The 69,158-nt window shown below is 46.1% G+C and overlaps 6 protein-coding genes, 1 long non-coding RNA gene and 1 other non-coding gene across 16 annotated transcripts; 4 read left to right on the top strand and 4 right to left on the bottom strand.

Annotated features, from left to right (window-relative positions):
• Positions 1-2,448: 2,448 nt before the first annotated feature.
• On the top strand, positions 2,449-3,464 carry LOC120648023. The gene is made up of 3 exons (XM_039924806.1): positions 2,449-2,718; positions 2,793-2,966; positions 3,045-3,464. The coding sequence occupies exons 1-3, from the start codon at positions 2,449-2,451 to the stop codon at positions 3,462-3,464; spliced, it is 864 nt and encodes a 287-aa protein (XP_039780740.1).
• Positions 3,465-5,857: 2,393 nt separating this feature from the next.
• Positions 5,858-13,720, bottom strand: LOC120651568. Of its 2 annotated transcripts, none has more exons than XM_039929095.1 (5): positions 13,213-13,720; positions 10,866-11,234; positions 8,611-10,786; positions 6,414-8,535; positions 5,858-6,331 (listed from the first exon to the last, which is right to left on the bottom strand). In XM_039929095.1, the coding sequence occupies exons 1-4, from the start codon at positions 13,456-13,458 to the stop codon at positions 6,461-6,463; spliced, it is 4,866 nt and encodes a 1,621-aa protein (XP_039785029.1). In that variant the 5' UTR covers positions 13,459-13,720; the 3' UTR covers positions 5,858-6,331; positions 6,414-6,460. The 2 variants fall into 2 exon arrangements, with proteins under 2 accessions (XP_039785029.1, XP_039785028.1); XM_039929094.1 differs by having other exon boundaries at positions 5,858-6,340; positions 13,213-13,719.
• A 5,241-nt stretch (positions 13,721-18,961) lies between these two features.
• LOC120651570 (probable ADP-ribosylation factor GTPase-activating protein AGD8) lies at positions 18,962-22,990 on the top strand. The gene is made up of 7 exons (XM_039929104.1): positions 18,962-19,206; positions 19,370-19,488; positions 20,197-20,626; positions 20,892-21,158; positions 22,196-22,318; positions 22,398-22,499; positions 22,577-22,990. Exons 1-7 carry the CDS (start codon positions 19,135-19,137, stop codon positions 22,682-22,684), a joined length of 1,221 nt encoding a protein of 406 aa, XP_039785038.1. The 5' UTR covers positions 18,962-19,134; the 3' UTR covers positions 22,685-22,990.
• Positions 22,991-23,091: 101 nt separating this feature from the next.
• Positions 23,092-30,149, bottom strand: LOC120651569 (ubiquitin carboxyl-terminal hydrolase 20-like). 8 transcript variants are annotated; one of them, XR_005666242.1, is made up of 18 exons: positions 29,901-30,149; positions 29,302-29,355; positions 29,120-29,182; positions 28,355-28,588; positions 28,156-28,239; positions 27,948-28,043; positions 26,954-27,190; positions 26,672-26,746; positions 26,413-26,487; positions 26,200-26,323; positions 25,997-26,107; positions 25,583-25,758; positions 25,174-25,485; positions 24,982-25,101; positions 24,285-24,891; positions 24,063-24,169; positions 23,539-23,684; positions 23,092-23,365 (listed from the first exon to the last, which is right to left on the bottom strand). XR_005666242.1 is itself a non-coding variant. In XM_039929098.1 (18 exons), the coding sequence occupies exons 1-17, from the start codon at positions 29,907-29,909 to the stop codon at positions 23,551-23,553; spliced, it is 2,634 nt and encodes an 877-aa protein (XP_039785032.1). In that variant the 5' UTR covers positions 29,910-30,149; the 3' UTR covers positions 23,092-23,365; positions 23,539-23,550. The 8 variants fall into 8 exon arrangements, 7 of the variants coding, with proteins under 7 accessions (XP_039785032.1, XP_039785033.1, XP_039785037.1 ...); XM_039929098.1 differs by having other exon boundaries at positions 24,047-24,169; XM_039929099.1 differs by lacking the exon at positions 23,092-23,365 and having other exon boundaries at positions 23,391-23,684; positions 24,047-24,169; positions 28,355-28,417; positions 28,511-28,588.
• A 10,994-nt stretch (positions 30,150-41,143) lies between these two features.
• Positions 41,144-42,933, top strand: LOC120651571. Its single transcript, XM_039929105.1, has 2 exons — positions 41,144-42,163; positions 42,654-42,933. Exons 1-2 carry the CDS (start codon positions 41,363-41,365, stop codon positions 42,666-42,668), a joined length of 816 nt encoding a protein of 271 aa, XP_039785039.1. The 5' UTR covers positions 41,144-41,362; the 3' UTR covers positions 42,669-42,933.
• A 10,296-nt stretch (positions 42,934-53,229) lies between these two features.
• On the top strand, positions 53,230-55,489 carry LOC120651573 (protein RGF1 INDUCIBLE TRANSCRIPTION FACTOR 1-like). The gene is made up of 2 exons (XM_039929106.1): positions 53,230-53,616; positions 54,217-55,489. Exons 1-2 carry the CDS (start codon positions 53,557-53,559, stop codon positions 54,925-54,927), a joined length of 771 nt encoding a protein of 256 aa, XP_039785040.1. The 5' UTR covers positions 53,230-53,556; the 3' UTR covers positions 54,928-55,489.
• Positions 55,490-61,674: 6,185 nt separating this feature from the next.
• On the bottom strand, positions 61,675-61,813 carry LOC120653059. The gene has a single exon (XR_005666750.1). It is a non-coding gene; the product is annotated as a small nucleolar RNA Z247 (small nucleolar RNA).
• A 3,697-nt stretch (positions 61,814-65,510) lies between these two features.
• Positions 65,511-68,485, bottom strand: LOC120651574. Its single transcript, XR_005666243.1, has 2 exons — positions 67,980-68,485; positions 65,511-67,886 (listed from the first exon to the last, which is right to left on the bottom strand). It is a non-coding gene; the product is annotated as an uncharacterized LOC120651574 (long non-coding RNA).
• Positions 68,486-69,158: the final 673 nt, after the last annotated feature.

Raw genomic sequence — 69,158 nt, forward strand, 5'->3', positions numbered from 1 at the left:
TCATTTCGGACATGGAAAAAGTGGCCCCTGTGTTGTTATGTAAGGTGGAGAAGATCTTTCCACCCGCATTCTTCAATCCGATGCAGCATTTGCTTCTACATCTTCCGTACGAGGCACGGATGGGGGGCCTGTGCAGTACCGTTGGTGCTATCCAATTGAGAGATGTCAGAAGGTCCTTCGAACGAAATGCAAAAATAAATGTAAAATTGAAGCTTCTATTGCAGAGTCATATATTTTGGAGGAGGTGTCAAACTTCACAACCAAATACTATGGTGACAATCTTCCCAGCGTGCATAATCTACCCCCTCGTTACAATGCTGGCGATAATGAATCGAGTCTCAGCATCTTCCGAGGACAACTTGGAAGTGCAAGTGATGCGAGGTACAAGACCTTGAACCATGAAGAGTGGCGCCGTATCATACTATACGTGTTGACCAACCTTTCCGAGGTGGAGCCGTATATTGCGTAAGTACTCAACACTGTGCCCAATTCACGAGTTTCCGTTTCACAAGTTTCCACTACTTAGCATCCAACCCCCTTTGTCATTTTTGATACAGGGAATTTCAACAATTATTTTGGGGTCGCTCAAGGGCTCCAACCCCGATGGAAATGGAGTCTTCTTAAAAATGGCGAGGGAAATTCACAAACCGATTTCATTTATTGGTTTCAACAGAAGGTAGTCTTGAATTCATAGTTCTATTCCATTTCGTTGTCCTCGAACTATATGACAAACTATCCTGCATACGCTTGCAGGGCCAAACTGTTTCGTCCATGAGTGCCGAGTTGAGACAGGTTGCCGATGGTTTTAGCTATAGGGTCAAGTCGTTTAACGTTTATGACATGAATGGATATCGCTTCCACACAATGACATACGAGTAGAGTCGACCCAATCGAAGAACCACTAATACTGGCGTTTTTACGCCAGGTCAAGACGGAGTCGAGTATTACGGAAGAGTTGAAAAAATATACGAACTCAAGTTTCATGGTTCTGTACCGCTCGCTCCAGTCATTTTCAAATGCCATTGGTTTGATCCAACATTAACAAGACATACCCCTAGTGTTGGCCTAGTCGAAATTCGACAGGATTCAACATTACAAGGCGAAGATGTGTACATTGTGGCTCAACAAGCCATACAAGTTTATTATCTTTCATACCCGTGCCAAACCGACCACCGTCTTCGGGGTTGGGATGTTGTGTATAAAGTATCGCCACACGGCAAACTACCTCTCCCAAACAACGAAGATTACAACAATGATAGAGAGTTTTTTCAAGAAGAGGGGCTACAAGGGAGTTTTGAGATAGACTTATCCGACAAGATTGGAATGGAAGTCGACAATGAAAGGGAAGTTGACGAGGAAGGTGGAGATGAGGTTCAAAATATTCAGGACTTACAATTACTAGAGCGACTACGTTTAGGCAGAGACAGTGAAGATGACATTCCTCCTTCGGATTCTGCTGGTTATGTTGACATAGCTGATAGTGATGATGAGGATTACGATCCAGCTAATCCCGATTATGATGACTACTTCTAAAACATGTAGGACTCGCAATATTTAATATATATTATGTTAATTTGTAGTTATATTTTCTTTATTTTCATTTATTTGCAAGTATTGTTTATCCTGACTAATTCGTTCACTCCTTTTGATTTCAGGTAACTAAACAAAGATGACAGGCGGTCACAAGATGACATGGCTGAGCTCCTTGTACAGAGGCAGTGGTGGAGGAGGCGGTAGTGGGTCCGACGCACCCGAGGAGTCCGGGAGCCGTAGTGTTCGCAAAGGTGGTGAGGAGGGGGAGGGAAAGGGAGACGGAGAGGGAGGGGTGGAGGAGGAGGTAGTGGGAGTGGTGGAGGAGGTAAGGTGGGGAGGGGGAGGAGGGAGAGGACCCCTTCTCCTGTAGAGGAAGAGGAGTAGGAGGAGGAGGAGGAGGAGGAGAGGGTGGAGGACCAGGGGAGCGAGGAGGAGGAGGAGCACGTGGAGGGGGATGAGGAGGAGGACAAGGTGGAGGCCGAACAGGGGGCGGCAGGAGATGAGCGGGTGGTGTGGTTGCGTGGACCGTCGCAACTCCCGCGACGTCCGATACCTCTAGCGAGACGCCCGATGATTCGGCCACTAGAGCCTAAGTAAGTATGTTAGTACTTATTTATTATGCATTACATATATTTAAAATTGCAATACTAACTAAAATTTTACCTTAAACACTCTTGCAGGGGGTGGTTTTTTGTGCAGCTTGGTGAGCACAAACGGAAGCCCAATGGTATCTTGGGTCTTTTGTGCTGGCTGCACTTCCCCGGGCTCGTGATGCATGCCGGGGTGCTGGAGCCGGCATACACGTGGGACCACTACATGGCCAGCCCGGATGCTACTGATCGCGAAGGAAGGAACTTCACCACCAAAGCGAGGCGGGTGGTCGAGGAGTTGTGGGTAAGTCATCCTCGCACTAAAATGGTTGAAATATCGCATTCTGTTTCAATTTTTGGAATAATGATTGCAATTATCTTGTGGGTATATATGCAGGATTTCTACAGGTGCGAGGAAGGCTATGAGGCCCGGGCGAACGAGCTGGCTCACCAGGCTTGCTACAAGCTGGTGAAAGACATGCACTACGAGGCGCGTGTCCAGGCCGTCATTGTGTACTGCGCCGAGTTCGAGAAGAGGAGTGTCAAGAAACCAGCTACAAGGGACATCTTCCTCACGCGAGACCAGTACTTAAGGGTAAATAAATGCCATCTCTACTCATTTATCTTGTATTTGATATTACAATATGTCATGCACTTCATTACGTTTAGGTGCCTCCGAACTGGTGCGCAAACAAGGCCGAGTGCTGGTCTATGATGGTGGACAAGTGGATCAGCGAGGATTGGGCCCGCCAGCACGCCTTATGCCGGGAGCGCCGCTTGATGATGCCGGGTCCGGCACATCATCAAGGGAGGCTTAGTCTCGGCGAGTACAAGAATACTTGGGTAAGTTCACTAATTTCTTCATTCTTTCTAAAGCTATATTTTTAATTCTTACTAATCATCTTGTTGACTTCTTGGCAGTCGGAGTCTCATCCAGGCCAGTCTTGCAACGACTTCACGGCGTACGCCATGTCTCACATGGGTAGGGCGACGTCGGATGTGGCCTACAACCCGGCGGCTCCACCAGAGGCCTACACAAACCCAAGCATCTACGCGTGCATCAATGCGTACACAGAGGTGGGAAGGGCGCTCCACGAGGAGACTTGGGATCCGACCACCGCGCCACTCTCCGGAGAAGCCATCATGAGGGCGGGACAAGGGAAGAAGCACGGGCGGTACTTGATCGCCAACAGCTTGGTCGACACGGCGAGTACGCCCAGTCTCTCGCAGCTTAGGGCAAGTACCACCGACTCGACCCCGCCCATACGCCCACGGCCTGAGACTTCAGTGGCCAGCGTGCACCATAGACAGGTTAGTTTAGATTTAGTTGCCATTCTATGATTAAAATGAAACTTTGCTTCGTATTGTAACATGGAGGTTTAAATCTTGTAGGCCGAGATGGAGGCAAAGTTTGAGGAGGAGAGGAGGTGCCGAATGGAGATCGAGGCCAACTTGGAGCAGGAGCGGAAGCTGAGGGAGGAGCAGTCGGTTATGTTGCACAGCATGGTCACCTGGATGCAAGGACTTGGCGCGTCGATGAACTATGCGACGCCGCCTCTATGATTAAAAGTTTGCCGAGTGTGCGCCGTTAGGCACTCGGCAAAGTGCCGGCCCAGAGTGGCGCCACGTGGCCGCTTTGCCAAGTGCCCGAAATCCGACACTTGGCAAAGATCCCTTTGCCGTGGGAGGCTTTGCCGAGTGGCGTTTGCCGAGTGTAACACTCGGCAAAGAGTTTGCCGAGTGCAAACTGGCCTTTGCCGAGTGTAACCGGCACTCGGCAAAGCCAGTGAATCCGGTAGTGATAGTATCTACAATGAGCAGCCTCATTCGATCAGTGACCAGCCTGCTGGAACTGTCACATGATCATGGCCATGAACAGAAGAAGATGGTCAGCATTGTTGCTTTGCTGCCCAGCAATGCAGGAGGGAAGAAAAACTGAATCTTGCTCTTGTGAACTAAAATAACTGGCCAGGTGTTTGTACATTCAGTCCATTTGTACAAAAAAGAAAACAGAGCAATTAGGAGTCCATTTGAACAGTGAAGGTTGTACTATCTCGTGAATATGAGTGAAATTTGCCTTCTTGAGCCAAACTATGTGCCATTAAGGGCGGTTAACCTTTTAAAAAAAGTGCATGTGCATACAACAACAAAAAAAACTCAAAACGTGAATCGAAAAGGAATGTGATTAACTCAAAAAGCAGCACAATTGATCTGAAAATTAGCAGCAACACTCGATGCCTGGCATTGTACTAAGATGTTAAGGAAATGTGTCTGCACATTTAATTCAAAGCCGCAATTGCCATGAAGATAACAGTAGAGGAAATTCCTGATGTACTCAAATGTTGTGGTGTGCTTGGACGTTCAGGGTGGGCTTCAACTCCGGCGTCAACGGTGATGCCAGCATGATCATCCACTGCATGCATGCAGCCACGTTAGCAGTGATCAGATTAATTTTGATCAAAGAAAGTAATGCCAGTATGAATGGCTGCCACTACCAACGCCGAAGTTCGCGTCGCGGATGGCCGTCGGCTCCATGGCGGACGACAGCTCCATGGCGGCGACCATCTCCATGACGGACGGGCGACTTTGAATCACGGGAGCGACGAGGGCAGCACTATTAGGTGGAGGGCACCATGGCTGTTGGGCGGCGTCACTGTTGTTGCAGGCCGGTAACCATGTCTTTGCGACGAGGCTGTTGGAGTTGGTGCGGATTCTCGATGGTGCAGCTACCAACTCCATGGCATCGCGGGCGGCCGCCGGCTCCACGGCGGACGGCAGGACCACGAGCCATGCGATGAGGGCGGCGGCGACCCGTGTGACGAGGTCGGCCCCGCTGCTGGACGGCGGCGCTGGACAATTTGTCGGACGGCGGTGCTGTTCGGAACTGAGGCGGTGGCGGTGCTATTGGCCCTAGGGCATGAAACGAACGAAGCAGTCCGACGGCCAGACGGAAGGGAGGCAGGGGGCGATGTGCAAAATGACCAGGCAATGGTGGGGTGAGGTGGGTGCCTAAATGTAAATTTTCCCACATCTGTCCAGTCCCCTCCGATGGGGATCATGTGGCCTAGGTAGTAGTTTTCATAGTTTGCATAGTGAGCTGATTTCCATATGATACTGTGCCTTATATATATCCCAATTGTTAGGAATAGAAATTTTGATAGAAAAATACACTCTAAGAACTTGTCTAAATGGCTATCCAAATATAGCCATCATCTATTTATGATTTCTCAATAGCCAAAGATAGATAGCGAAAATAGTTCTCTAGAGTGTAAACAAGATATAAAAAAACTGTTGGAGAATAAATATATAGAAAATAATTTTTATGTAAATGACTTTCCAAATAATAATTTAGATAGTACAATTTAAAAAGGGTTTTGGAAATGCTCTCACAGAGGCACACCGATTCTCCCTCCCCACCCCCCGGAAGGGGAGCAACTAATTAGTCACGAGCTTTGCCTTTTTGAGGGGGACGAGCTTTGCCTTGTAGGATCTTAATTTCAATCTCTCCTCTACTCGAATAACTGCTGGGGCTGCCCAGCTTTTGACTCACAGTTTGTTCATCGATCAGGGCCCAACAATAATAATCCGTGTAAAGTTAGGGAAATTTACATGGCACGCAAACAGCAGCAGAATTCCACCTATATTTGTAGCTGCAACGAGTAACAAGGTCAAGAGAAAAAAAAAAAGAGGAACAAAGAGAGCGTCGCTGGAACATGATGTAAACCAGATGTCGATGCCAGAGAAACAGCAACAAATTATAACTTTGCTCGTCTGCTGGAATTCTTATACATACAGCTGCACGGCTACACAAGATACATGACGGTGCAAGTCGTCATGCTAGTCGCTGCACCAGTGCAGCAGTGCTTACATGGTCAGCTGAAGTAACGCTTCCCCGACAAAGTACCAAGTCACATCTAAATTTTTATGTAAAGCTGCAGCATGTGCTTTACAGTTTATCATCAACAAACGGAGCGGACGGTCTAATTACAGCGGCTCCAGAGCTCAGGTTCACAAAGATTCCACCTCCAAAGCCATATCCTCCCGAGTAAATTAGAACCAAAAGCCTAACAGCTAAGAAAAATCTACAACAATTACAGCAAAGTTTTTCTTTCCTCTCATAACCCCACATTGTCTTCATTGGGATCAATCCATGAGTATAGTCCAGTGACAGAAGAACACCATGCCCAAGTTCTACATTGCAGTCACCTCTGAAATAACTGCACCATTTAACATGATTATTGTGAGTAACAAAATCAAACAGATCTCGAAAGTCAAAATAAAACTACTTACATGCTCATCGCAGCCAAGTCGCTGCTAAGTCATCTCCTTCAGAGCCCTCATTGCCATGATAGTTGCTTGTATGTAGATCTTTCTGTGTCCCAACTGCCATCAGGTTCCTTTCTCTTTGTTCCTACAACTGGCATTTGGTAAATTCTTCCTTGCTCCTCTGCAAAGCCATGTGGGGGTGTGATCAAATTTTGTCTAATTGGTAAAGGTGCCCGTTCATCCTTTCCTTCTAGATCTGTACTTCCAGGGCCTGAGTTAAGATCAAGACTTTCCCATTTACGATTATTGTCGCGTCCGCTGCTGCTGCCACCCTCAGCAAGATTTATTGCATACTGCCTTGAATGATGGGCAGGTAATACACCTGTTGGCCCAACATGTGAGGGAGAAATGGTTGGAAAATACGGTACTCCTGCAGGTGCAGAATTGGCAAATGTTGCTGATCCAATTGAAAATGCCGGTGTTTGAAGGTGAACACTGGGAGGAAATGGGAATGCTGCATACTGATATGCAGGTGGATGGAAAACCATTGTTGGAGATGATGAAATAACTGGAGCCCTGCTGGGATCACCTCCAAATTGACCACTGTCAGCTGTAGGCGCAATAATCCTCTGGGTTCCAGGTGCTGCCTCAATTGGGTAAGGCTGTTCTCCTCTAGAAGGCAAAAACGATTGTATTGGTACTGGACCACAAGGGTTGGCAGTGGCAAACCATGGTGATATATTACTCACGGCAGCATTATTCATCCTAACACCAGGAACTTGTGGTATGAATTGAATACTGCCTGTATTTTTAGTAGGTAGATTCTTTGGTGTGGGTTCAGTGCTAGCATCAACAAGGCATGGTCCACTATTAAGATCAAAGTCTCTCGAACTATTCGTGCCAGCATTAGAGAAGACTCCAGGTAACGATCTTGCTGGAAACAATGGGACTTCAACTCTGTGCGAAGCATTTGGTACAAACTGGCCATTGTCTGCAACTTCATCAGCTCTGTTCAGATCAAGCTCAATGCCAGCACTTCGTGAAGAGCCATCACGACTTCTGGTATTTCCAGATTCAGAACAGGTAGTCTGTGCAGAAGTCTGTGGGACATCCTCCTCAAGAGCCTGGTCATCTGCAACATTCAAATCAAAGCCAAGGGTGGGACGAGACTGCTTCCCAGCAGCATGAGATACTGGAACGTCACGTGCAGTGACGGGCATCTCCAAAACCTTCCTCGGTTCAGCAGGACGAAATGCACTTGTAGCTGCTGAACCTTTCCACCCAATCTCGGGCTTCGCTCTTAGTAGGTTTTCAGGAGGAACAAAGGGCCCTTTAGCTGGAGCAGCTACTGTTATTGGAGCTGGCTGCAGCCCACTTGTAATAGGTAAAGTGAATGGTGAAAGACCAGGTAAATGGATCGCTGAGGTACTTATAACAGGTGAGACAGCTGGCTCAGACTGATGCCCATCATCCCCTGGTATCCCTTCATTCAAGTCGAAGTCAAGCTTGGCTGTAGCATTTGACCTTGTGTGAGCAGCTAGAGAAGAACCCTCATCTGATGAGACTAGGTCTTCTTTTCCATCCTCTTTTCCACTCACACCATCACTGGATTTCTTTGAAGTCTGCTTCGCACTATGCTCACTTCGCTGAGAATTAAGACCTTCAGATTTTACATGACTGTTGGATTCACTGGAACTGTCTTTTGTTTCTTTCATCTCCTTACTCACATTTGCCACACCAAGTGGGGACGCTGCTTCTGCTAGTTTGGTAACATCAGCCAAAGAGGAAATAGCATGTTCCTTCTTTTCATCCTCATTCTGCACTGTGCTACTATCACCTACAGCATCAGCCTTTTTCACCTCTGCAGCCATCATATCTAATTTGCCTGCCATACTGTCACGTCTATCAAAGGCTCTGGGGTGGCCCGATGCACCCAGAAGCTGCTTATGATTACTTGACTTTAACAAATCCTGGTCTTGTTTATCAGCAGCAGACAATGAAGATTCCCCAGCAAGGATCGATCTTGAATTTCTATTGGAAACAACCAGGCTACACTGGCTGCCCAAGGCAGATTCAACAGCTCCATCCTTGTCTGCACAGCCATTTTCAACTTTCCCAGGGACAGAACAGGCATCCAGATTTTCACCTGCAGATGAATTCAGATTAGACATATTGGCAACTTTAATATTAACAGAATGGCGCAAGCTCTGATCATGTTCACCTTTGGAATCGACCGAAGCAGGTTGAGAGTTACATTTCTTTGCACGCCCTTCATGGGTTTCAACTTTGGCTGAAGATCCCACTGCTTTAGTATCCGCAAGCTCAGGAGATGGCACAGTTTGGTGTTGTTCCTCCTTTGCAACCAAACCATCATTTTTCAGTTCCTTCCCCACACCGACTTTCTTAGCATCTGCTGGTCCTGGATTCTGTGATGGACCCACAACACTTTCTACTTTAACCTTTCCAGTACTGTCACCCTCGCGGACCAATTTCTTTGCAGATGAACTTCTGGGGGAAGATGGGGAAACCAATTCAGATTTAGATATTTCTCCTGCCACACTAGCAAGAAGATTCATAGCTGTGTCATCTCCAGCTTGCAAGGAATGACTAGCTTCAGAGTACTTAATTTCAATCAGAGCGTTCATTGGGCTGAATGAGTTTCCCACCCTGGTTTCACTTGAGCAGACACCTTTTTCATTCACATATGAACATGCAACTCGTGGTACATGTGCATCCTTAACAGAATCATCAGGTGCCCTGCTGTTGTCATCATCTAACATAGCACACGGTGATTTATAACCTTCCTCAGAACCTGCGGCTCCTTTAATATCATTGCTGTGCCAAGACTCTGCATTAGCATCAGAAGGTAAATGAGGCCGGGAACTTTCAGTCTTCATTTTCACTCTGCGATCAGTCTGCTCATGTCTATCTCCGACCACAGGAGATGAAGCTCTACCGCCAGTAACAGATGGGTCCTCGAAAGATCCTCCACTTGCACTTCTAGCAGGACTACGACCAGGATTTGGAAACCGAACAATCAATTTATGATTGTTTCCGTGATCAGATGGCATATCAACTCCTTTTTCAGAAGCCGTTCCAGTTTGAGATGATTTATCCTGCAGCAAAGATCGATCAAGGGAGGGAGATCTTCCTGCGGAAGCTTCCTTAAAGTTCCCTGAAACAAGACCATTGTTCGTCCTTCGATGGCTCCGCGAAGAACTTCCAGAAGGTTTACTAGCACCACCAGAAGCAGCGGTTGAACTTCTCGCATCCTTCGATGGCTCACTAGAGCATGACTGGCTGTTGTTCGGTGATTGGCTTGAGCTGCTGCTTTTCTCCTCTCTCACAGTAGGCAGCTCAGAACCACCAGTCCCACCAGTTGATTTGCAGGGCTGGTCCTTCAAGTTGGTGGGGAGGACATTTGTTGGTTGCACATGTAATTTTGATGAGGCAGATACCACAGGACTCAACTTCGCAGCTGTATCTGTGCCCCCAGGTTTATCAGTCGAAACTTTTGATGATGAAACAGTGGGCACTGGGTTTTTTGGACTGTTCTCACTTGAACCACCTCGTTTGTTTCCAGCATTTGAAATTTCTTGGAAACCTGCTTTTCCTGACCAGGAAACGGATTGACCTGAGACTAATGGCTTCGCGTCACTTGACTTCATCTCAGCATCCACACGCTTCTTCCAGTTCTCAACAAGACACTTAGCTTTCTTCTGAATGTCAAAATTTTTATGGCTGCGCAGATGATTCACAGATTTCCCAATACTACAGCTTTGCAATGCACTGAGATTAATAGGCAATTTAGCTAGTGCACGAAGCAGGGCCAAGAGAAGATCATCAATAGGTTTATCTGTTTCTTTAGGACTACTCCCATCACCAGACTTGCCTTTGTAAGCCTCTTGAAGCCAACTGTCCAACACGGGAAGGCCCCTTGATTGCACAAATCTGCCAAGGATATCAGGACTCTCAGTAGTAGCAATAACATCAGCAAGTACAACCCGGCCAGCAAGGTCTATCTTTTGCTCAGTCCGATCAAGTTGCATAAGATGTATAAGCTTTTCAACTGCTTCTGCATTTGGAAGTCCGCCTTTTTCTGTTATCTTTGCTACCTCGGACCTTATATCTTCCAAGTTAAAGCTTCCAGGCTCACTGTCGTCGACCTTAACAAGACGATCACGATCCCGCTTAGCTGACTCAATTCCCTGTTCACCTCTATCTCTCTTCTTCCCTTTAGATAAACCACCATTCTGTGTACCATCCTGAGCGGTCTTCGGTTGTTGGGAAGCTGATGGACCATTTAACCGCTTTGGCGAGCGTCCACCTGATTGCACCGCGGCACGCATTTCTAACCTTGTTCTGTGTAGAAGACGATTTACTTCTTCCTGCCGTTCCTGACCATAAATTTCATATGTGAAGCAGTATATATGAATGTATATAATAGATAAAAACAGGAAGAATTAATGAACTTACATTAATGTAGTCCTGGTCAGTAAGCCACCATAAGCACTTGTTGTCAATATCGTATACACGCCAACATACAAATGAAGAAATTCCAACTGGCAGCTCGACACCTTTACGTAAAAAGGCAACTTTGCAAGGATGCAGCAGGGAAACAGCAGATGTTTCGTCCTGGTGGAAAGAGTAGAAGATCTCGTTTGGCGCAGCGTTGACTTGAATGCCCTTGTTAAGCTTCACGTCAGCAGGTCTATAAAGCCAACTAACGCGTAATTTCGGGTAACCTTCTTCTTTTTTCTCAATCCAACGTATGAATCCAATGAATGGAGGAACATCAACAGCCCGAAAAAGAGCACAATCGCCAACTCGAAACTCGCGCCCGTCCTGAAAATTAAAAGGTAATTTATTATCTGTTTGCCCAGCACAAAACATCAATCATGAATCACGATGCTCCATTCTCTTGTTAATTTGATGTAAAACCTTGACAATTACAACCTCCCTGTGTGCATTACATTAGCAATCAAACAAACAATTAACAAACAAGAGTAAATTGTGTAATTGCAGAGGAGACCAGCACAAGCAAGGTATGTATCCCATCATTTGCAGAAAGTAACGGTACCACTGTAGCATGAAACCAAACAATTTGTTACCCCTTACAGGCTTATATTCACTGGAAGCACTTTTCCATGATCATCTGTTTAGAACAAAAGAGTGAATTTCAGCAGCGGTCCTTAAACTTGTCCCACATTCTCTCTTTTTTCGAAGCAACCTCCAAAAAGGGCAGGGAGTTCCAGCTATTCACTATAGGTAGAAAAAGAATCGACCCAGTTTATGAGGAAAAACGGGCCAAAAAACCATACAGGCGTGCAGGTTATCGAAGGAAAACCAGGTTCTCATTCAGTCGGCAAACTCTCAAATTGTATATTTGGGGCCTTTAGCTTGTCCGGGTTTTCAGGAGGTTCAAAATAGACCAGACGCTCAGCCAAAACCACCATAATAACAATTCTTCATCGGCAAGCCCACAAATCTGCATGCACCAATGCACACTGCTTGTATACAAAATCAAAATTATAGAACTGCAGAACAGACCGATCCCTCGTGAACCCATAGGTTCAAAGGATTGAGCTTTGTGTTGTTTCAATCATTATATTTACATTAGTTCTTAAGCTTATGAAGATCGAGTTTGATCTTGCTAAATCAATCATTTTTTGTATAATACTAGCTCATTCGTTGATAACTCAATAAATAATATAACTCCCGTAGGTCAGGTTAAGTTGACTTGATAGAACTAATTGGTGGTCAATTTGGTTGTCCAAAACATCAACTAAATCCGCAGAGAGTATTATTAATGATGGCAGTTTCATCAAACCCTTTTCAAATGCTTTGCGAAGCTTCTACTAGATGCATTGCGGCATCGGTTACAATAGAAATATGTAACTCCTATATGTCATCCCAACTGTTTTTTTCACTGATGGTTAAATTATGCTACTTCAATTTTGATAGTCTCATCATTTAAATTTGTACCCCCCCAAGTTTTTTTTTTTTGAAACGAACCAGGCAGGAGAGCTGCCGATTATATTAAAAAGAAGAAACAACGTCCAGACTGGACTTGTACCCCCCAAGTTGAAATCCTAGATCCACCACTGCCCCAATACTTTTCTTTTTCAACGAATTCCTTAAATGTGACTTTCCAACTAAATACTAGATACAGGTATGATTCACGTGACCACCAAGCCACGTAGGATAGCATGCTATGTAGGCACGCCGGCACTGATTTGGACGGGTTCAGACCTACCTGAAAACATGGGAGAAGTATAAAGCCACAAATATGCCATTCGGCCGGAGCTACTATAATTGCTTTAACGGGAGCTGCTGTCGGTAGAGTTGGTGGAGCTTGACGAGAACAAAGGACAAATTTAAGGGCTGAGGATAAAATTCACTCAAAAAGTTAAAAAAAATTTGCACTCCTCAAACCAGTAAACCTTTTTTCGCAAGCATGCAAGCAAGAAGATCCTTACATACAGTATTCCAAGATTGTCGATTTGATAACAATTCACAATACAGTCATGCCAAAAGGAACTCCATTTGACAATGTACATATTAGCATGTTCGCCGTTGCTAGTACGAAGTCGAAACTCAATATAGTTTATTCCACAAAACACTTCATAACACGTCTCAGCCTATCGCTCCAGTACACCACCTAGGCAGGGAAATCTAGTGCAGATACTTCATATTGCAGGTACCAGAGTGGAAACGAAAAGGTGGAAAGATGATGATTTGATAAGGTAAGCATCCTCAGCTGGATTAAACCCGTGCAGGTTAGCAAGCAAATTCCCAAGCGATACCCAACAAAAAAACGCACCTTTATAAACGAGTCGGATGACACTGGGCGAGGGGAATCGACGAAGTCCTGCTTCCGCGCCGCCGCCGATTCCGGCGGATAAGAAGTCGTCCGAGACGGGGGAACAGATGAGCTGGAAGGGGAAGTAGGTGGTCCCTGTGCCGGTGGTGGTGGAGCTTCTGCCTCTACGCGAGCGGCTGGCCACATGAGCCGGACGAGACGCCGCCTCCTGCCGTCGCACCCCTCAGCGCCGCGCCACCCATGCATATCCGGCTCGCTGCATCTTCTCCAACGGCGGCGCCGATCCCTCCTCCTCGCCGAGCCGCGGGCCTCCGCTGCGCTCGCATCCGGAACGCCCGAATTCGCGTCCAATCGGCCGATTCAGGCGGACCGCCTCACCGTCGGGGCTCGAATCCGGCGCAATCACGGGCTCCGGTCGGGGCCGATTGGGGATTTGGGGGATTCCGGGCCTGGGTCAGCGGAGCGGGCTGGGCGCCGTGGTGTTGGACTCGATCCGAGGCGGGGTGGAGGAGAGAGAAATTTTCGGCGAGTCGAGGGGTGGGTGGGTAAGTCACGGTGTGACCGGAGGCCATGTATCAGCCATCCAAAACTGATCCAATGGCTGCACATGTTTTATCTCTCTGGACTACGATTCAGACCTCCAACAGACCAGACATTCAGACTTGCAGCAAGCCATTTAGACATTGAGAAAAGAGAGCCGGAGCTTCCGACATTCAGCAGTAATATGTTCAATACTTAAACACGAAATTAAAATAGGAGCACTTGATAGTTAAGTTAAACCAATACATGGCATCTGTAGTAAGTACTTGACATTGAATTATACCAGTACTTCTACTCAACATACACTTAGTGTATTGCAAGTGCTACAATTCATACTAATTCTGGTGCATTCCCTTGCGCCGGAGGGTGGCCGTGTCACCCCAAAACACCTTGACCATCGGGTCGGCTGATCCAACAGTCAGGAATAGTTGGGGACGTAAATTTTGCACAAAACCACTTGAACTTTGGTGAAATAAACAAGCAGTCCATGGACAAAAAAATAGATTTGGGTAAAATCAACTAGTACTCTACATAAGTCTCTTTCACATAAAACTTCCTAGACTTTGACAAAATCAATCTGCACTCCACGAACATCAATTTCACATAAAACCCCTAAAAAATTTGCGAAACCAACCCTCTTATTGTATCGGTGATGGTTTAAATCGCCTCTCACACGTTGTATTACCACAGCATCGACCCCTATGATGACTGTCACATACATGCTTTCTCACTACAGACACATGGAAGATTCAGACATATTTCAACGCTTCACACACCACACACACATTTAACAACACAAATCAAATTTGAACGAGCCTGCAAGCAACAAAACTTTATAAACACTTATATATATGTTCATGACGGGCCTCTCGGAGGCGCCAACGACGCGGCTTTTTTTATTATAACTATAGGCCATTTTAACTTATACAATTTGGCCACAAAAGACTATAGTTGGGCTACAAAAGACTATAGTTAGTACTGTTCAAAATACTATCCACCAACTCCTAGATACTAGAACACATCTTGGTTCAAAAGATTATCAGTAGCACAGATTAGAGCCATCAAGAACTATGTAAAACATAAAATGACATTGTACTCCTGAGGCTCCACATTTCCTCCTTTCTTGCTGCAACCATTTTCCACTTCTACTAGGGGCTGCACATCGTCATCTTTTTTTTGTTTCTACAGCAAATGTGACTAATTAGTTCAGGAAAGAATGGCAAAATTATGTGAGATGTTCATGTTGCATTCGACATATCTTTGCTCTTTTTTTGTTGGTGCAGTAGATTTAGTTGCTTTTGTTTCTACAGCAAATGTGACTAATTAGTTCAGGAAAGAATGGCAAAATTATGTGAGATGTTCATATTGCATTCGGCATATCTTTGCTCTTTTTTTGTTGGTGCAGTAGATTTAGTTGCCTTGCGCTCCCCCCCCCCCTAACTTATCAAGCCAATTTCTATGCCATCTTGAATTCTTTGACTGAATCTCTTTTTTCTTCAACTTTGCAGCACTGAGCAAGACATCCATTTGTTGCACATTTTGGTCAATATTTCTTGACCTTTACATGGTTTTTCCACACCGCTAGTAGATAAATTGAGTTTCTCGTCGAGCTGTGTACTAAGACAATTAAGGGCATTTTCTAACATCACACAACACTCTGTTGAGTTGGCTGTTTTATTTGCCAAGTGTGAAATTTATGAGACAAAAACTTATACCAAAGTTGAGCTTCCCGTTTTGGATTTTCTATCACATTTCTTCTTTGCCTATCTTGTATACTTCCATTGCGTGCTTCTCTAGTCCATCTCTTTAAGATATAATGTGTTGGCAATATCTTGATATTCATCAAATCAACAACTTTCAAACCATGTGCACACAATATTCCAGTTCTATTGAACATTCCACAACTACATGAGACAGTTTGGTTGAAAGGATCACCAATCACTATGCGCTCCTCCTCAAAATGCAAATCACCATGCAGCCTCCCAATAGCAATAGCATATTTGTTATCTCCATCCAAAACTCTAGCGCATGCAGCCATAGATCTTTCATATTCACTTTGGAAAGCTTCAAAAAATATAGGAGTGTACACTTGACTTGCTTGAACCAATATTAGTGTGCACATTTGTCTTTTTGGTAACTTCTTCCTTGATTCAAATTAAGGGTCCAATTCTTTAGCTCTTTTTTCAACCATTGTCCTCTCGAAATGCTTTCAAAAACCTAACAATGTCAAAATTTGATTTCAATTGGTTCTTTAATGTATTGTTGAAGCTCTCACTTAGTTGTGCACTTCACACTCCCAAACTGAAAACATCTTTCATATAGCGTTCAGCCCATTTTTCTTTCTCCTTGTAGATACTATCTAACCAAGTTTGTTTATGCACCTTAGATCTCAAGATGTCAAATGCTTCTTGAAATGCTACCTTATCCTCATAACCATACATGCATGCACTAAAATCTTTGAGAATATGGGATTCTTCATCTTCCTCTTCACCTTCCTCTTGAACTTCCTTTTCACCTTCCTCTTCCTCGTTGCACTTAACTGGAGATAGATGCTTAACAGCATTCCGCATTATTTGTAAGGTACACAATCCATGATATGACTCTGTAAATACTTTCTTCGCAGCTTTTTCCATTGCCGCATCTTGATCTATGTAAATAATTCTAGGTTGCTTTCTATTATGTGCAGTAAGAAAAGTCTCAAAGAGCCATGTAAATGATGCTTCAGTTTCATCAAACAAAAATGCAGCACCAAAAATAGTGGCTTCTCAAAACTGATTCAGCCCAAAAAAAAACACCAAATGACCTATATTCCTTGTTTGTGCCAAAAGTAGTGTCAAATGTGACAACATCACCAAAAAATGCATAATCAAGGATCATTTTAGTATCAACCCAGAATATGTTGGTTATATGCTCCTCACAATTAAGCTGCAAAGCATACTGAAATGATGGGTTCTCTACAATTCTGTCATGAAAATGCTTTAACATACTTCCAGCCTGTTCGAAAGTCAACTCCCTTTGGCGCTTGCTTTGTAAATAATTTTCGAGATCACGATAAATATATCCAAGGTTAAGTGGTCCACCAACTTGACGAATAGCCAACTCATGTGCAACTTTTGGCCTGATTCCAGAATCGTCAGCGTTTTTAATTTCGAAAGTTTGCTGTTTTGAAATTTTTCTTTGTGATGCCATCAAGTGACCGGTCTCGAGAAACTGAAGCAAGTGATTGTGTTTCAGCACAACATCAGTAATTTCATAATTTCCTTCCCCTTGATCCAATGTAAGAGTCATTCGAGCTTTGCAATCAGTTCTTGTTTCAGCTCTGAAATACTTTGTCACGCGATCTGTTAGAGCTTTTCTTCCATGACCCTCATTGGAACAAACAAATCTGCATGAAGTAACCTTGGCATCATATTTGCTAAGATTTGTGTATCTTTTCCTCACATCAAAGCCTGTACTACCCCCATAAGCCACCCAAAATAGCCAAGCCTTGTCCGTACTTTTGAACCTCAAGCCAACTTGTGAAATCTTGTTGTCAGATAATTGTGCCATTGCCAAATTCTATCGCGAAAAAGAAAGTGCATACGGATTCTCTACAATTTGACATCTCTATTTAAGTAATTGCAGCATACTATGAAATCTGATTTGCAGCCAGGCATGGTGAACAAGCAAAGAAAAGCACGCGATGGGATTCACTTGGGCTCGCGAGACCATCAATGGAGATAAGCGGATGAGAACTCCCTCTGTAGCAACCTGGGCACTTCGTGCCTCCCTCCTCCACGGCGTCGAGCGGGGTCCCAGCGGCAGCAGCTCTCCCTGTCTTCCAGGTCCTCGGGGGCAGAGGCCGGATCCTCTTTTCTCTCCTGCAGTGGCTCGAGCGAACTCCGGGGGGAGGGGGGACCACTGCCTCCTCCGGGCGCGCCGAGGGCGGCGCTGCGTGGGAGGGGCGGCGAGGGCGGTGTAGCGCGGGAGAAAGAGGAGTCAACGTGCCAAGCCCCTCTGGGTTGGCCGTATAAAAAAGAAGCAGTTTTGTTCCTTCTGATGGATCAACATTGGACATTTATTCCTAGCATCGCTACTGTATATACGGGATTGTTGGTGTTCAACAAACACAATGGTGAACCGAATCAAATACGTGGACGATCGACAACAATAAACTAGCTGGGGTTTTGCTCACAGACCAGCTAGCATATTTAAAGGAAGGGAAAAATGCTGAAAAAGATAGTGAGAAATCAACAAGACTCCCTACCCAACGAAAGGGCCAAAGGGGATGGTGGAGTCAGAAACAGAGCTAGTAATAAAGGGATGGAAAGGGGCAATGGCCCCCTCATACATGATACATCTATGTACATATGTTTACATGTATTTATTATGTTTAAATAAATTGTAGGATATTTATTTATTATTACAAAAGGTTGCTAGTTTGCCTTTGTAAGCTACATATCTCTATCCCTTAGGCATAAGGAGCAATACCTTGCAACCTCAGTCTACATCCCGATTGCTACAAAGTAGTGATCGATAGCTAGTGGTTGATCCTACTTCAAAGTAGCCACCGACCAATTTTACAAGAAATGGGAAATAAAGGAAGAACGAAACTTATTGCCACTGACCAGAACGTCGCAGTCCAAGCTAATGCAAGAGCACCACTGCTAGGTTAGAGGTTTGTTGTTTGGGTTTGTGAATTAGATCTGATCATCTTGGAGTCAGCTCGGGTAAAAAGAAATTATTGGTTCGGATTTTTCGGCCCGAGCCCGGTCCGGCACGTGGTCAGGTCGGGTTGGGTCTTTTTCATGTATAATTTTTGGATCGGGTCAGGTTTTTTTGGATTTTGTGTCAAAAATTTGATCCAAGCCTGGCTCATACATTCATGGGTCGGATCGGGTTGGAGTTTTATCGGATGGATCGGGTCGGGTAGCCCCTGATCGAATCTATAATGAATCCTTGCATGGGTTACGGTCCAACAAAAATAGAGAAACGGGGGCGTAGTCCACTGCTCTGCTCCACTAGCTTTGCTTTCCGTTGAGAAGAGAAGACGCAACGGACGCACGCAAAGGCGGGCGGAGGCGGAGAAGGGGGCAGGGGCAGCACCGTCCAATCCCACCATTTCTTCCTCTTCCTCCTCGCCTCCACCCCTCCCCACCGGGCCACCTCTCCACCGGGCCACCCCTCCCCACCGGGCCACCCCTTCTTCCATCCCCTCCCCACCGGGCCACCCCTTCTTCCATCCCCTCCCCACCGGGCCACCTCTCGCGCCCTCTCTCCCGCGCCGATCGATCGGCCCACCATCGATCGAGCACGGGGCGCAGGCTTCCAATCCGGAGCGCTTCCTCCGGTTCGGTACGTCGATTCGATCGGGCTGGTTGATCGCTGCTCTGGGTGGGCGCCATGGCGGCGACGGAGCCCTTCGCAGATAAGAACGCCGTCTTCCGCAAACTCCGCGCCAAATCGGACAACAAGGTAGGCTGTTGTTTTTTGGGTGGTTGATTCGATTGGGGACTCGAGATTGATCGCGCGCGCTCTCTCGCTCTGTGTGAGTGCCGTCTGTGTCCGCGCGCGAGCATGCGTGATTTTTGTTTTCCTCTGTGCAATTTCCGGTCCTGACGGTTGTGCGCGCATGCAGATGTGCTTCGATTGCAACGCCAAGAACCCAACCTGGGCGTCCGTCACCTACGGCGTCTTCCTCTGCATCGACTGCTCGGCGGTGCACCGCAGCCTCGGCGTCCATGTCTCCTTCGTCAGGTCACCTCACCTGCTTCTCTTCTCTTCTCACACCTGTCAACGTACGTGGGCGCGTGGCCATGCCTCAATGCATAATAGTAATACTAATCTGCCGCAGTGGGCGACTGATCGATCACGTGTGCAACTACATTATATATATATATATATATATATATATATATATATATATATATATATATAACAGATAAGATTATATTAATGAAAAAATCTGAATTTGGTTCTGCCTGATGTAACTTAAAAGAAATGACTGTTTGAATTTTTGGTGTTCTGGTTTGCCTGCCTAGACGCTAGCTGTTCAGATTTCATGCTGACTGAAAGGTCCAAATTTTGTGCTAGTTGTCTATTTGGTAATAAATTTTTGCACTGTAACTGGAACATTTTTTTATGCAAGATACATTTGTGAAGTTCCTGTATCATGATTCCGAGTAGCGTTACTATCACAGACTTAAATTATTGACAGCTGACTTTGAGTAGATACAATTAATTATGAGCTCTAGTCCATGTTGACTTAAGTTTCTGTGAATGCAATTCTTTGTCATATGGAGTGGGCCTTACATCTTAGCATGTGACTTGCTTGTTTTTCCTTCTGGTGCTGATCACCAAACATCATATCCTTTTGGAAGTCTACATTATTTCTGTAACATTGCTACTTTATCCAATTGCACATCAACGACTGAATCAATACTGAAAAAACTTCTGTAATTGCAGGTCAACAAATTTGGATTCGTGGACTCCAGAACAGTTAAAAATGATGGTTTATGGAGGAAATAACCGTGCACAAGCTTTCTTTAAGCAGCATGGTTGGACAGATGGTGGAAAAATTGAAGCAAAGTATACATCAAGAGCTGCTGATTTATACCGGCAGTTGCTTGCTAAAGAGGTTGCCAAAAGCTCCACAGAAGATGGCAACAGTAGTTGGCCATCTTCTCCAGTTTCAGCTTCCCAGGCCCCAAATCAAACTGCTGCATTTCCCGATCTCAAGCTGACAGAGGCATCAAAAGAAAACGCAAGTGAAAAGACTGAGCCTGAGATTGTTCGTTCACCTAGAGCTCCATCTCATTCTTTCAAGAAGCCAATTGGTGCAAAGAAACCTGGAAATAAGACTGGTGGACTTGGGGCGCGGAAGCTTACATCCAAGGTATGCTTTATGCAGTGTGCGATGAAGTGTGAACGTCATTATCTTGAGAGCTCATTGCGCCATTTTGGTCCTGATTCTCCATATGACATCAAGTAACAATATCTGTTTTCCTATGTTGTGCCAAAGGAGTGAGAAAAAGGAAGAGTAGCTATATAACTTTCTCATTTCATTGTTTCCACTAAATTTCAGAGACCAACTTCTCTTTCTTCTTGTCTGTTTAAGTAAAGTGGGGTTTCCTTTCCAACAATTTCTGTTTTTGCTGTAGCCAAATGAAAGCCTCTATGAGCAGAAGCCCGAGGAACCAGCTCCTGTCCTGCCATCTGTTACTGAGAGTACTATAACTAGGAGCAAATCCTGTACTTCACGATTTGAATATGTAGAAAATGCACCTGCTGCTAGGACTGGGAGAAGTTCAGATGATAACCAGATGAGTGGACATGTTGCACCCCCAAAGTCTTCGAACTTCTTTGCTGAATTTGGGATGGACAGTGGATATCACAAAAAATCTACATCCAGCTCATCCAAAGTGCAGGTAACCATTGGTTTATTCATACAAACATGATGAATCATGAACGTGAATTCCGTTATGTTTTGGTGGTCCCTAGTTGTCGTAGTTTTGAGTAAATATATCTGTACTGCCAGAACTGCAAAGAACATTTAATTCCACTATTCCACTTAATTTGAGATCCTTGGGGAAGTATGTGCAGATTGGTAAACACAATTACTTCTAATTCTTTTAGGAGTGTTCATTCCCACTGTTAAGTTATCAATCTCTGCGAGGTGCTATGGAATAGTTAGTTTGTTACTAAGAACACTGACATGCCCACGTTGAATTCTTATATGTGAGTAACATGACAGTATGAACGGTTTAATTCATGTGAGGGTGGTAAAAATAGTTGTGCATATAGATTGGTTATACACACATTTGTAGCTTACTAATTCTCTCTGATTGGAATACTAGTTCTCCATGTTGTCTATAAATACTTTGACCTTCCTGCTTAGTTATCTGTCAGCAAGAGGATCGATGACCATATCTCATTGATGCTTGTATAGCCCAAGAATCTCCAAATTGCTTTTTAATGAAGAGAATCTCCATGTTGTAGGTTATTTTATGTTAGTTCGGGCATGGTTACTCTGCACAAAACTTTTGTTGATGTCAATTTGTTACCAATGCATTTAAACATGTTGCTAAGCCTTTCAGCTCGTAGTAGTCATGCCTTAAAAAATTTCAATTCACGCTCTTACTGATATAATGATGATTTTCGCAGTTCATATATGCATAACAAATCATGTGTCCACATTCTTGAAACGAGGAACCTTGTTACATACGTTATACCCTGTTTAGATTTTATTTTGTTTCCAAATTAAAAATAGTCTGAGCCCCAGCCTCTGCACATTTGTGTGGGTAAGGCTTGGGGCTTAAAGACAACCCTTCCCCAGACCCCGCGCAGTGCGGAAAGCCTACGGCACTGGGTACGCCCTTTTCTTTTCCAAATTAAAAATAGTCTTTTTCTCCCCTTTGAGATTACTTCCAAGTAGTCTGAAGTAATTGGTTCCAATGTTGTCCAGGTTGAGGAAAGTAGTGAAGCTAGAAAGAAATTCTCAAATGCAAAATCAATTTCATCCTCTCAGTTTTTCGGTGACCAGAACAGTTTTGAAAAGGAGGCTCAAGTTTCTCTTCAGAAGTTTTCTGTAAGTACTGTTACATGGCTATTTTGAAATTGGTACTGCGTTGAATCTTACACTGCCCCCAACTTTACCCCTTTTGCAGGGTTCCTCTTCCATATCAAGTGCTGACCTATTTGGCCGTCCGGCGAACAATTCCAGCGTGGATCTTAATGCTTCAGATCTGATAAACAGAATCTCATTCCAGGTAAAACCACACTGGTTGCTGTATGATCTGTCATGTTTTGCAGACCTGTGTTAACACCCTTTGTGTTCTCTTGGCAGGCCACACAGGACTTGTCGTCTCTGAAGAACATGGCGGGGGAGACGGGGAAGAAGTTGACATCTATGGCGTCCAACATCATCACTGACCTTCAGGATCGGATCCTCTGAGATTTGACTCCTTTACGTTGCTTCAGTGGCTGGCTTCACTCGTCAACTGGGTGGCAAACTGTCCGGCCCGGCAGATATGTGTAGGAGTTAGGCGTCTGAAAACCAAGTGGAACTTAGAGAAAAAAGAAGGAAAGCGAGTCTAATGCGATATATGCTGTACTGGCTGAAGTCATGTATGCATCTGGAGCTGTAACAGAAACGTTTTTTTGCCGTTGGTTTTGTCTCTGTTTCAGAAGGAACTCGACGGAACCTAAATATATGTTAATATACTTTGCTTTGCAATGATTATTGCATGAGCAGTTCCCAGGTGGTGCAGAGGTGCTTGCAGTCTTCATCCTTTGGTACGTTTGGAGCCAGAGCGCGTAGTGTTGTTTGATGTAATCGATTCGCGAGTGAACAGAAAGAAATGGCAAAAACAACCAACCAAACTTTCCATTGATCAAAATGATGTATTTATACATGTACACAGTAGTAACTGCCGATTCGCACAACAGAGAGGGGTGCGTGGGAACGGTTTCTAGTCAACACCCTGTTGACTGGATTAAGGGATGAGATCACCCCTTAATTATCTTCTAACAACTGTATCTGTTCCTGTTCGGTACTTCGGTTGCAAGCGTCAGAACATGAGGGAAGGCAGGCAATTCATGATCCCTGCGTATAGTGATTCGGACGCATGGGCACCTGGTAAAAAAACGATGATGCGTCATAAAAGGAAAGACGCGACGCTAAATTACATCTCCGCTAGTAGTCACAATGAGTGGTGATTCCATGGACGCTAGATAACATGCTTGACGTACTGAAGTGCCCAAAACACAATTCCGGTTTCGTATGTCTCTTAGAGAGGAGTACTCTACCTACGGCTACGGCTACGGCGCCCGAGTTCCGTTAGCTGCGGCGAGGGGCTTCTTCGATTCCCGGCCACCACCACCATCTGTATCCGCGGACGAGGGCCTCTTCCGCTTCTCACTCACACACCCTGCGCTGTCTTCTTCCCAGCAGCCTGCAAACCATAGAACTACAATAATGATTTTTTTTAAAAAAAAGGTCATGACAAATTGACCAGTCAGACTTGCTTATTGGAGGGGAAAAAATGAAAATCAAAGGTTGATAACCATAAAAGGAGCGCAAAACAGAATGCACAGATACGGGCAAGCATATGTAAGTTTTTATAGCAGAAATTCTGTTTCAAAAATGGTGCTTTCTATTTTGTGCCCTTCAGAATATCCACAGCTCGATGTTTCAAGAGAAACAAAAACCAGGGCGACCCATGTAGCGGTGAGTGGCTGGATTACAAAAAAAAAAAACACTGGGTTCCATGCACCTACTCCATGTAAATAGACTCAGCTAATTCACTACACTTGCCCTTATTAGCGCCGACCTCGCTGTCCCCAAATTCATGGTTGGACTTGGACTCTACTGTTTCAGTCTCTGAGGTGCCCATCCCCATAGATGGCGCTCCAGAACAACCCCCGGTTTCATCATCTTCTATAAAAACAAAAAAGATGAGACCAGTAAGTCTTCTAAGTAACAGTCAGCCTTACTGTGGACTAGCATAAGTATCAAATCATTTCTGTTGACAGAGGAATGTGATCATACTTACCGTGCGAGGAGAAATTCATGCAATGGCAGTTGTCGTCGCATTTATGTGACAGTTGGAGTAAGCTGCAGATGTTCTCACGCTTTAGCGGTGAACCTTCCTGTGTGACTGCAGGATCAACTTCTGACGATCCATGTGTGCTTGGGTTCATTTCATCCGAGTCCAGTGATCCCATTGGGCTGACATCTTCCTTCTCCCATGGCTCCAAAAATCCGCCAGCACGGCCATTCTTATCGCCTGATCCAGTAAGGCAGCTCAGTTCTTGTGTTCCTGCTGACATTCCACCCAAGCAACAACCTTCTGCCAGCTTATCTGATGCATCTGACAAGGCATCACCACTTCCATTACATTGTATGTCCTGGGAGAAGTCCAGCAGACCAGGCCCGTTTCCATTCTGCTCTGCTGGTCCAGCCAAGCAGTAACCTGAATTATCTTGCCCAGGAGAACACATTACACTGGTACCTTGGTCTGCCAAGCTTACTGAACCATCCTGTAGAAACTTGTCTTCTTTCTCAAGCAAGGTGGAGAACCAAGGGGATGAACCTTGCTTCACATAGAAAAGAAGATATGCTGCACTGTCCAAAACGCTAGCCTCAGAATATCTGCATATCTGCACCAGCTGAAAGGTCAGAACCATGCAACAAAACAACAGCTCAGAGAAGTAAACAATCTGTTACTAGCAGAAGATAGATTATCTTGCCTTATCATCATTGAATTCATACCAATCATCTACAGATGACCGGATATAACAAACATAGTGACCCCTGCCATATATACCATGGTGTACTACAACTCCATATAGATCATACTTTTGTGGTGTCTGCAGCAACACAGCAATACATGAGCAAAATGGTTGGGACTAGAATCTAAGTACAAAAAAACTGGAACTCACATCATCCAAGGAGCTCATGAAGGAGTTTATATCCAGCTCTAACGGGTACTTGACCTTGTCCAAAATCTTACCCCCGGAATTAGTGAACCTCTTTAGATGGATTACAAGAACTCCAGGCGCCTGCTCTACCTTGAAGTGCTTTTCCATGTTCACACGAGACTTGCATCCATCACACATGAAGTCTTCAATCAACTCAACTTTTGTAAAAGATTGCAAGGCATCCATCAGACTCTCCACCATGTTAACTTCCAAGCTAAGATCCAGAAAAGGTTCGGATTTATCTGAGCAACGGTTGCACTCTGGGCAACACAGCTAAGTAAAAAAATAAAAGGGGGAGTTATGTAATAGTAAGGCATCAGATATCATTGTGATAACTAACAGTGGTAAAGATAAGTTTACAAGTCTTTACCTGGCTTTTTAGGCGGCCTCCAAATATTTCTTTTGCAATGCCCCCTTCTTCAGTTGTAGAGGGTTCCTCTAACGAGGACCTGGGAGCAAGGGAGGCCTTATCCAATTTTTCAAGCAAGTCGCAGAAGAACTCCTGCGCATCTTGCTGTACTCCACTCTCAAAATTTGACGAAATTGCTACAGATAACATGTGAAGAACTATATTCAGTTCAAACTATCATTACCCCCATTAAAGTACTGTAGTCATGAATTTGAAACAGTTCCAAATGTCTCGAGCTTCTAAAAACAAGCAAATCAGTTCTGCTGTGCAAAACCACAAGTACTTGCACACTTCAGGCAAATCAACTTGCAATGCAAGGTAAAAGCAGGGAAGTATATGCGAAGCAATATTTAGAGTTTGGTAGAATAAACATACATTTCAAGTGATTTACAAAACTCTCAGGGTAGAATGCACTTCCAGAAAGCCTGATAGATTCAGCAGCATGCAGTTTTAGGGAGCAGAAACAGCAGAATCCGACAGAAGCACCTATGGAATCCCAATTGAAATTGCAAAAACAGGTAAGAATGGAGAGAAGATGATGCAGAACAATGTCATACTGATTGAACTAGATTTCTTACGAGGACATGGATCTGGGTGATCAGCTTTCCGGAGCTTCAATACAAGGGGAACAGTATGAACCATACATTGGAGGATGCAATTGAGAAAACATGTCCACCAATGAGGGTTGGATAGCCCAGCACCCTGTGCAAAGCAAATCAGTACAGAAACTTACTCGATTTCAAGAGGCACAACTGCATTACACATAAAACAGCAGCATAAGTCTAGCTTACCACACTGTATCTTTTCTTCCCACAATATGGTTCTGTAGAGGACCAACGACTCGCAAGCCCAGTATGAACAGAAGCCTATGACGAAAATAAAAGTGGAAGATGTCAGCATCTGATATTCAAGAGGAAAGAAACAACTAGGATAACAAAGGATGACTAATACAGACAATGAAATTTGCAATGCCTATCAAACTGACTCAATCATGACTTAAAGAGCACAAAAAAGAATCAAGCTTGAAAATGCAACACAAGTCCAGGTTACCAAATCGTATCTTTTCTTTCCATGGTATGGTTCAGGAGGGGTCCAACGTCTCCAAGGTTCAGTATCACGAGAAGCCTATGGCAAACGAAAGTGAAAATATGAAAATCAAACAAAGTATCACAAATATAAATAATGAAATTTGCACTGTCTAATCTCGTGGGAGGATGCAAATAGACATGAAGAAGGTCTAAATCACAAATTGAAAATACACTGTAAGCTGAGATGCTAAAGCAATGACTTCTACAGAATAGTTATATCTACAAAAGGAACATAGAGGATTACCATGGGATTGCATGGGTTTATTAAATCAGGGGTACATGAATAGTCACCATGCCAACGGTTTCTTCTAGCATTACAAATACACAAATATCCAAAGTTTCTTCTCTGGCTTCTATGCATAAATGGATAGTAGGGGTCATGGTAACGACATATTGGATCATAATGGTAAAAACCATCACTGTGATCACTATCATCATTAGAGTTCCTTGTAGGGGAATCGTCAGAAAGATTATCAATGTCCTGTAGAACAAATGGAAAATACAACACGTTACATTGGTTTGTGCATGCATTCCTGCAGATGCAGGTGGCTGTGTAGCCTTGCCCTAGAAAGTGAAGAATAAGTATGCACTGTGGAGCGTGGAGCTCGATCTGATCATTGCAACAAAGAGACCCATTACTTCAATGGACGCTTCTTCCATACATAACCAGGGATGATAATGCTGAGACAAATCCCTCTTTCTAGAGTAACCATGGTAATCTTAAGTGAAATAATTTATAAGTGCAAGCAACAAAGCATACCGACGTTTAATAAAAGTAATCATGCAGCTTAAGTCAAAAGGAAATATGATTATGCGAGAGAATGACACCACTAACAATGATAAAAGTCCAGTTAAGAAAATTGAGCAAATGATAAAATTCTGAGCAAAGAATTAAAATAGCATCAGTCAGACAAAGGATAGTTTAAAAAACGAAGACCATAAAGATACCAAGGGTAATGCATCAAGTCTGATAATCAAAGCGTCAAGCATAAAGCAGAGACAAGTGCAGGGCTGTGGCCCAAAGTATTGCTATCATGGAAGACTTAAGGCAGCACAAGTACACCACTATACTGAAAGGTATCAATTTGTGAATTGTGAGTGTTTGGCTAATGCACAGTTATGATGGCAACCCATGAAAGACATTGAGAATTTTCATTGCTAGCTCCTACTGAAAACCAACAAACCAGAATAATTCCAAACAACATGAAAAACATTGTGAAATTTTCCTACTTACGCACCGATAAGTCATATGACAGTGGGCGGTTGTCTATTAAAACCATACTGGACCTCATAGGAGAAACATCTTGATTTTCTTCATTTCCAGCACAGCCCAACTGTGGACCGAAACAAGGGGGTTAAAGAACACAACATGCTTGAGAAGGTTAATTCATTACAAGGAACTAGTGTTATATTTTGAGAAACAAGCTACACAGAAATAACTATCACCATAGGTATTTGTTGTTGGCTTGAAGGACATAGTTGTGTTGGTACTTGTTTCTCACTTTCCTTGCTATTGTTGTCAGAAACAACCTAGGTAATGAAGCAAAAAGAAGAGAAAAATGGATAATAAGTTCACAGATGAGTCAAAAGTAGATGGCTCCAGTTATGATATTTAGAAGGGGTGACATATGATAATCATCAGTACCATGGCTTGCTGCTCCTCCACCAGTAAATACCCCAGAGGCTGAACTGTCTCCTCTAGCTGCTTCTGAATGGTATAAATGGTAAGTGAGAATGTTGAAAAAATCAGAGGAACCAAAACTTGTATATACCACAGAAATAATTTTGGAAAAAAGTTTACTGTAGGATAGGATTCACTATCAATTGAAGGTAACACTAACGAACGATTGTTAGTTTCATCTTCCTTCACATCAGTGACCTAAGCACGAGGAACCAAATAATCAGGCAAATGCTGCATGTATGATATTTAGATCTAATCCTAAATACTACAGAAATAGACATGATATTCAAAATTCCAAATTTGATGACATACTGAAATGGAACATTTGCTCCTATATATGCTTCAAAAACCATGTCACAAACAATTTAACAGATGAAACAGAAACTTTGGTAGTAAATACAATCATTTTCTGTTCAAAAAATGCATCAGCATTCACACTTAGTAAATTAAATAATTTTCTTTTAAAAATGATATCATTATTCACACTAAGGTTCATCACCACAGGAGACTGTTCCGTCACAAACAAGCATAGCAAGAAATGGAAAAGAAAACTTTAATGAAGTTTTGCAACAACTCCCTGAACCTCTATAGATTCTAAAGAAACTAAGTCTTATTGAAAGCAACATACGACTTGTCTACACAACAAAATGGAAAATCTGAGGAATCATTCACAAGTTGACCATTAGTCACCCATATGCATAGAGTTAGAATCCGCCGAGTACATTTTACCATGTCACATGGGTTCTGGTCACCAGCAAGAGAAGGGAGCTGAACCTCAATGCTTTCAATAACCTGGGAGGAGTTTCATACCAGTCAATTAGTCAAATTTAGCAATGATCCAACAGAATTAGCAACATGAAGAGGGTTTAATTTGTCAATCACATCCAACACTGTGGGTAATAGAGTTATACCTTCACGATTTCAGTTGGCAAAGCATCTTCTCCACCATCAGTCACATATTGAATCTAGAAAGAACGCAAGCTCGGGGAGGTGAGATCAAGGAGCTGTACTGCAAGATATCACATATTGAATCTAGAAGGAAAAGCGCAAGCTCGGGGAGGTGAGATCAACGAGCTGTACTGCAAGATATGTTGACGCAACAAGAAAACAAGCTACATTGCCGCGCATAGTTAAAGGCAGTACAATGCCGTGCAAAGTTAGTGGCTCTAACAAATTCGGATGCTAGGGTCAAACAAACCACCAAGATCAAGAGTTTGAACCAACTATATAGCACGACCCTTTTAGACTTAGAAGAGCTGAACAAAATCGAACACTTGTGTAAATGAGAGGGCTGTATGTAGCTCGGTTGTGGCAGAAACCCAGGGGAAATCGTAGTATAAACAGTATAACCAATCTAAACTAAACGCTCGACGCATGGGGAAATCGTAGCATAAACAATATAACCAATCTAAACTAAACGCTTGGCGCATGGGGAAATCGTAGTATAAACAGTATAACCAATCTAAACTCAACGCAGGAACCAGGAATCTAAACGATTCCGAAAACCAACCAGGCTCATCTCTTAGCCTCACGACACGTCCTCGATTGCAACCGCTGGCGGCTCGTCGACGGCGCCCGCGAGAGCCGGCAGACGATGGGGAGGAGGGGATTGGGACGGTGGCGAATCATATGCCCAACTCCATCCAACCCGCGTCGCGTCGGGGATTCGGGACGCACGGGAGGGAGGGGTGGTGGTGGAACGGGAGGCGAGGCGGCGGGGGCGTGCTGGCTTGCTTTATATACGAGACGCGCCGCCACCGGCGCGTAGGGTTGAAAACGGTCGGAAACGGTAATTATTCGGTAATCAGTTTTTTGGTCATTTTTCTTTGATTGCGAATAAATAGGATATAGAATCTTGTATACAAATTTGTATTCTTGTTTTGAGCATTGAGCTTGTAAAGATTCAAAAAAGGTAAACCTCAAATTCATCCTATATTTTCTCAAATGATAGATATAAAATTCGGTATGGATTCGGAAACAAATTCGGTATTTTTTTCACTTTTTTTTGTTGTAGGGAGCAAATAATGCATAAAATAATTTATGCAGAATTTTATTCTTATTTGTAATAATGTGCTTGATAATATAAGAAATGATCATCATCTAATTTTATACATATCTATTTTAAAATATTAAATTTGTTCGAACAGTTCAGATTACCGTTTTCAACCCTACCGGCGCGGCACCCGGAGGGTGGGGGGCTCGGGTCTCCTTCCTTTCTACTACACCTCGGTCCGCGGCCTCCGGCTGGGTTGGTTACTTGGTTTGCTTTTGCTTGAGGCTTTTCGTTTTCCATTGTTTTTTTTATCGTGTTTTCCATTGGGTTGGGTTGGGTTGTGCGTTGCATGAAAACGCTTCAGTATTAATTAAAAAAACGCTTCAATACCGTAGATCATCTCGATCGGGAGCACACGGTCTGTATAGCGTTTATGCGTGACAGGCTCACATACTTTCTATGTCAATGAATATTGCATGATTTTCTTCTTTACATAGGACGTGTTTGCCAGCCCTCAAAATCGGCTCCTCTCTCAGGTACTCCTGCTCCAGACGCCCCTCCCTAAAATCGCTCCATTGAGGCTCCAGCTCCAAGCGACAACGCAGCGTGAGCGTGACCGTAGATCTTAAGGATGAGCTTCGGCGGCCGCACGAGTTCCGAGGGCTAAGAATCAACTGCTGGCGACCGTGCGAGCTTCAGGGGCCGTGAATCGACCTCCAACTGTGGTCCGACGGCCAAGCTCTGGTGGGCAGGCGGGCGCAAACGTTGGTCATGGAAGGCGACTCGGGACAAGAGGCAGGAGTGGAAGGGAATCGGGGGGAGCAAGTTTTTTCCGCCCCCCGCTTAATATATGGAAGTGAGTTAATCACTCCAGCAGAATTCATCCACGAATTGGGTGGTGAAGTTATCATTTGGTAGCGCTCCACCGATTCTCCTGTAGAGCGGAGCGGTTCGGGACGCTGCCAAACGCACAATTCATATACTGTGCATGTATAGATGATAGGTGCGTCAATTTATCCAAATCTGTCCGTGGATTTTGGTGGGCAATATGATTGTTCTCGCTTCACGAGTTTTGGGTATTTTTGAACTTCTTTTCCATTGAGTTGGCTCAAGCGTTTGTATGGAGATGGTTTGGACACCGTTGATCTCTGGAGCATGATTCATGCGCCATGGACGCTAGGTACTGGGTGCAGCTGGACCCCAAAGAAATTAAAATCAGTTGCTTCACTTGGATTTTTGTCTTATATGCAACACCCTCAGCATAATATTCTGCACCCCCAGGCTTGGCAGTCTAACAATAGCTTTATCGCACCCCTCTCCATTTTACTCTAGCTTCACCACTGCCTATATGGAAACGGTTTAGATAATATTGAACGTTTGGGGAGCATGATCCTCATTGCGCATATATATCATAAGCCCGCAGACTAATCCAAGCATGTCTACATATTTCTTGTGTGGCACGCTATCTTATTTTCTTTGTCAGTTTTATTATTGTACTTTCGATCTTATTCCTTTTGTCCTGAAATATAGGACATTCTAGCATTTTCACAGCAAAATGCCTTGTTCGATTACCATTTTGTTGATTTTGCATCCGGCTGTGGGTATACTTACCAAAAAATTATTTGCATGCCATTTATTCTCCCTAGCTAACAAGGTATAATTAGTTTCGAAAACATTCTATGGTGTTTTACATTTGGGTGCAAATTTTGAACGCTTCAACACGTTATATTTTAGGATGGAGGGAGTATGCATAATTTTCCCCTTGAAAGCAAAAAAAAAAAGTAGACTCGCATGATTACCGTTCAGTTGCGAATGATTGTAGGATCTGTCTAGTGAATTGGCAATGAATCAACGAGAGCTTATTTGTACTTTGCTGCACTATCACATCTGTTCACGCAACTAGATAGGAGTCCGTGGTTCCAATTTTTCTACGTTTTTAATTAAGAAAGACTACAAGTTCGATCAATTTCAATAGAAAAGCCAAAGTTTTCATGATAACGAGCCAACGAGATTACATAGGCCTTCCTCATGCGCTTAAAGCTTAGATTACAACCAAATACTACTTGTGATGTTATTATGAGAAGGTGCCAAAGCCTTCCCCCTCCGATTGGGGATTGACATGAACCCATGGCGATGGCAATTAGATCCTGAGGAGTTCTACACTAATCAATCCTTGCGAGTTTGTGATGGCCTCATGCGAGAACGCCAAAGCAAAGCATGCACGGGATTATTTGCAAAGAAAAAAGGAAGAAAAAAAAAGCACGGCCGCAGAGGAACGGAGTGGGAGGGTGGGAGCAGGAGCACCGCGGCGCGGCGCAGCAGCTTTTCTGGCTCGGTCGTCGTCATTGACCACCACGTGTCGCCCGTCCACCGGCAGCCGGGCGCTCGGCTCTGGCCTTCCGCACCGCGCAAGCAACCTCTGCTGCGCTCCTCGCCCCCCTCTCGCTGCCGGTGGTTCCCACGGCGGCGCGGCGAGCGGAGCTTGCAGCCTTGCAGGAGGAGCAGGCCTGGGCCTTCGTCCTGACGCCCTACGCCAGGCGTCGAGGCGATCTCCGTGCACCTGGCGTTGGTGCGCCAAGGAGCAGCGTCGCGGCTGCCACCGAGGCGGGCTCACCAAGACCCAGCCCACGCCGGGCACGCCCTGCCCGACCGCACCAACAAAAGCGATGCGAGGCAGTTGGCCGGCCAGGAGGCAGGGAGCCCAGGACAAACAAGACAAAAAGAGCGCAAAACCCCACTCCGTCTCCTTCCTCACGGTCACGGAGCTGCCTTTTCCTGCTGCAGCTCCTCCTCCTCACCGGACCGTTTAGATCTAAAATTCAAACTTCCAATAAAGCTGAAGAATTAAATTTAGCCGAAATAAAAAAATAATTTTACAGTTTTCTTATAAATTGCGAGATAAATTTAATAAACTTAATTACATCATAATTAGACACTAATTTGCTACAGTAAAACATATGTGTATAACAAATTAATTAGATTTATTTGATTTATCTCGTAATTTACAGACGAGTTCTGTAATTATTTTTATGAATTAGTCTATGTCTAATACTTTAAATGTGAAAAAAATTCAAAAAATTTATATGGTGCATCTAAATGAGGCCAAGCACGAGGGAGAGAGGGGTGTGTGTGTCGGGGGGGTGGGGCGAGGCGAGGTGAGCCATGGAGGTGCAGGCACCCTTCATAAGCCCGTGCTGATGCCTTCTCTGGTTCCTTTCCATCCCTCTCGCCACAAATCTCTCCGTCATTGGGAGACCACAAATCTCTCTCCGTCACTGGGAGAGAGAGGCTGCAGTCTGCAATGTTGACGGCGATCTCTCTCGCTGTGCGTCTGTGTGCGCGCAGGTGAGGCCGCTCTCCCTAATGCCGCCCTCGGCCAACCCACATGCTAGTAACTTGCAGTTCTGTGTCAAACAAAACTTGCACGAGCCTTGTCAGTCTCTGTTCTGGTTATATTCAACTGTTGAAGAAAATTTAAACTGATGCATTCAGCTCTTCATTGATGCTATGCCGTTCAAGTGATGATAGCCCACAAATGGTGCTTTGCTTCTATCTGTTACGAAAACTGAAGTTGCACTTTCTTCCTACTGCAAACAGTTGAAGTTTAAAACACTCGCGGAAATCGAATACATGGTTGCCGCTAATGATATTGGCATAATCATTCATCTGAGATTGATTTCTATCATCTGAGATTGATCTCTATGGCACGTTCACTACCATTGTGCTAACCTAATAATGTGTGACGTGTCTGAAAAAAAAACTGTACTATATAACTGTTTGGCATGTGAAATTGTCATTTTTGTTCACTGTTAACTATCCTCTTTCAGATTTGGATGGCGTGGTCAGTCGCGAGATAGCATTGGGACGGTTTTCTGTGTTGACGATGGTGGAATCTTGAGGGTTGGTTTCCCAGGAGCTTCTAGGGGATGGAGAGCTGATCCTGCTGAGATTGAACATAAATAAACATTCATGTGCGAAAATAAACGGATTTCAGATATTCTAGTCAACATAGATGACAGCTCGTAATCTGACAGGAGGGCCGCGGCATTTGTTTATATTTGAAAAGTATTGCTCATATGTTTGCAAATAAATACAACTTTATGTTATTAGCATGATCTCGAATTGAAAACCATTAGCCTCCTAAGTAGCATGTCAGCTAAACTGACCTAGACTGACGACCAGTTTAAAAGGTTTGATTACACGCACTCTATGTCACCATCTTTTTAGAAACAGAACAATTATAATTTTACTAAAGGTCCACTTCTCAGACATAATAGCCACCTTGACTCGTTGAGAAAAGGACTAACTGGAGAAAATTCAAAAATACGGGCAGTTAAGCTGTTAGTATTTAAAAATATAGGCGGTTAAGCTGGTAATATTCTCCCAAGGTTGCATATTTAATCTGAGAGTAATGTAATAGCGACCTTTCCTCAAGTGATATAGCACTAAACAACATTGGGTAACATGCGCCTCTCTAAAAAAATAGCCCTACAGGGCAAAACAAAACAAAACAAAAAAAAGATATATTTGGTGTAAACCAATCTCTCCATGTAAAATCGTGCAAACTTTGGATGGTGCTGGGGGAATTCAAGGGTGGGCGATTAATTATAAAATTAGCAAATCCCTCCATGCCCCTTGGATGTTGATCCGGTGGTCCGAATTGAAGTTTTCACGGTTTGAACGGAGAGGTTGGTTTGCACCAAATATGTCCAAAAAAAACCCTCAAAGGAGCAACATAAAAACGGAAAATCATGAATCCTCGCGGTAGTTCTACATTAGAATTCACAGAGGGCTCTTGAAAACCAAATAGATCTATCTAGCACCCTCGGTGACCCTGATCAGGGGCAGGGGGTTCAGTTAACCCCAAACAGTTACGAATACATACTATACACGCACCTAATCGTCCTTTGGCATCAACTAATGTTGATCCAGGCTCGCTGAAGAACAACCAAATCCGACCATGGTCCATGGGTGGACAACTTGGATCAGCGGGCCACCGCGCAGCACAAAATTCCACGACTAACTGAGTTTTTATATCCTGTAAAAATTTGGACAAAATTCACTATAGTAATTTTGAACCGATAATTAGAAAGACTAAATATAATTTAATTATAAAACTAATTACACAGATGGATGGAAAATTGTAAGACAATTCTATTCTATACTATAAAGATAAAAAATAATTGAAATTATTTTTCACCTAGATTAGACCCACCGTACCCTTCACGCCGGACCCACCTGTCAGAGCGGAGGGAGGTGGGAGGGAGTGGAGACCTATAGAAACTGCGAGCTAGAGGATGTTTCTGGCCAAAACCAATTATTTTTCTCACCACCTCCGCACATACCCGCCCGTATACCCACCACAGTTTGCAAACTATACCGGCTACCACAGCCCCGTTCGCCGCGCCGCATGCCGCCACGGCCTCTTCCCCCTCCTGCCGCTCACCAGCACAGCCTGTTCACCGCGCCGCACGCTGCCACGGCCTCCTCCTCTTGCCGCTCGCCGCTCCCGAATGACCGCGGCGGGGGTCTCATCCCGCACGCAGCAACGCCTTGAGGTGCGCTGCGGCAAGAAGCGCCGCGGCTGGGCCGCAGCACCTGGCGTGGACGACGAAGCGGTGGAGGCGGGGGCCACGGAGTGGGAAGGGGAGCCGCTGGGGTTCGAGGTGTCGACGAAGCCCATGCCGGAGGTGCCGGACCCGGAGACGCCTAGCCCTGCTAATGGGGCTATACCCGCCCCCAAACCCATTCCATCCCACGAACAAATGAAGTGAAAATTGCAACCCGCCCCTACCCATCCATTCAGTACCATTACCCACCCCAACCCACCCCATTGACGATGGATAACCCACCTCCTCACCTATCTCACCATTCGTCCCCCATTCCAACCCGCCCCGACCCACAATTCCATTCAACCCAACCCGCCCCGACCCGCAAGCCTCTGAAACCCGCTCCCACCCGTCTAGACACACTCCACAGCAAAACCCGACCCAAAAAACCATCACGCCCCGACCCGTTAGCAGGCCCCGAGACGCCGGACTTCTAGGAGGGGCCCAGTGGGCTTGGCTTCTTCGTCTAGTATATGTGGGCGTTCGGCGTCGTGTTCGGTGTGACCGTGTGAGTACTGAGTACACCCTCCTCTATTGGTTCTTGCTTGTTGGTTCTGTGTCATCCATGCTCAATAGTCAAGCGCTCAACCAAGTTGAATCTTACACTAATTGGACTTCACCGTAGCTCCAAGTTGAATTGCGCTGCATATAGATAGGGAAACAGTCCACTCTATGTTGACATCCTGTAAACTTTAGCGGATACTCCCTCCTTCCCTGTTTATAAGGCATACACGTATATCAAGATTCAAACCTTGTCATCTTTGACCAATAATTTGACTATTAAATTTTTATTTTTATAATGCAAATTTCATATGATTGGATTCATAATCAAATATATTTTACAATGATTATAAGTTTATAATCAAAAGTGATATAATATATGATAAATAAATGGTTAAAGTGTTGTTTAGAAGACCGTGTCATGTTCCACCATGCCTTATAAACGGGGAAGGAGGGAGTAGTTCTTAACTGCAGTGATATTGTGAGCTTGACATGTCAATCTTTTTTTTGTTCATCTGAATTTATCTGTAGTAGTAATAACTAGCATTCAAAATTCAGTATATGGTGGCTTAGTTCTACTGATTGTTAGTGGTTATTTACCTTATATGGCCTAAACAAGATTTCAGAGACACTCCTGCTTTCAAGAAATCACAAACACAGTAGTTCCGTGAGGAGTACGCATCAACAAGCGCTGATGTGTTTGAAGGCAATCTGAATGGAAGTAGCACCACAGCTCTTGAGTAGGACTATATCAAGAAGGCATGATGGAGAGAAGATGAGGGCCCTATATCTGAGGTTAGCATATAGTATATAAGACTTTACCTGGAAAGTAGCTAGTTAGCATGTACGGTTTGGTTGAAATCATGATGCTAAGAAAATGACTGGTAATTAGTGTACTGAATTTTCCCTTGCAAGAAAATATAGATGGCTATTGCAAGGTAACCAGCAACACACCTACGATCGGAGAAGCCAATGCTTCAGGCGAATCAGCCCAGGGACGGATCATGGCAACTGAACTCGAGCCTGCACTGGGCTGGAGCGGAGAGGAGGGATCAGGGGGAGATGAGAAAAGGGGCGCGGACAGAGGAAGCGGAGCTTGTGGGGGTGAATTTCGACGAGCACATCCCCGCTGCTGCCTGCCCAACGCGGCTGTCGGCCTGGCCACACGAGCGAAGGCGGACAGGGAGAGCTTGTAGCCTTGTATGTTGGCTACAATTATAGGTGGCCAACTGGGCCGAGCCCGTTGGGCCAGCACGAGCACGGCCCGAGAAAGCACGGCCCAAACACGGCCCGGCCCGTAGCCTCGCGGGCCCGTGCCAGGCGCCGGCCGTGCCTGGGCCGCAATCCCGGCCCGTGGCACTAGCACGGGTACGGCCCGGCTAAGCCATCAGCACGGGGCAAGTCCGTGAACCCCCGCGTCGCTCCCCCCTCCCTTTCTTCTCGCGGCAGCCGACAGGCGACTCGCCGCTCCTCACCGTCACCCGCCGCCGCCGCCGCCGCGCCGCTCCCCCTCCGGCCGTAGCCGCAGCGCCGCTCCCCCCTCCGGCCGGATCCGCAGCGCCGCTCCCTTCCTCCCGTCCGCGAGCTCGGACCTCGCCTCCGGCGTGCTCGGATCTCGCCTCCGTCCGCGAGCTCGGACCTCGCCCCCGGACGCCGCCGTCGCCCCCTCCGCAGCCTCGCCTTCGCACTGCTGCTCTGCTCGACCTCCTCGCCTTGGCCGCGGCGGCCGCCACGAGGGCCGGGGCGCAGTCGGCGTGCGACCTCGGTGGCGGCGTCCCCTGCCTCTGCCGTGTCGCGTCGCCGGCCAGCCGTAGCTCGTCCTCGCCCACCTCGCCGCCGCCAAGGGCCGCCGCCGCCCCAACCCGTCGCCTGTGCGGCTGCGCCGGTCATCCCCGCCATGGTCCGCCCCGGCCGCCGCCGCTCGGGCCTGCCGTGCTGCCGTGCCCAGGGGCACGGCCCGGCACGCCGGCGCCCTCGGAGGGCCGTGCCCGGGCCGGGATGTCGGCACGGCGGCACTACGCGGCACGGCACGGCGGCGCCGCCGTGCCCCGGCATGCCGTGCCTCCCCGTGCCCGTGCCGGCCGTGCTCGGGTCGTGCCCGTGCCGTGCGGCCCGGTTGGCCACCTGTAGCTACAATATAATAATTTATCAAGCTATTGTAGTTACAGTTTGTTGATCATTTTCCGCAGCTTGTGAATTTTGAGCTGGCCACGCTCACGACTATTTTGCTATGAGATTTACAGATTCTATCTAAAAACTCAGATGCTACTGATTGTTACCCGTTTTATCTCATTAAGTTTTGGTGCAGTTTTACCGTTTGAAAAAAATTGGTGCAGTTTTACAAACACTAGCTTAACTACCTTCCAGTTTGTGACACACTTGGCTAATGGTTATAACCGAGAATGGTTGTGTTTGTGAACAATTATGCTGCTTGCTATCGTCCTGAACGGTTTTTAAAATAGTGTTTAGAGAAATGACATAACATTTGTTCAGGAGAGAATGACAACTCCACATTGTTCCTTTGGCTTGTGCTGCCTGCAACAATATGCTATATATTTTTGCAGGTGTTTCTTTTTTATGTGCCTTTTCTTGATGTGTAGATACACCAATAAAATATTTAATGTCAAGTGGTGTGATGAGCCACATATGTCGCTTCCATAATGAAATTTATCTGAATAGGGTCATCCTTAGCTACAAGCTATAGAAATGTCTTTTGTTTGTCTCGTGGAGAATAAATAGATAATTTGGAGGATCTTGTAGATAAAGGCACAAATCCATGTAAGTAACAAGGAGGTTATGATGCGGATGAGATATAGTGTTGTGAACAAACTTTTGGATATCCCTTTCACATATGCTAATTGCACTTCATTCTTGTGTATTACATTGTGAATTCACTTGTACGATAGAGTCGATGAGAATCTTGCCTACAACATTAGTGTAGAAGTTTTGCTTGTGCATCAATATGAATTTTCTTTCTTTTACAACTCTAGCCATTGTTCTCTTTTCTCTGATTATTATAATGTGAACATGTGGTAGGAAACCTTTTATAATGTTTTACAAATTGCGGTATGGAGAATGAAAAAGTTACTGCGTGATTTGATTATTCCCTATCAGGAAAGTTTCTTTTTGTCCTCTCAAACATGTCATGAAAGTGATTAATGATTTTCAAATATATGTGCGTGGCGCACGTACACTTTACTAGTAAATCTAAATAATTCATCATTAGAGGTTGTTTACTGTAGCATGACATTGCCTAATCATGGTCCAATTAGACTTAAAAGATTCGTCTCGCAATTACACCCGGGAGTTATGGAATGAGTTTTGTCAGTTATCTATATTTAATACTCTTAATTAGTGGTCAAACGTTCGAAGTTATTGTAGTTGAAATTTTTTTGGAATATAAACATAGCCTAACTCAATGGCGGTGGGTGTTAAGATTTGGATTTGATTCGGAGTCAGCTCTGTTCTGCTGGCAACCAATAGCAGTGCTTTTCTCTCATATCAATTCATCATCAGTCACCGATCAGTCGGTAGTACTTTTCTCTCACAAATTGGCGCCAGCCATCAGTCATAGCCAGCCGAACAAGTAAAGCTAGAATTACTTACCAGCAGCAGGAGAGACCAATCCACGTGCAAGTGGATCTCCACGTCACGCCAGCCCGGCGGAGGGGTCAGGAAGACGAGTCCCGAAGGGATTCTTCCGGTTGTACCTTGTTCATGTCAGTATGACAAAATAGCCGCCTAAACTATTACGTTTAGTTCAATTTCATCTCTTAACTATGAAAATATCCAAATCGATCGAACTATCCAAACCGGCTCAATTTCATCCATTCCAGTCAGCTAGAGCTTCAATTCAATTGAATTGACCATTTTGCCCTTATTTTTCTTTTCACATTAGAGCGGCACATGAACCTCCTCCCCTTTCAGGAGGACCTCACTATTAACGTAGTTCTGTCTCAATTAACTATAAATAAGTACCCGCAAAAAAATTAACTATAAATAAGATGCATATATGTATGTGCGTTGAGCTCCTTCCCGGGGCGATAGACGAGCACAAGATGCAGCAGCTGCCGGCCTTGCAGTGGAGTTTGGCCGCATGAACGAGGAGAACCAGCGTTAGCGGGGATGCTCGCGCAGGTCACCATCAGCTACCAGGCACTCCAGATTACGAAGAGGGTTCTGTGCAACTTTCATGGGAGGTGGAGAAAAGGGACAGTGCTGCTCTAATGTGAGAAGAAAATGGAGGTAAAATGATCCATTCAATTGCATTGAACCTCCAGCTGATTGGAAAGGACGAAATTGAGTCAGTTTAGATAGTTCGAGAACCAATTTAGATGTTTATATAATTGATCAGGGACAACGTATGCTATGTAAACTATAAAAACTTCAATTTGGATCACCGGATCAAGATCCGGGGGGCGCAATGGGAGTGGGAGTGGGAGGGGGAATTTGTAAAAGTGGGATTACCTAATCCAAGGGCGGACGGTTAATTGTAAAATTATCCTCTTCTCATGCCCCTTGGATCTTGATCCGGTGGTTTAGATTAAAATTTTCATAGTTTACATATGAAAATAATTTGCATAGCATATGTTGAGGGATGAAATTGAAACTAGCAAATAAGCCATGAACGGAATGAGCTATTTTGCCTTTTATGTATGGACTCATGGGCCCCCGGCCGTCGCCCCCTACCTCTGGCTTCTGAGCCGGCCCTGCTTGGGACCGCCAGGGCCGCCGGCCGCTGCCGCCAGGCCACCATCGACCAGGCCGGGTCCATGTTCCAGCGCGTGGCGGCCGCCGCCCTCTCCACCCGACCCGCTCCCGCTACCGCTCCAGCCGCGCCACCGATTCCCTCCCGCGCCCCCGCCCTCCATGAACCTCTCGGAGGACTGGCGCTTCCTCTTCCCGGTCTCTGCCGTCTTCGCGGCGCCATCCGCTGCCCCGCTGCCCGCCGCCGCCTCCTCCCGCGGGCCACTCCACTTCTCCGCTCTCCCGCCTCGCGCCCCGCTGCTCTCCCTCCCCTACCGCATCCTGCCGCCGCGCTCCTCCACCCGCCGCCTGGACCGCCACCTCCGCTCGTTTGTCCGGGGCACCTCCTTCCTCCCGCAGCCGTCTCTGCCCTCCTCGCCTCCGTCCAATCTGATCGCCGTCCTCCGCCGCCCCCGCCTCTCCTCGTGCTCTCTTATCCTCTTCTTCCCCTACGGCGAGAATGCGGAGCATGTTGCCTTTGTTACTCTGGATGCCACCACGGCCACTGGTTCCACGCCCGTCTCGCCGGCCGTTCAGAGGGACGGGCTCATGCACCCGGGTCAACGAATCCAGCAGCTTGCTACCTCTGTTAATGTGCCGTCTTGGCCGTCGGAGCCGGAAGACGGCCTTGAGGGGTTCCTGCTTGCCGTGACAATGCATTCCCTGAATTGTTTCGGGGTCGAGTCACGGGGTTTGGGTACTTCGGCCCTAGTGCCGGCTGCCAAGCAGGGGTTCGACTCTGTCATTGTGCATGCTTGTTGGAGCAGGCATTTGCCCTCTGAATGTATTGTGTTGCTGGAGAGTGGGGAGTTGTGCTGGTTCAATCTGGATACACGGCAAGGTGGGAAAATGAAAATTGATTTTGGCAGCAAGGATGACTGTGGAGACTGGCTATGCTGTGACTATGGGACTCAACCGTGGATGGTAATTGTTTCTAGTTCAAAGTCCATTCTTTTGATTGACTTGAGATTTGGCGACTGTGGCGAGTGCAAGGTTTTAGCAAGAGTTGGGATGCCAGGACTGTTTGAAACTGACCCTTTTGCTGGGGCGGATCAGTATCTTGCATTCTGCAGGGCTGGGTTTGATCATTTCCATTTCTCAGTGGTGACAAAGCGTTATTTGATTCTTCTTGATGTGAGACAGCCGTTGACACCTTTGTTGGCATGGCAACATGAGCTTGAGAGCCCTAACAATGTTGCTATGTTTCGGCTTTCTGAATTGAGACATTTCAACTGGCAGCTTTGTTTACTTGTTTGTTTTTTTGTATATGTATTACTCCCCAAACTTAGATAACCCGCTCTTTTATACCGTGCTTACATGTAATGCAACAGTTTGGTAATTACTGGTTGTTTATTAATATGTACTCTGTTCATTCTACTGGTCATGACTTATTGACTTATCGCATTCACTGCAGGAAGCTCTACAGTAACAGAGTTCCTGCTTTCAAAAGGAATACGTGTTGACATAGACTATGGCCATGGGACACCACTTTATCATGCTTGTATCAATGAACAGGATGAGACCGTGAAGGTTTTGTTGAACCATCATGCAAATGTAATCAGCCTCACCCTTTCTTATTTTGTTTTGATTTATTTTCAAGGTTCTTATGGATAGAAATAAATTTTCTTTGCTTGAACAACTACTTAGATAACATGGACAATTATGTGTTTTAACCAGGCTGTTTGGTTGCCTGATCGACCTGTTCTTTATACGGTAGATTTTTTGTTTATAACTTTCGGTAAGTGAATATATATATTATATTATTGTGTGATGTCATCTGAGACAATCAGAAAGAATATTTATCATTTTACTCAACCAAGCTGCTTAGACGATGCTATTCTAGACCACAAATTGCAGGGTAGCCTCTGCTTTTACTCTGTGTTTCCATGACTGTAAATTTGAATCCTCTTGTTCATCAAGTTATGGAGGGGAAATACTTGTATTTTTCTTTCAGCCCAACACCATTTTCTGTGGCGTTGGAACTCCACTGAATGGTGCTCTTATTTACCGCTCATTGAAGTGCATGAAGCTACTCTAAGGCCAGTATTTTTCTTGACTTTCTGTCTACTACCACTATGCTGGCTGTTGTTTTGCTTACTGAAACCATCTGTGCCTTTTTTTTCCCATTTTTTTTTCTTGATTCTATTGTACAATCCTTTTGACAGGCTGGTGCTGATGTTAACAGCAAAGGTTCTGTTGCCTCTCCTCTAGTGTTTGCTACAGGGCATGGAGGATATACCAACTTCATTCGCTACTGTTAAAGGCTGGAGCTGACCCTAATATTCCAGATGATGTATGTTTTCTATATCTTTTCTAGATGTTCTCCTGGTAATTTCCATTTCGGTCTGCTTTATTTAAGGTTCCTATGATACCAAGTACGGAGTATTTTTTTTCAACTTCCCTGACACGTCAGGGAGCTGTTTTGGCGGTGTGTTGGATTGCTTTGACAAGACACTGATTAAGTGCCTGTACCTCATTGATAATTTCAACGAAGTAACTATTTGCTCCCTCCTTTTTGTAGCTGGGTAAGTTGCCAATAGAGCTTGCTGCGGCACGTGATTGCAGAGTAGATGTTGAAATGCTGTTTCCCTTGACCTCACCAGTTCCAAATGTCAGAAACTGGAGTATTGATGGAATAATCTCTTATGCAAAATTGGAAAATGCTAGGCCAATGGTATGCTATTTGTAGCTGGAATGCTTTTGTCATACAAAACATTGCTTGAATGCTGTAGATAGGCTGCTCTTCAGCAATACTCCTTTGGAGTAGTGAGACCCTTTTATATCCCTCAGTTTTGAGACTTATTTTCGAACCTTTAATTTTGCACTATTCTCTTCGGATCTCCTATTGCTCAAGTGTGGTACTGTACCTTCTAAGACCTTGCCTTTCAGCTGTATTCCACATATAAATAGAAACCCCACACCAATAAATTGAAGTATATAACTAACCAGTAACCACTATATTGCACGTTCTGCCAATATGTCACTTTATTTTGGAATGCATGCTGAAAAGCCATCTGCAATACCAATTTTTTATCGGCCCTTCGTAGTATCATATATTGGATTTCTATGGATGATAAATATCAGAGGCTCTGAGCTGTTTTGAGGCTTTGGTCTCTCAAGATGTCAGCATGCACACTTCTATTAATGATGCATGTGGAAGATATGTCCAACTTAGCTACCGATCTATTAATGATGCATGTTTCTTTTTTCTTTCTCGTGGAAGTCATGCTGAATAAATGTTTTGTTCAAGAAATTTTGCATTTAACTTTTTTATTTAATTGTTTAGAACAAAGAACATGTCAAAATAAGAAAAGTTATGCTCAAGTCACAAGCAGATAAGGCATTCAGGTCGAAGGAGTATGCCATGGCATCAAAGTTTTATACTGAGGTAAGTTTTTGGACCTCACCAACAATTGGACCCTGGAAATGAGAAGATTGAGAGAGAGCTAAGTTAACATGCTGCATTATGTGTAACACCCCTCAATTAGGAGTGTTAAACGAAATTTGAAGATTCAAATTGGTCAAAAATTATCAAGCCACGTGTAGCTATCTCCTCCCCGTGCGTGGTCACCGTGGCCAAGTTGGCCACGGCGCCGCTCGCGCCGTGCATCCCCGCCAAACCCCTGCTGCCATGTTGCTGTTCTCGAGCTCGCCTCCCCGCTACCTCCCCTGCGTGCTTGCCGCCGTCGCCCAGACCACGCCGGCCCTTCCTGCTCGCCACCGCAGCCCCGCCATGGCCGCCAAGATCCACTCAGCGGTGAAATCCTACTTCCGGTCATCATCTTCGACAACCAAAGGCTAGAATCGACTTTCCTTGACTCGCTGAAGCTCATGCTCTCCTCGTTCCAGCGCGTTCCGCGAGTTTCCGCGCTCGTTCCCGAGCCATGCCGCCGCCGGCATGCTGCTGCTCGCCGCGAGCCGCGTGCACGCGCCCCTGTGCTGGGCTGCCGAGCGCCCCCACTCCGCTCGGCCTTGCTGAATCCTTCCATGGCCGCCCCATCGTCCTCCCTCGTTGGAGCGCCGCCGCACGACGCCATCACCGCCGCCGAGGTGCTGCTCCCGCCGCCGGCGCCTCTCCGGTCACCCCCAACCCCAACCAAGCCCACCTACAGGTAGATCTCGCTTTCCTCATGCTTCTCCATCACTCCCAGGCCGTTGGCATGGCTTCCTCTCGCCGAATCGAGCTCCGAGCACCTCCTCTGTTCCAACTCGCGTTAAGGACCTCGGGCTGAAATTCAAACAAGTACAGGGGGGTTTCTGCAATGTCATAGACTCATAAGAATAGTGTTTCAGGGACCAAATCGCTTGAAACTTTGAAAATCCATAGAAAATATTAGAAAAATCGTAAAATAGCAATTTAAGATGTTTTGGAATCCTTGTGAGTAGATCTATGCAGTGGAATCATAATATGATGGGTGTTAGTTGAAAATATTTGCTGTAAAAATAGATTTATGCTTGTTAAGGTTTTAATGCTAGTGTTGCTTGTCTTTTTCATAACTGCAGTTATATTGCTTAAATGATATGAAATTTTTATGGTAGGCTATTCTTGTGATGTGTGCACTGTGGTAAAAATTTCAAGTTCATTGAGGGTAGTATGACCGAGTTTTTTATTTAACTTGTTGAATGCTAAGTAAATAGTTTATAAATAATAGAAATGTGTAAAAATGAAAAAATGTGATTCCACTGCCCTTGTATGATGTTATTTTGGTCTAAAAAATATAATATGGCCATGTGTTTACAGAAAATATGAAGTTTTACATTTAACTTGCTCTCACACGATTAAGTGCAATAAAGATTTGTCTGTTTTATAATCAATAAAATATAAAACCTGAGCATGTGAAATTTATGCAGTAGACTATTAGGAGTATTGGTGATCTACTGTGATTTTGGTAGAATTTATTGTGCACTTTACATGTATGATCATATATATATGCCTATATGTCTTATTATCTAAATAAATTAAGAAAGGCTTTAGATAAATTAATTTGGGGTTGGATGCTATGTTTTCTGGTGATCATAAGTCATGTATGACATGTTAGATGTTCCTCATGCAACTCTTGTTTAAGCTTGATATTATTTGCATGTTTGCTAAAGCTAGCTCATGACCTTCATGCTTATGGATGCTCAGTCGTGACCTTGTGTCTGTCTTGCTTGCTCTTTTGATGCATTGTCTATTGCACTTCCATGCATTCATACATATGCATTGCCGCCTCTCATTTAGATACGATAGATGAACCATATGAAGGACGTGCTACTGGAGCCGAACCCGAAGACGATGTTGGTGGACATATCCCGAAGACGGATGGATGGAACCCGATGTGCATGACCAAATGAAGATGCTCGCCAAGCGAGTATCATCTAACTAACACTGACTTAGTGTTAATCCCAGGCAAGCCCCGGTGCACATCCTATTATTTAAAATTATGATACCTATATATGTATTTATTACTTGTGCATTACGTTTCAGGAGTTGAGTGGAACCCTAGTTGCATGATCTCTAGGTTTCCCTAAGTTATACTAGCATGCATAGGACGATAGAAATGCTATGCTTAATAGTTCTCGATAGAAGTCGAGTGCCTTCTTGCACTCGCGAGATATAGGATATTTAGAAGTCGAGTGATTTCCTGTCACTCGCGAGCTATAGGGCAAAAGTCGAGTAATTTCCGGTTACTCGCGAGATTTATAGTTATCTTTATATTCCAGTATATGAGATATGGAATACAATATGGAATGATTGGAAATTTGAGACCGGACGGGGGGAATGATGATGAGATATAGGTATGGCAACAGGACAGGGTTCCTGGGTGTCTTAGCCCCGTCCGAGTCGGTTGATGACCGTACCGTTGTTGGCCCTACTGATCATGTTTGAATTGTACTAACCGCATACCGGGAGTAGGAGGTAGTCGAAACCGGTAAGCCGAGTACTGCCTCACCTTGAAAGTACAGGACTCCATCTCACCTCCTGGGGTAGTCGAGTAGTCGCGGAGAAATGGGGTTGCATATGTTTACTTTTGGTGGTCTCACGTTGAGCTCGGCTGACCATATGATGGTGGGGCGGTCCTGTAGTTCGAGACGGGGAGGGGAATAGTTGGCTCGTATAGTCCGACGGGGCATATGCGTGCCGTGTTGGTTAGGTCCACTTTGCAAGGTTAAATCGGATCGATTCGCCGTCAGTCGCTCTCGGACATGAGCACCTTGATCTCCGAGTCACATCGTAGTAAGAATATGGAAGGGAATGAAATGATCGATATGGTTGTATCTAATCAATTGTTTTTCCACACTAATTATTGTAGAAATGCAAACTGTAGAAAATAGGTACTCATTCCTAATTTTGAGCTAAAATATTGAAAGTAAGGACTCACTCTCAATTGCTTTTTCGCAAAACAACCCACAGCCAAAAAGCCGTGCATGTCTAGATAATGGGCTATGTATACCCATAGTCGGGTAAGTCTTGCTGAGTATTAGTACACTCAGGGTTTGTTGTTTACCCTGTTTTAGGTATAGAAGCTAACCAGGAATCGTATCAGTGGGCTCGATGTGACGTCCTCACGTGTTCATAGTTATCGTTTTGTTTTATTGGTTCTCAATCAAATTTCCTTCTCTCAGGTCATATTCTCTTCCGCTGCTGCCATTTATTTTATGTAAATTCTAAATTTAAAGCTGTTTTGTAAATATTTATGTTATTATCTATTTTTGTGAAATTATATTATGCTGGTACTATCTGTGCTCGCCGTCGCGCGAGACTTCTGGTGTGTTTCGATCGGCCTGTGGGTTGGAAACATGCTGTCAGGTTACACTTAATTAAGCTAATGCGCCTGATGCGTTGAAATGATGGTCATTACGCTTAATTAAGCCGTTTAACTTGGCGGTTCTGTCACATTATGCCCTTTTGTTTCTCTTTTCAGTATGTTCCCCCAAAATGGCAGTATATTGGTAATGTACTTTTGTCATGATAATCATTAGGACTCTCGAATGACTGGCAGCACGACTTCACGCAATCGAACAATAATTTTCTTCTAAGTATTTTTGCATGCCATTTTAGGATGACTGACTTGTTCCATTAAGGAAGTTGAGTAGTTGATATTCTTGTTATTCATTTGGATTTTTGCAGCAAGGCAATGGAATTGATGAAGATATCCCCTGATGAAGATGAAGAATGAAAGCATGGCCATCTGACATGTGTAGCTACCAGCTGGATAGCAAGCCTAGTTGATTAGTGATGTTGTTTTTTGGTTCGAAAATACAAAGTAGCATTTTGTCATGAGAGTTCTTTTTTCTTTTTTATTTTTGCTCGGAGCATGACCAGTTGGCATGGAAGTCTGGCAAGTTGAAGCGAGCGTTTTTTTTCTTGAGCTAATTTATGACCGGACAAAACATGCGCTCGCCAAGTCATGAAAGTTCCCGTGAACTTATCGCCAAGTCATTGGAAATTCCTGTGAGCTTACAATTGTTGCCAAAGGGTGTTTGGTCTGAAATCGACTGTTTAGAAACTAGCACTCTCTCGAATCTGACTTGAGTAGCGGCAAGCTGGGTTGCCTGTTTAGAAAGTAGCATTCTGTCAGTACTCAGGTGTCCAACGAACTGTAAGAAGGCGCTTTTATTTTTAAGTTTATGTTTTGCTCGCAGCAAGTCAAGTGAGAGTGGAGGTGTGGAATGTTGAAGCGGCGTTTCTTTCGTGATGTTGGAAGAGTCTGATAGGAAATTCATGTGAACTTGCAATTGCTGCCAAAGAGTGTTTGGTGTGAAATTGCAAGGGCAGCTGCACGCACACCACAGGTGACAGGTGTGTGCCCATAAAAAGCCAGCGACAGGAAGTTCCTCTCCATTCCATTTCCATCTTAGCTTTTGGCTTGAGCCCCAGGCAGGCATTGTCCCCGATTCCAATTCTTCTTCTCCAGAGAATCGATAGATGATAGCACTAATAGTATATCACCCTCTTGAGGTAATCGGTCACGGGTCGAGAGAATTAATTAAGCACGCGTCCATATTCCAGGGCAGCGTCAACTTCAGCGACGGCGGACAGCCCAACCGACGGCCAGGAATGATTCCCTCCTTTCTCTGCTCATGTAGATGCCGCCCGTTTCTTCTTATCCTCACCTCACCAAGCTACTGGCACAGAGATGCATGCTAAACTTAGCTCACGATAGGATGGGTGGTTAGCAGAAGAGTTGAGCTGCGAGAGGCAATTTGTTGTGCGTGGAAGTCAGGATCCACAAAAGTCAAAAGCATGGGGGAAAGGGCTCTGAAGCTTGAGCCATTTTCAATGTTCCCCAGACCATACGGCAAGGCAGGCGGCTCCTCTCAAAAAAAAAAAAAAGGCAGGCAGCTGCTCAGTGTCACATCCAGTTTCTGAATGTATGTACTGCTAGTGTGTTGCTTAGTAGAGCAGCTGCTAACCAGCTGGATTAGCGGCTAAACAAATCGGTTTAGCCGCCGATTGGCGGTTGCAGGCTGCATCCATCGATCTTGGCGAAGCCACGGCTTTGTTTTGTCACCCGCATGAATAGATATACAGATGCTCCTGCTGCTGGCAGTTAGCCGTTGTTTTCTTGGCCGTAATGCGGCCTCTCCTTTCACTGTTGCGCTGACATGCTGGATCCCCCCATTGCTCTTTCAAAGTGTCAGCAGGACGAGTACTGTGAATTTGAAAAGTTCATGTGACCAGGAAATGTAGGCATCGTTTCCTTGTGCCCTCAGCATCAGGAAGGAATTTACTGGCTTTTCAAACAAAAAAAAGGAAGGAATTTACTGGCTGCTGCTTCTTGATCCAAAGAAAAGCAGTGCTTCCTGGTCGATAAACGCGCCCAATCACGACTTGGCACTTTGGCAGTGACTTGAAAATTCTGAACTTCCATCCAATTGGTAGCCAGCACCCAGAGAGAGAGAGAGAGAGAGAGAGAGAGAGAGAGAGAGACGGCAACAGGGGTCGGGGCTGTCCCTTTCCTGAGCTGATATTTCCCTTCGTTGCAGGATACGCACTATAGCTTTCTTTTTTCTAGCCTGTTGCTTTCAGAGATTCAGCGCACGGTTTATAAAAAATGTCGTCACATTTCCAAAAACAAAAAAGAAACGACGAGACTTTTCTTAGAAAGTTAGCACTCAACTTAATGATGATCCCATATTCCCATTGTGACCCTTTGTGGCTTGTGGGGAACGGAGAGACAATTTTCCTTCCAAGTTACATTTACATGCTTGTCTTCGGATGGATGAAACCAGCTGACATGTGAAAAGTATTCCAGGACCCCAGTTGGACAAGGAAATGAACCAACCACAACTTATTCAGAGTCAGTCAATCCTGCCCACATTTGATATGCAAATCTGAAAACTTGCTCACCTTTCAGTTCAAGTTTCAGCTTCACATTTCACAAATCAGTTGGACTTGTGTGTTTCCTTCGCAGATTCATGCGTTCTAGCCTTCCTGACATCGCTAAAACTGCCTGCAGCCTGCCTACAACAATCTTTAAATTCAGACTTTTTTTTCTTTCTGCTGATTAGAATTACATCATCAAAACTGATACGATAAAATTTCAGGGGAAGCAAGCGGTCTGAATCATGCCTACCTGGTCCACAGTCCACCCAACACACAATTCCGGGGCATCCTTTTCTCGTGCCGGTTCCCGTCCACGCTCGGCAGCCCATCTCCGGAAGCAAGTTGCCGATGCATGGCAGCGACCTGCCTTGTAACCGTCAAGCAGTGGCCGCCGCTTTCTTCCTCCCACCTCCCCTGCTCCGCCGGAGTCCGGACTTGTCAATGCACGCTACGTATATCTCCAATTCCAATCAGATCGTTTTCACTTTCAGGCCGTGTTCATCCATCGGTGGCATACACGCTGCACTATCCGTATCCGGTCGACAAGAAAATCTTCAGACTTTCTGTACACACCAAATCGTGAATGCAGGAGTCCTTTCCCTTGTGGTGAAAGTGAAACCAAATAAAATCGAGCGTGTTCAAAGTTCAAAACAACTGTGCAAGTGGCAGCACGATTTGCGTGGCTGAACTTATCTATTAGGAGACAGGAGAGTGCAGAGTACACTGGCCTGCTGAGACGGAGCAGGCGATTCCTTTCCAAGGGAGGACAAGATGGCCTGCAAATGACGCTATTAGAAGAGTACTAATGACATAGTATCAATTAAGGTTTTGAAAGCAACCGTGCATTCATGGCACCGGCTGCACTGCACATTTTTGGAGCTGCAAGTAGCATGGAGATCATGTGCTGGCCCTGCATTCCTGGGGGCGGGGCTCCTCCTCGTCCTCATGCCTGCCTGCCCTACTTCAATTAGTATACAGTACTGCTCGTACTAATCTAGCAGATATCTTCAGGTCATGGGATTAGTTAACTGAGGGCTCCACCTCCACCTGCTTGTTCAACAATAAATAACAAGCAGGCAGAAGAATCAGAAGGCATGTGAAGAAAGTGGGGCATCTGAAAGCAGGGCCGCAGACGGTAGGGGCGATGTGGAATGACGGCCCCTCCTCCTGTGTGTGTCTATGGTGGAACTGGAAAGCGCCTCTGAGAGGAGGGGGGGAGACAGAATCTTTTTCAAAATTCAAACTTTGTTCGTGCTCTGCCTGCCCTCACCGCGTTGTTGCATGCTGCTCTCTTTGGTTTTCTTCCCGTCATCATCATTCATCGTCTTTGGTCCATGGGAAACCTGGAAAAGGATAAACGAAACATAATCTTTTCCTTTCTTTCTTCCTTTTCTTGAGCTGGGGACAGGTGTGATGAGGAGAGTTTGTAACCAAAAAGATAATGATTTGCAGATTAGGGAGAAAAAGTGTAGTTCGGGGAGCAAAGCTGTATTGCCAGTGGTTGCATTATCAGCAGACTAGCAGGATCATTTTTTTTATAAAAAAACTGAAGAACAGCATTATTGGAGGCAGGAAAGGAACAGAGGAAAAGCAAACAATGCGGGTGGCCAAACAAACCGACACGAATGATGGTGCAGGTGCGCGACCGAACCATTTGTATATTTGGCGGCGGCAGGAGCGGCAAACAAAGACGCAGCGGGCTTAGGAAGGAACAGTTGGATCGGATGGAGGCCGGGGCACTAATCACAAGCCCAGCGATTTCGAGGCATCAGGATTAGTAATCTAATATAGTAATAAACAAGAGTTGTCTGCTCCTAATTGGCCCAGGGAGGCATCAGGATTGGCTGGGTTGCTTGTGTTAATCGAAAAATAGAAAACAATTCAGAGCTCGCACGCTCTAGTCCTAGCTACGTGAACACGAGAAAGAAGCACTGAAAATGACACACATGGAGATTGGTCGAAGTCCGAAGAGCTGCAGCAGCTGCTGCTCGCCTGCTCCCTGCCATCGAGAAGCCAAGGGTGGCTGCAGCTGGCGTGAAGCTGCTGCTCTGCTCCTCCACGTCCTCCGCTCCAAGCTCCAACTCCTGCCCGAGTGCCGACCAGCTTCAACTTGAGCGCCAAGTAAAGCTTTGGTTCAAACCGGGACGGAACACGTGGCGGCCGCCGAGGTCAAGTCGTCGTCTCCGTCCTTGGGCAGAGCGGCAGGCACGGAAAGGCAACACGGCAGCCGAGGCTACCCTTTCCGCTCCACGCGCCGGGTGCAGGCACTGGCACTGGCACTGGCACGACGACGGGTGGTGGTGGGCGGCGGCGGCGGCGGCCGTGTGCACCGCGCCGGGTGCGCCATGCGCTTTTCCGCTCCCCCTTTGTTAATGGCGAGGTAACAGATTACTATACTAAACTAATGGCGCCATGCGTAGCTGCCTGGCTGAGGCTCAATCAACTAAACTAATGGCCTTCCCCTCCTCCTCCTCGCATCTGCTGGCTGCGGCGATTTCGAATTCGAAACGGACCGGCACTAGATATTCGACGGAGCTTCGCCTTTATTTTATATTTTTTTATATATAGTAAACAGGAGGATTGTGGGGGGAGGTGGGCCCGGCGGGCGACGAGACCCGGGTGACCTGGGAAGAAGGGGATAAGAACGGCGAGAGCGAGACCCCTCCGTTGTCCCGGCCGCAGCCGCCCGGGCCCTCGCCCTCGCCGTCGCCGCGGGGTGTCCGCCCTTGACCGACCCCCCCTTGTTGCTCCCAGCAGTAACAGGCGAGAGAGAACCCGTTGCGATTCCCCCTCGAGCCGAGTCAGTCCACGCGTGCATATAAGCCCAGCCCCCGGGCCGTTCCCCCTTTGCTTGCTCCGCCCACCCGCATTCCCTTCCCTCCCGTCGCCTCGCCGCCTCCGCACGCGCACCGCAACGCGACGCACCGGGAACCGCCGCTACCTCCGCCCACCCATCCTCTGCGCGCGAGAGGAAGGAAGGGTCTTCTTCTTGGTGGGAAGGAGGGAGATGGCGATCGACCACGAGTCCCCGTTCAAGGAGCTCCGCCTCAAGAACCGCAGGATCATGGTGAGCTGCCCGTTCCGCCTTTTTCTCTCTACCCCCCGAGCTCCCTGCCATTCTTGAGTTTGATTACTGCACTAGTACGCCTGCGATTCATCGTCTTCTTTCCTCGTCTCCCTGTCAAATCAGGGAGGGCGGTTTCTTGATTACTTCTTTCTGTTACTGTTGGATGGGAGGGTCCCCGGGCTCCGGGGTGGGGGATCAATGCAGCAGCAGCCTTTGGGCAATGGCGATGCGAAAGATTGAAACTGTCTTTCTTGACCATCTCGCCGCCCCCCTTTTTCTTGGTTTTTTTTGGGCTTGGGTTCTCCGCATTGGGTTCTCTGATGCTAGCTGCGTTTCATTCTCATCGTATTGCAATCGCATCCGCTCCGTGCCCCCAAGCAACTGAATTTCTTGGCGATGGTTCCAAGGAGAGAATTTTCCTTGCAGACTAATCCGATTTGTAGTATCTCAAATTCTCAATCCTCCAACTTTTCTTGACAAACAATGAAACAGCCAATTTGGAGTCGTACAATACAAATACAAATGCTTGGCCATTGAGCAAAGTGGCTGTCCTGGCTAATAGTCAACTGCCTGACCACCAATCTTTTCGCCCGTGTGCAGGGAGGCGGCGGCCCCGAGCCGGAGGAGGAGGCCGCCTCGGCGGCGTACCGGGACCAGTGGCCGCGCTGGCTGCAGCCGCTGCTCTCCGCGCGCTTCTTCGCGCACTGCAAGACGCACAGCGACTCGCACCGCAGCGGCGAGTGCAACATGTTCTGCCTCGACTGCTCCGCCGCCGCGGGCGCCGGCGCCGGCGCCGCCGCGGGCGCGCTCTGCTCCCTCTGCCTCGCGCACGCCCACCGCGACCACCACACCATCCAGATCCGCCGCTCCTCGTACCACGACGTCATCCGGGTCTCCGACATCCAGCGCTTCATGGACATCGCCGGCGTGCAGACCTACGTCATCAACAGCGCCCGAGTCGTCTTCCTCAACGAGCGGCCCCAGCAGCAGAAGCCCGGCTGCGGCGGCAAGGCCGCCTCCGCCTCCGCCTCCGCCAACCTCTGCGAGGTCTGCGCCCGCAGCCTCCTCGACAACTTCCGCTTCTGCTCCCTCGGGTGCAAGGTCGTCGGCTGCGCCCCCGACGCCGCAATGGCCAGGAGCTGGCTCCTCCGGCCCGCCGCCGCCTCCGACTGCAACGCCTCCTCCTCCGCCCTGCGGAATGCCGACAGGAAGCAGAGCTTCACGCCTCCCACGCCGCCGAGCATGCCAGCGAAGCGGCGCAAGGGCATCCCGCACCGCGCGCCGTTCGGCAGCCTCATCGTCGAGTACTAGCCCTCGTCGGCGGCGGCGGACGGCGGATGCATTGGCATTACACGCGCGCTGCAAAGTAAAAGTACTCCTCAACCAACGGAATCGCTCGCACAGTGAGTCACTGAATCCGTGCATGAATCAGAGTCCGCCATTACGGCAATGGGATGGCCACCACTTCGGTGGCCGCCTTCCTTTGCCTTGGCACTTTGGGGTTGGTGGTGCTTCTCGAGGTGGATGCCATTTGCTCGCTGGCTTTGCTTTCCACATAGGGAGAGGGAAAGAAAGGTGGAGAAGAAGAAAGGAGGGTGCTTGCTGCCGCTAGACAATGCAATCAAAAACTAGCTTTTTCGTTAAGAGTTGATTACTGTTGTTAGGACAGAAGATATATATTTCTGATAGAAATATATGTACATGTTTTAGTCCTGCTCTGTTTCATACCGCCATACTGGAGCAGTATAGCTAGATTTGTGATGTTCTCTTACCTTACTAGATTAGATGTCTGAACTCTGAAGAAGAGGGGATGGATAATCAGTCAGTGATAATAAGCAATGCAGGTGGCTCTGCTCCCTTGCGTTCTCTTTCAGGGTTTTCATGATGACCTGTGGTGCTTGATGATCCGAAGTAGTGCTTTCTTCATCTGTAAGCATGCATTGCCTAGATGAGGACGAGAACGAGCAAGTTGCTATGTGTGCGTGTCCATGGATAATGGCGGCTCTGTTCTTCGGTCCTTGATCAACAGAAGGTTCTCTGCATTTGCAGCGTCAGGTCAGGCCAGGAACCAGCATAGCATTGCTGCGGGCTGCCACTTGACGATGGCACCATCAGGAAGCAAGGAAATGGCGTCACGTTACTTCCCAACAAGGTTGCGTTGATGGAAAGACCGCGATTGCCTGGCCATGTATGATTGGGCACCCGGATTATCTACACAAATTAGCATCGCATTGTTAAAACAAAGTCCTTGGTGACATAATGCTGAAACCTGAATAGTCAGTGACGGCATCGATGGAGCCACTGAACGCGGCCCGGCGTTTCTTTAGTTTTTAGGTCGAAAGAGGAGCACGACCAATTCACGACCTAACCTACTAGTATTATTGTAAAGAAGAGGGGAGGAAACGGACGGCTTTATGGTTAACGCCATGAAAACGACCTGGAACAGAAGCATCTACTAGTGTCCAGAGGAGAGGAGAGGAGGGCAGCAGCTTTGGGTGAAGCAGCGGCAGCAGCGGCAGCTGAAACATATGTTGCTGCTCACGCACATTCTTCCTAGCTTCCACGCAACTCTGCGATGCGAATCAGCAGCTTTGGGGAGGGGCTGGGTACCCTTTTCTCGAGGGGATGCCACAGTGGTGGTGACATGAAAAGGGAGAAATAAAGTGGGGGTGTGACATTTCCCAAAAGGACAGGGGCAGGAATGTAAGGGTTTTTTTTTGTGAAATTCAAAGTGGTGGGCGGCGATGTTGACATGGATGTGGACGGGAATTCTTGGTGGTTTGGCTGCAGGAGCTGCGCAAGATGCCATGCTATCTTTTAGCTATACTGGAGTGGATGTGTCTCGCTCCTCTTGGGTAGTGCTGCCAGGAGCACCATCTCCATTTGGTGGTGGCATCTTCCTTCACAAGGTGACGTTGGGCAATTTAACTTGTGCCCTTTTGCAGCGGCGAAGCTATCCATTAGCATTGGGGTCACAAGACCCCGATAAAAATTCAGAATTCTACAGAACTCTACAGCGAATACTAATAGAAGATCTCGTTGCATAAACATGAAGACCCCGGTGACATTTGTGGCTGGCTTCGCCCCTGCCTTTTTGCTCTGTTACTACTTTACATGCCCTTTGACGGGCATATAGTAGGCGGTGTCAATTACGGGGGTGGTTTATATTTATGATGATTCCGGGTGACTAAATCATGATGATGTTTAGCCGCGAGGTTACCTTGCACCAAAAAAGAAAATTGAGTAGCACATGTATTCAAGTTACTACTACTCTCACTGTACTAGACTTGAGGTCAAAGAGCATTTGAGTAATCGCAAGTTGCTGCTCGCACGGCGCCAGATAATTATGGCGCGTACCGCAATAAAAAAAATTCTGGCGCGGTTCCAATTTCAAAGGCATTTTCTTGCCGTTCATGTCTCTCGTTGACGCGTGCATATTGGGCTCTGTTGTGTCACCGGATGTGAAGCAAGCAACCAAGCGAGAGCACACGCCTCGCCCCATCCCGGAGAGAGTGCACGTAGCACTAGCAGCAGCTGAGCCAGCAGCCAGCAGCCAGCAGCGCGGAGGCTTCCCCCTTCCCCGTGTGCAACCCGCGGCGGCGGCGGCGGCTGCCCACCAATCCCCCGTCCGCCGCTAGTCAATGCGCCGGTCATTCCGCGTGGTCCACACGTGTGTGCGGGGGCATCGACGTGTCGCCCGCCCGTTGGTCCCGGCCCGGTGCCGGGATGCTCCGCTCGTGTGGGCCCGCCTAGATCATCATCGCAGCCCGGCCAGCCAGCCGCCGCCGCCTTTCCTTCACCCACCACCCCACCCACGGCCACCCTTTCCTCGTGCGGGAGTGTGGGATGGAAAACACAGCCGTCCGATCACGCCCCGACGGCGGAGATGCCGTCCCCGGTCGGCGTAGCCCTCACGCGCGGCGCGGGCCGGGCGCTGGGGGTCCCGCGGGTGACGTCACGCGGTGCGTGGGGATGATGCCCTCCGAGGGACCCTCCACGGGAAGGGCGTGGACGGACGGATGGATGGAACTATGGAACAGGGGGGAGGAGCGCCATGACACCATGCAGCAACACTGCCGAGCCGATCTTTTCAAAAAAAAAAAACACTGCCGAGCCGATTCGAGCCCCCTTTGCCTATCTCTAGCGAGCATGCACTGAAAGAATCAGAGGCGCATATGTGGTTGAACCGATGCTCCTATCTTGGATGCAATCGGGTTGCGTGTTATCTAGATGGACAATAGGCGCATGAGAGGGTTTACATTTATAGGAGTCCTGAAAGATATCTTTGGCCAGAGAACTACCTAAGAGATTTACACGGAGGAGGTTACAACAACTACTAACGTTACAACAACCATGGCCAAAGATATCTATCAGTACCTTTTTGTTACAACCGCACAATCTAATACTCCCCCTCAATCTAATCTTCCTAGATTCAGATTGTGTTTGAACAACTCCTGTTGCCGGCCGAACTGTAAGAGGTTTCGTAAACCCATCTGCAACTTGTTTTTTTGTAGAGATATACTCAATGTCAAGTAATTTGCAAGCCACTATTTCTCTCACAAAATGATAATCCACCTCAATATGCTTGGTGCGAGCATGAAAGACAGGATTGGCCGAAAGGTACTTAGCTCCAATATTATCACACCATAACTTAGCTGCTCTTGGCGCTTCTACTCCCAATTCGATCAACAAAGTTTGAATCCACATTACTTCTGCAGTTGCATCTGCTACTGCCTTGTATTCAGCTTCAGTACTTGACCTTGATACTGTTGCTTGCTTTCTGGCACTCCATGACACCAAATTCTTTCCCAAGAATACGGCAAATCCCCCAGTAGATCGCCTGTCATCCAGGCAACCTGCCCAGTCCGCATCCGAGAAGGCACTGACTAATAGAGAGGAAGATTTGCAGATTTGCAAACCCACTTTAGCCGTGAGTTTTAAATACCTCAAAATCCTTTTTACTGCTGCCCAATGACTCGTAGTAGGTGCATGTAAGAATTGACAAACCTTGTTGACTGAATATGAGATGTCTGGTCTAGTAAGTGTAAGATATTGTAGTGCCTCAACAACACTTCTATAGTTTGTAGCATCACTAGACCCAAGCAAACTTCCTTCATGCAGAGAGAGTTTTTCGGAACTAGATAACGGTGTGGTCATAGGTTTGCAATCTTTCATACCTACTCGTTGAAGAACATCATTCACATATTTTTCTTGAGTCAACAGTATACCATTCCGAATCTTATTTACCTCTATCCCAAGGAAATAATGAAGCTCTCCAAGATCCTTCAACGCAAAATCCTTGTTGAGATCTTTAAGTAGCTCCGGGACAGCACCATGACATGAGCTCACCAATATAATATCATCAACATACACAAGTATAAACATAATAACTCCCCCTGAGTTATAGAAGAATAGAGATGTATCGGCCTTTGAAGACTTAAACCCCAACTCTTGTAATTTTGTACTCAATCTAGAATACCACGCCCTTGGGGCTTGTTTAAGTCCATACAATGCCTTATCAAGCTTGCATATGTAATCTGGTGATGATTTGTCTTCATATACTGGAGGTTGTCACATGTACACCTCCTCTTCTAGAAAACCATGGAGAAAAGCATTCTGTACATCTAGTTGCCTCATAGTCCAACCCTTTGAGACAGCAAGAGACAAAACAACTCTAATAGTAGTTGGCTTGACAACCAGACTAAATGTGTCCTCATAATCAATCCCATATCTTTGTTTGAATTCCTTTGCAACCAATCTAGCCTTATATCTGTCTAGACTTCCATCTGCCTTTCTCTTTACTTTGTATACCCATTTGCAATCAATAATATTGATACCATTCCTTGGTGGTACAAGGTGCCAAGTTTTATTTCTCATGAGCGCCATGTACTCATTATCCATAGCCTCCTTCCAATCTTTATTGTTCAATGCTTCTTCTAAATATTGTGGTTCTCCAGATGAGGTAAAACATCAATACCTGATAGTACCATCAGTATATGTTTTGGCTTTACGTATACCACTCCGAAGACGAGTACGGGGCTGTGTATTTTCTTCAGCAGTAGCCGGTTCTTCTGTAGTCACCGGATCCGCAGCAGCCGCAGAAGATCCCGCTGCCCCCCCTCGCGCTGAGCCGGGACAGAACACGCGGCTGGCGCAGGTTGGCTCGCGGTGGGATGCGGTGGCTCGGGTGTGACAGACGGAATGTCGGGCGCCGCAGAAGGATCTGGCAGCGATCCCGACGGCGGATCTGATTCGTGCTCCGCGCCAGGATCTTCTATTGCTTGGTGTGAAGGGTTTCTGCATCATTTGCACCTGCAACTTCACCAGCAACATCAGTAGAACTAGGATAATCAAACATGCGGTCATCTAGGTGTTCCGTCCCAAAAGAATTAGAGAGATAGGAAGGAAGCAGGGATATCTCAGAGCGAAGTCGAGCTCCTGCATTGCTATGCAATTTTGAGAAGGGAAAATTAGTCTCTTCAAAGATGACATCTCTAGACATATAAACTCGACCAGAGGCAACATCAAGGTACTTGTAGCCTTTATGATGAGGGCTATAGCCAAGAAAAACACACTGCTTAGAACGAAAAGCGAGCTTGCGCTGATTATACGGGCGAAGATTTGGCCAGCAGGCACACCCAAAGACCTTAAGGAAGGAGTAATCTGGTTTTTGCTCATAAAGACGCTCCAAAGGAGTCACAAACTGAAGAAGCTTACTAGGTGTTTGGTTTATGAGGTAGGTAGCTGAGACAAAGGCCTCATCCCAAAATTTAAGGGGCATTGATGCATGAGCAAGAAGGGATAGGCCGACTTCAACTATATGCCTATGCTTTCATTCTGCAGCTCCATTTTGTTGATGAGCATGGGGACAAGAGACATGATGTGTGATGCCAACTTTCTCAAAGAAATTTTGAAGGGTTTGATACTCCCCTCCCCAATCAGTTTGCATTGCAATTATCTTCCTGTCAAATATGCGCTCAACTAGGCTTTGGAACTCAGTGAATTTGCGAAACACCTTAGATTTATATTTGAGCAAATAGATCCAAGTAAATTTACTATAATCATCGATAAAGCTAACATAATATTTCTTTCCTCCAACAGAACTGGGTGCAGGCCCCCACATATCGGAATAAACAAGTTCCAAAGAAAAATTTGACACACTAGTAGACCGAGGATAGGGCAACTGATGACTTTTGCCCTGTTGACATGCATCACACACGGACTCCCTGGTTTCATCTACTGAACAGGGTAAATTATTGCTACTAATGACTTTGGTAACAATGGGATAAGCTGGGTAACCCAGACGACTATGCCACCGTGCAAGGGATGGCTTGATGACTCCATAGGCCTGCTTTATTGACTGTGTTGAAGGAAGAGGGTAGAGTCCTTTGTGGCACCTTCCCCTAAGAATCGTGTTCCTCGTGGCCTGATCCTTGATAAGAAAATGATCAGGATGAAACTCAAGAAAAGCAGAATTATCTTTAGCAAGACGATGAACGGACACAAGATTTTTAGCTGCTTGTGGTACATGAAGAATATTATTTAGATGCAAAGGTTTGGAAGGGGTTGGAACAATAGTATGACCAACATGTTTAATTTCCATACCTGCTCCACTCGCTGTGTGGATGTGATCTCCTCCCTTGTATTTTTCCCGGAAGGAGAGCTTCTCTAGATAACTTGTGACATGATCTGTAGCGCCGGTGTCGGTGTACCAGTTTGTGTCGACGGTGTAGGAAGCTGAGGCAGCAGCGACAAGGCGCTCATCAGGGATGAAGTTTTCATCATAGCGGTGCCAGCAGTCGACGGCCAGATGGCCTTTCTTGTAGCACACTTGACAGTGAGGCCAATTGTCGTTGGAGTTGCCTTGCGTGCGCTACCGATTGTCGTTGGAAGTGTGCTGCTGCTGGTTACCACGACCGCGACCAAAGCCGCCACGGCCATGGTTTCCTCGTCCACCAGGCGTCCTGCGCCCAGTGCCTCGGCCACCTGTCGAGCCTCCATGACCCCTGTTGGCTGTGTTGGCGGAGGAGAGCGCGCCATCTTGTAGATCTAGGCGAATCTCGAAGCTGAGCAGCTACGAGAAAGCTTCAGAGACCGAGATCGGTTCTCTCTTTGTCACCATGGACGTTACCACCGGATTGTACTCCTGGTCGAGGCCGTTGAAGATGTAGGCGACAATTTCTTCATCATCCAGCGGCTTTCCAGTCGCTGCCATCTCATCACAGAGAGATTTAATCTTTGCAAAGTATTCAGCAATGGACAGGGTACCTTTCCTTGTGGTAGACAGTGCGAGGCGTACGTTCATGGAACGTGCCCTTGTCTGGGCGGTGAACATATTTTCCACCGAGCTCCATGCCTGGAACGATGTTGACGATCCAGCAATCTAGGCGAGGATGTCCTTACCGACGGAGGTGAAGATGAACCCGAGAACTTGCTGATCCCGGGCGAACCATTCTTCATACTCAGGGTTAGAAACCTAAGTGGTCTTGCCAGCCGAGTCCTTGCCTTCGACTTCAGCTGCGGGGGCGACGGTCTTGCCGTTGATGAACCCCTCCAGACGTGCTCCCCATATGGTGGAGAGAACTTGCGCCTTCCATAGCGCGTGGTTGCTCTTGCTTAGCTTCTCGGTGATCTGGATGCTGAACATTGGGTTGGATAAACTCGAGCTAGACGCCATTCACTACGAGGCTCTGATTACCATGAAAGAATCAGAGGCGCATATGTGGTTGAACCGATGCTCCTATCTTGGATGCAATAGGGTTGCGTGTTATCTAGATGGCCAATAGGCGCATGAGAGGGTTTACATTTATAGGAGTCCTGAAAGATATCTTTGGCCAGAGAACTACCTAGGAGATTTACACGGAGGAGGTTACAACAACTACTAAGGTTACAACAACTACTAAGGTTACAACAACCATGGCCAAAGATATCTATCAGTACCCTTTTGTTACAACCGCACAATCTAATATGCACACGTTAATTTGTCAGTGACAGAAACTGCAGCGCCGCATGTCTGTATCCATCGCATGCATGAACGTATATCACCTTCATCGAAGAAATATATAGAATAGTTAATTCCATCCTCAAACTTTTTCAGCACAAGTTCGATTTCAACCCCGGCCCAAACTTCCAAGACGATGATATTAGTCCTCAAATTTGTTCAGCCGGTTCAATTTGGCATGCCATGTTGGCACGCCTCGACGCCTCGTCACATCTAGTCATCTATGGTTTATAAAAAAAGATAGCATTTCTATAGATTTGATCATTATAAAAGTTTCAACTTGAGGTAAAAGCAAGAGTTGATCCTGAATATATGTATTATACACGCACACAAGTTTCTTTTTGTGAAAAATAATCATGTAGGCACAAGGTAAAGTTTTATTATGTCATCTTTGAGTATGTGTGAAGCAATATATGTTGCTGCTAAAAATCAGGAACACTCAGATGCTGACATGGCATGCCAACGTGGCAAAACACATAGAACCAAGGACTAAATTGGGCTGCATGAAAAGGCTTGAGGGTTGAAATGGGTAGGGACGATGTTGATCCTCGACTCAAAGTTTGAGGATGAAATCAGCTATTCCGTCGAAGAAAAATGCGTCTTTGTTTTAGTTTTGCATTAATTTTCTATAGAAGTTTGATCTAATTTTATCAGCAAATTTTAACTATGCAATTGAATTGAGCACCAATCTATCAACATATTTGTGAGGGAATCTCACATTCCAATTTCTGATTTTCTAGCACAATTATTATAAGATTTTTATTTTATAAGGTGTGTATGTGTTTTTAAACGTGCATCATGTAATGAAAATGAATAGCAAATCCGTGATTTGAGCTATTTGTAGGGATAGGTGGGTTCTATTTCATTTGTGACATGTTCAGGCATAAAGATAAATTGTTCCGGTGGAAAAAGATCTTATGGAAGGAGATTTAGAAATCGGCACATGAGAAATGAGAAAAAAAACTTGTCATTTCTCTTCGTTTCATAGAGCATCTTTGTTTTAAAGTATTGCAACAAATTAACGTTTTTTATTGGAAATAATTATTTAATATGGGAATACCCAACTTTTAAATCTGGCTCCGCCGCTGAAAGCTGACCGACCAGCTCCTCATCATGGCCTATCTGGATTACTCAAGCAGACCAACTATGCTTTCATCAATTACATACGGAGTAGTGCTCGTTTTGATTGATCATCACCCGGCAACTCTCTCTCTCTCTCTCTCTCTCTCTCTCTCTCTCTCTCTCTCTCTCTCTCACACACACACACACACGCGCGCGTCAATTTTCCCCACGCATTCATCGGATAATACAAATTAGCTGCGGTTTAGGAGGCCAGTGAGGTGACAATTTCTTTTAGGAAAGAGGCGAGAACAGGTGGCGAGGCGCGTACGGGGCCGGGGCAGGGGTGTGTTTTGGACTTTTGGGGGAAAACGGAAGCTATATTAGGTGCGTGATGTGGCGGCACAGGTGTGTTCCGCTGGAACGTATGATCAGTAGTGTTGGGCCGGATTACTTAACAAAAAAAATGCACATCTTAAATTGAAAACGGAGGCTAATCATGCGTAGCGGTTCAGCTTTGCTTAATCATGCATGATCTGGCATCCCAAATCCCGATTATCATGTATGCGCGCATGGCATCCGCTGCCAGCTAAACTAGTCGATTATCATGTATGCGCGCATGGCATCCGCTGCCAGCTAAACTAGTCGTGTATGCATGGGGATGCCGGTAGATAGTAGAGCAATGTGGCTCCTGCTTCTTTCCTTTGAGTGCAAGTTGGTAGCTGCTCCATGCATCCGGCCAATGCAAGCCCGTCGGTCAAAGGCCAGGGAGTCAAATTTTCGTCGTCAGAAAACAAAAGAAAAGGTCGCGGAGTAGTAGTCGGGTCGGACCGGGGGCGGAGGACTTGGACTTGGGCACCACGCTGCTGGGCCGAACGTGTGGGTGCTATGCTGTCAGGAGGAGAGAGAAAAGGCTCCTTGGCTGTGGTGGAGTGGACAGACAGGAGGACAGTGGAGTGGATTGACCGAGACCGACTACTGCTCGGTCAATGCGAGTCTAGCTATCTGCCCGACCGGCCCAAGCCCTCCACCCACGTCGTCGCCCTCCCATTGCTCCATGGCCGACTGACTCCGACTTGTTCCTCCGGCCTCCGGGAGCAGCGGTAAGGATGGAAGTGGATCCATTCGCATGAAAACGGAATAAGATATTTTGATATCCATCTTCCTATTTCTCTCCCATTTCCATCCTTGCTTAGAATGGAAGCGGATCGAATTTGTATAGAAATGAATTTGGATATTTCAAATATCCATTTTCTTATTTCCATTCTTAAGCAACAGTAATTAGGCTGTCCGCACCGGGGTACGGTACCCGTCCTGAAGGACCGTATACCGGACGACCGAGCTGCAGCGGGGGACGGTAAACCGTCCGCAATCGTTACGGACGAGGTGAGATCCCCCAAATCTAGGGGCTTCTCCATTCATCCGGCACAAGCCCGCGTGGCACGGTGCCTGCCCGTCCGCCGCGCCACCCGAAGGAGGAGAGAGGGAGAGAGGAGGAAGTGTGCCGCTGCCAGGGTCCGCCGCCGACCGCGCCCGCTGCCGCCCGCTCGCCGCACGGCCGAGGTCAGCGCGACGCCGCGGCCTGGCATCCCGCCGGCACCTCCGTGCGATGCCGCGGCCTGGCGTCCCGCCACGGGCCCAAGCTTCGCCGCCGGCGGGGGAAGCAAGGGATGGGGCCGCTGTAACAGAACCGTCCAAATTAAACCGACTTAAGTGCACTATCATTTTAATGGTTAATCAAGTTACCACGCACTTAAAACGATGTAATCCAGTCGTCTGTCGGGTTAAGGATCGAAAAACACTGGAAGTCTCGCACGAAGACGAGCACAAATAATTATAAGAAGACAAAAAAAATTCTCAAATTTAATTTACAATGCAAAATTTTACAAACAAGTTTACGTAAAATATCAGAGTTCAAAATGCAGCGGAAACTAAATAGAAGTTTGATTTAAAAATCACTTTACTACGAAGATGTGAGGATGTCACATCGAGCCCACCGATGTGAATCCTAATCAGCTTCAACCAACAGCAGCTACCTGCAATAAGCAAGTCTTACCGGACTATGGTATATACTTAGCCGACTCCTAGACATGCAAGGCCTCCGGCTCTCTGGAGTTTATTTGCTAAAAAGCTACTAAAAATTGGATCCTTATTTTCAATATTTTAGCTCAATTTAAGTTTATCAAGTACCAACTAGATTTGCCTGAACATCTAAAGCACGCATGGTTGATCACATTATCTTTTCAGAAAACCACAGACATCTCATATGCTCACATTTCCATTCTTATCTCAAACTTTTACAACGATGTGACAAAGTGACCAAGGTTCTCTTATCCGAGAGAGATGGCGAATTGATCCGATTTAACCTTGCAAGGTGGACCTAACTCACACGACACGTGCAACCACGCCGGACCACATATGTCAACTGTTTCCATCATTACCCTGACGTCTGAACCACGCCTGCCAAAACTCGGGTGAATGAGCCCCTCACGGCGAACTCTCAGAGAACCCGAAGGCGACATACATTCCATCACCCGCCATCATACCACTCCCAGAGTAGCAGGTCATAGTTCAAAGTATCGTTGCAAATCAGGTAATTAGCTTACCGGTTTCGACTACCTCTTACTTCCGGCATGTGGTTAGTACTGTGCAAACTCGGTCAACACTGCCAACAACAGTATGATCCTCAATCGACACAGGCGGAGGCTTACTTTACACTCCTTCCAGATCCATACTCCAATTCATCTCCGCCCGCTCTACACTTTTCTTTCCTCAAAGGTTTGTTCTCAAACCACTTTGCCATAAGTATTAAGATCCTATATCTCGCGAGTGACAGGAATCACTCGACTTCTACCGAGTTCCTATTTAGCAAAGCATTTCTAACGACACCAGTATACCAGTAGAGACTCATAGATACCTAGGGAGAGACATGCATACTAGGGTTTCATACAACTCCTAGAACGTAAATGCACAAATACTTAGATAAACATTGAATACTGAAATTAAGGGTTATGCTCCGGGGCTTGCCTGGGGTAATGCTAAATCATTGTTAGTTAGATGATATTTGCTGGTTCATCTATCGTACTTCACATGGTCTTCGGGTTCGGCTCCAACAGCACGTCCTTCACATGGTTCATCTATTGTACCTAAATGAGATGCAACAATGCATATGTATGAATGCATGGAAGTGCAACATGCAAAGCATTCATAAAAATACAACCCACTAGCATAAGCACCTAGAGCTATTTAACTTAACCATCACTCAAACATCTCATAGAAGATGGCAAGCACATCAAGCATGCCACACAAATTAACTTGAATTAGACCATTGCAAGTATTCAGCAAACAGGAATTAGCCAAACCTTCTAATCAACAAAAGTTAACATGATTCACCCAAAAAAAATGGCATAACTTGCTGGATTGAATCATGCATAAAAGAAATGCTTAGCAATGCTTTTGGAAAGTGAAAACTATAGCTGGAAACTAAACAAATACAAAACTTAACATGCAGCCATGTTTTAGTAACAAAAATTAACTGGCATGATAAGATATTGGTGAAGAGTGTAACAAAAAATTTATCAACATTTATCAACATTTACGAACAAAGCAACTATTTATTTTAGCCTTAGCAAGACAAACTGAACAAAAACAGATTTACAAACATGCACATAGCTTCTGGACATGAAATTTTTACAGTGAACTAAGCATGTAAAGTGTAAGCTACTGCATAAATTTCATAATTTTTTGACTTCCAGAACTGCAAATATTAAATAAAAAATTTAAAACAAGCATTACTCATGATTAAATCAATACATCATAAAAACATTAAACAAACAACAGGTTAAATATTTTTACTAGGTTTTACATGCCAAAATAAAGCTAACCCAACTGGTTTTATATTTTTTTCATACTCCTAACTCCATTTATGCAATTAACAAGCTATAAAAGCATTTATCTAGCATAAATAAAACGGCATAGAAAAAGTGGTCAAACAACACATTTCAGTATTCTATCATATAGAGCATTAAAATATGAAGCTAACAAAATAAGTTTTGCATTTTAAACATTTTTCTACTATTTTTTAAGAATTTTCAAAGCTTACAGCTAAAATCTCAAAAAGGTCCAGTGTGGCACTATTCATCTGAGTCTATAACTTCGCAAAAAGACCCCTGGACTTGGTTGAATTGTTGCACGACGTCCCTCACGTGAACTGGGAACAGAGGATGCACTCAGGGAGCTTGATTTTGGCAAGGGGAGGCCACGCTGGCTATAGGGAAGTGGTGGGAAAGCACTAGGGCATCACCTGCGACCGGTTTGTAGAAAGAACCTGAGGCCCAGGTGGTCGGGACGGCGCCAGCGGCGATGCAGCAGCTCGAGGTGTGAGGGCAAGCTGATTCCGGCGAGGGGGTGGCCTGTAGAGGTCGGTGAAGAGGCCTGGGAGGATGAGGACGACACCGCGGAGCTCACAGCGGGCTCGAATCACCTGAGAAGTGGCCGAAGGGAGGGGATCGACGTGCGCCCGGAGCGTCGGTCAGAGCTTCCATGGTGGCCGGCCGTGCGGCTTCGATTCCGATCAGGGTAGGGCTCGGTCGGGCTCGTGGAGGCGCGGCGGAGGTGCGGGGTGAGGCGAGAAAGGCGCGAGTGGTGGTGATTTGAGGATGGTGGCTGGTGGTGGGCGCATGCGGCCGGCAGGCGCAGCTGCTCGAGCTCGGTCGGCTCTGCTCGAGGAAGAAGAAAAGAGGGGAAGGAGAACAGAGGGCGCTCGGGAGAGGATAGGGTGCCGGAGAAGTGATAAGATCGTGCTCACTGTGGTGAGCGAGCTTCGCCGGAGCTGCCGACGCGTGGTGGTCGTCGTTGTCAGGCTGTCGGTCATGGCATGGGCGTCGGGAGCAGGTAACACAGGGTCAACGAAACTCAGCTTAATTTTAACCGTCTAAAACTCAAAACTTCACATTGAAACTTGAATTTTGACCAAAACAACAATTGTAGAGGAAGGAAAAATCTACAACTTTAATGTTGGGCCACACTTGACTTGAGCTTTAGATTTGGCAGAAAAAAATAAAGATTAAAGCTCAGCTGACATAAAATGCCACTAAGCGAGAAAGATTAACATTAATGACAATGTTTAATCGAGAGTTAGCGACTAAAGCATATGATTAACCCAAAACGTAACACTTGAGTGTTACAGCGGCGCGGCTCGCAGCTCGCCGGCGGAGCAGCAGGGTAGGGGGCGCCCGCGGCCCGCCTCGCGCCGACGTGGGAGGCAGGGAGGGCGAGCGCAGGCGGGGCGGGGCCATGGCGTACGCGAGCTCCAGGGGCGGCTGCGGGTCTCGCGGGCGGAGGGGCGGCCACGAGGAGAGGGGGCCATCTCGCCGCGCCGCGGCCTCAAGGAGTGGCGGCCGTCTCGCCGCGCGGTGGCTTCGAGTTGTCCCTCCGTGCCGCGCGCAATGGGGCCGGCAGGGAGGCGAGCAGGGGGCCAGGC

The sequence above is a fragment of the Panicum virgatum genome, chromosome 9K, assembly GCF_016808335.1.
Source record: "Panicum virgatum strain AP13 chromosome 9K, P.virgatum_v5, whole genome shotgun sequence".
Taxonomy (NCBI): domain Eukaryota; kingdom Viridiplantae; phylum Streptophyta; class Magnoliopsida; order Poales; family Poaceae; genus Panicum; species Panicum virgatum.

What these genes read in the sequence shown, in the direction of transcription:
- LOC120648023 (XM_039924806.1), top strand. Translation starts at nt 2,449, where the DNA reads ATGGTTGAAATATCGCATTCTGTTTCAATTTTTGGAATAATGATTGCA. An exon ending in CGCGAGACCAGTACTTAAGG is followed by an intron (nt 2,719 to 2,792) that starts GTAAATAAATGC and finishes CATTACGTTTAG; the next exon opens with GTGCCTCCGAACTGGTGCGC. An exon ending in GCGAGTACAAGAATACTTGG is followed by an intron (nt 2,967 to 3,044) that starts GTAAGTTCACTA and finishes ACTTCTTGGCAG; the next exon opens with TCGGAGTCTCATCCAGGCCA.
- LOC120651568 (XM_039929095.1), bottom strand. Translation starts at nt 13,458, where the DNA reads ATGCATGGGTGGCGCGGCGCTGAGGGGTGCGACGGCAGGAGGCGGCGT. An exon ending in CATCCGACTCGTTTATAAAG is followed by an intron (nt 11,235 to 13,212) that starts GTGCGTTTTTTT and finishes TTTAATTTTCAG; the next exon opens with GACGGGCGCGAGTTTCGAGT. An exon ending in TGCTTCGGTCGATTCCAAAG is followed by an intron (nt 8,536 to 8,610) that starts GTGAACATGATC and finishes ATTCATCTGCAG; the next exon opens with GTGAAAATCTGGATGCCTGT.
- LOC120651570 (XM_039929104.1), top strand. Translation starts at nt 19,135, where the DNA reads ATGGCGGCGACGGAGCCCTTCGCAGATAAGAACGCCGTCTTCCGCAAA. An exon ending in GTCCATGTCTCCTTCGTCAG is followed by an intron (nt 19,489 to 20,196) that starts GTCACCTCACCT and finishes CTGTAATTGCAG; the next exon opens with GTCAACAAATTTGGATTCGT. An exon ending in TAAACAGAATCTCATTCCAG is followed by an intron (nt 22,500 to 22,576) that starts GTAAAACCACAC and finishes TTCTCTTGGCAG; the next exon opens with GCCACACAGGACTTGTCGTC.
- LOC120651569 (XM_039929098.1), bottom strand. An exon ending in TAAACCCATGCAATCCCATG is followed by an intron (nt 26,747 to 26,953) that starts GTAATCCTCTAT and finishes CGTTTGCCATAG; the next exon opens with GCTTCTCGTGATACTGAACC. An exon ending in TTTTGTAAATCACTTGAAAT is followed by an intron (nt 25,759 to 25,996) that starts GTATGTTTATTC and finishes TGTTATCTGTAG; the next exon opens with CAATTTCGTCAAATTTTGAG.
- LOC120651571 (XM_039929105.1), top strand. Translation starts at nt 41,363, where the DNA reads ATGAACCTCTCGGAGGACTGGCGCTTCCTCTTCCCGGTCTCTGCCGTC.
- LOC120651573 (XM_039929106.1), top strand. Translation starts at nt 53,557, where the DNA reads ATGGCGATCGACCACGAGTCCCCGTTCAAGGAGCTCCGCCTCAAGAAC. An exon ending in TCAAGAACCGCAGGATCATG is followed by an intron (nt 53,617 to 54,216) that starts GTGAGCTGCCCG and finishes GCCCGTGTGCAG; the next exon opens with GGAGGCGGCGGCCCCGAGCC.